General features: G+C 44.7%; 1 long non-coding RNA gene across 5 annotated transcripts; it reads left to right on the forward strand.

Moving 5' to 3' along the window:
- The first annotated feature begins 47941 nt into the window (after positions 1-47941).
- Positions 47942-59503, forward strand: LOC142959224 (uncharacterized). Of its 5 annotated transcripts, XR_012956199.1 has the most exons (4): positions 47952-48048; positions 48685-48808; positions 52186-52289; positions 56984-59503. It is a non-coding gene; the product is annotated as an uncharacterized LOC142959224 (long non-coding RNA). The 5 variants fall into 5 exon arrangements; XR_012956197.1 differs by lacking the exon at positions 48685-48808 and having other exon boundaries at positions 47942-48048; XR_012956198.1 differs by lacking the exon at positions 47952-48048 and having other exon boundaries at positions 48166-48808.
- Positions 59504-63104: the final 3601 nt, after the last annotated feature.

A 63104-nucleotide genomic window follows, 5' to 3' on the forward strand; every position in this document is an offset into this window, starting at 1 on the left:
AACAAATTGCGTCCCATCAAATATGTTCAGCTCTTTCCAAATCCGGCGTGAGCATCGGCCTGTGAGTGTGTGTGTGTGTGTGTGTGTGTGTGTGTGTGTGTGTGTGTTGCCTTCTCATTGTGGTTTTTGTGAGAATAGCTAACATAGAGCTTGTCAACCACACTCCTATTTTCATTTCCTTAATGTCCTTCCATGTCTGTCTCTCTCTCTCTCTCTCTCTCTCTCTCTCTCTCTCTCTCTCTCTCTCTCTCTCTCTTTCTCTCATTCCCTCCTTCTCTTATTTCTCTTCAGCGGACTCGTTCACTCTCCCGCTGATGTATTCTTTCATCGCTATAACAATCCCACACGCGCTCCTCCGCTATAGCTCTCCGTCTTTCTCATTCACTTTCTGTCGCTTTTTTTTTCTTTCTTCTTCTGTCACGGCTTCAATTGAGAGCTTGATTTCTCTTCCTGCTGATTTAAAAAAAAAGAATGTTAAGGAATAAATCCAACGAGCGAGCGAGCGCTGTAAAAAAAAGAAAATTAGTGTCTTTAAAACAGGGCCCCATCCATTTCATTTTTACTCACTCCTGAGGCCGGGGAAATTTCAAACAATGCCGCGTAGCGAGCCATAACTCACGTTTAGCACCCTGAGTTTTGTCCCATATTCAGAACCAGACTGATAACTCTTAAGAGGGGTTTTTAGCTCGTTCCCTCCGCAGAGGCCCACTAAAATGTGTTTGATGAATCGGTCTCCATTGGCGTTCACTTATTCTCACATAAAGGGGTTTATGGCTCTGGGGGGGGGGAGAAAAGGAGGAGTTAGAAGCTGTCCTACTCCTACACGTGATGAAGTAAAACTCCATCGTGTGGACGGCTGGGGAGATCGAGGCGAGAATCTCAGGGGGCGGATGTACGCGAGTGTCCATTTATCCGCATGCAAATCAGCATGCTCGCATGCGTTTATTACATTTATAGGTTCGTGGGTGTGTCGATTTTTGCATGTGGCTCTTGTTTGTCTAACTTTTGTGTGTGTGTGTGTGTGTGTGTGTGTGTGTGTGGACACAGTTAATTGCCAGGCGGGCAGTGAGAATGAATGATGGCGGCCGTCCCTCGCAGACAGTGGAGAGTTCACCTGTCAACGTGGGCTACCTTAAGACGGATGGACATCTGGAAGCCATTGGTGTGCAGCTATAGGGGCCGGACACACACACACACACACACATGACCATGGATATACATTTTAAGTGCACACATAACTGTTGAGAGAGTTGACAAGGGCCCACATAGATCTGAGGGGTGGGAGACGCAGAGTATCGACATAAATCACAAAGCTCTTGTTCTCTTCCTCACTTTTACAAACACACACACACGCACACACACACACACACACACACACACTGCTGGCTAATAAGAGAACGATGAGTCATTCTCCTCCTGAATTCCCCCATCTTAAGTGGCTGAGTGAATAGCTGGCAGGTGCTTCCAATGAAGCAAAGTAAACTGAGCGAGGGAGAAAAAAATTTAAGAGCAATGATGATGATGATGATGATGATGATGATGGGACATTAAGGAATTTTGATTATATCCAAATAGGCAGCCGACCGTCTAAACACGAGATGGACTTTGACAAATGTTGCTAATGATCCCTAACGAAGAATGCATTGAGCAGAAGGGACATTAGAAATTATACGTCTACGTCGGGTATTTTGTTTTCTCCTAATGCGAGATGTTCTGCCCGTCCCAGACACACAGAGAGAGATGGAGATGGATGCGTGCATCACACGCGTGCATCCATCCACTCAAACTACTCCGCTAACAACTTGTGCACACACACACACACGCACGCACATAAACGGGCATAATCAATGTGAGTAAGCCCGGTGGAAATTTAAGATGCTGTCTTTAACACTCTCACACATTCCCCAGACGCACAGATGAGTGCTAACACTCTTGACATCGAATACCCTTGAGCTCAGATTGATCCCACCCATATTCTCACACACACACACACACACAGAGACGGACTGAGGGTGCAGGTGGGCGGTGGACATCTGGCTCTGCTGCTAATAAAGTGTCATCGTGAGTTGACCCGTTCATTTCTTAATTTCCAGTCTGTTTACCGCGATGGTGACGGACTGACAGATCACACATCTCGCAGTTTGCAGTTCTGTCATTGAGTGAATCTATTTGGTATAATTAGGTGGTACATAGAGCAGTTTTCCACGTCTTTGTATTTACTGTCAAATGAGTTGCGACACTTGTGTGTAATTATTGCAAACAAATCCAAACTGCAGTTCAGAGGAGTGACAGCCTGCGCCTTCACGTTACCCATAAACCCTTCTGCATGCTGCTCTGCCTCGAGACACCAGCAGCAAGTCAGCCTTTCACCATCTACCAAACTGTGAGAAGTTAAAGCGGCTGAAATATTTTTAAGAATAAAGATGGATTAAGTTAGTCATATGAAAGGGGACGCTCGAGCCAGAGATAATTGTTTTGGTTCTCCAGCCCACAACTTTACTGTTTTAGTTCACTCTTACTCCACTATAGTGTCATCCTCAGCCCCAGCAAGCAGTGGTTTCATCTTTCGCTTTGAATGCCCCGTAGATGGGTAAGAACGTGACTTTCACCCAGGAGACCTCTGTTCATGTCCTTTGTGGTCAACGTTGACTTATTTTACCGCACATTTGTTTCGGGATTTACGTACTCAACTAATGCAAAGTCACGTAAGTTATGTAACAAACGAAAGCTACTAATTTGAACCCAAATCACGATATTTTCCTAAACCTAACCAATTTATTTTTTTTTCCAGAAACCTCAAGTTCTTTAGTTAGGTTTCACTTTCACATAATGTAGTGAAGTTGTGGCTGTCTAAACCAATAGAAAGGTAGTGATAACAGCCCATTCGATCTGCTGACAACATTTAAAATTTGTGGTTTTAATCCAGTTGGCGACTAACTTGTAAACATAGCGGAGCGTTTAGCAGCTAAAGACACAGATATTGGTCTTTGTGAATGGTGGAAACCAAAAACAGTGAATAAAGAAGAGCTAATGCTGGCGTTACATCAGGAGGACGGAACCATGTGACTCCAAATTAATGCAATGTTGGTCCAAATGTGCTTATTGTGTTAATAGGCAACTGCATACAAAAGGTTCGACATATCAACTTAATGTTGCTAAACGATCTATGCAAACTATAGTAAAGCCATGTTTAGTTTTAGAGAACTAAAACACGTGGTTAATGTCAGGGAAAGATCGTGGTTCATTTTAATAACACTTAAATGTTAATTGGTGTTCTGTGAGGAGAAAATCATTTCCCTCCAAATCCTTAAATTTGGTGATATTCAGGAAACAGTATTTCCGGTGAACATTGGCATTTGATGAATATCACGATTGCCTGAATTGTCCAATATGTAAATAATTCGTAGGATAATGGGCTGTATCTGTGTTATGGCGCTTTATTGGTTACTCAAAAATATAAAATACAATTTTAGAAACCACAAGAGGAAAATATTCTTATTTCTTTGCGATACATAAATATAATTCTGTTGGTTTATAATAACGTACATGTGTTAAAACGGCACACGAAGGGACCTTTAAGAAACTCCCCCACAAAGCAAACACGATCACACAACTATTAAGGTAACAAAACAAAAGTCCATAACTAATTCTCTTCGTGGCTCATGAATTATTTAGCGGCCAAGCAGGCAGAGAATGTGACACTGACACACTCAACTACACATGCAGCATTTTAGTGTGCGCAGATGTGAAATATGAAAACATTATTCAGCATTATACCCACCCTCCTGGTCCTGTGATCACTTGCTCCTAATGTAGTTTCTCGAGAGACGTCTCTTCATAAAGCCTCTCTTGAAGCTCTCTCGTGCTTTGAATGAGACCATCAGCCTTAAAAGCCTCGACGGCGGCGCAAATGGAGCGCTCACTTCACCGGCCGCCTCTGTTCACGGAGAGAAACTTTGTGCGCCGATGACTTTGGTTAAAGTAACTAGGACGTATGATGAAGTCTGTACGGTTTGGGAGATGAAGCGCCAACAAACAGACGGCGATGCACAAACACACACACAGACGATAATTGGTTTGCTTCATTTCCTAATCATGGTGACAATAGGAGGGCCCCCCTGTTAGAATTTATCTCTCTCCTCTCCTGCCTCCCATCCATACCCCTCATCACTCCCCACCCCCGTCCTTCCAGGGAGTCGGGCTACAAAAGGCCCGAGCTCCCCTCTCCCTTTGCTGCAGAGACAGGATAAGACAACATATTTAGCCACAAAGAGAACATATGGCCTCCGCCGCGCACCAAACAAACCCTGCACAGTACAGTGGCTTGCGAGTGTGTGTGAGCATGAGGAGAGGGAGGATTATAAAAGAGCAATGAGGGAGGGAGGAAATGGGGAAGCACAAACGGAACAGGAGAAAGTGCTGTACGTATGGGCCTGAAGAAAAAAAGAAGAAATAACCGCTAGACTGTCAGAAACCACTAATTCTCTTTGTCGTAGTTTGTAACCGAGGAGACCACATCCCAAAGTAGTGTGGAAAATGAAAGGGCTTCAACCTGACACTATATTAGGCATACACAAAACCCGGGAAGGATTAGCAGAGCAAAAATCCTATTCCCCTGCCTGTCAACTGAAATAGACATATAAATTAGTCCATATGAGAGCAATTCGATACTGCATTGACCCCAATTAGTGGGAATTGACCCAGCACTACGGAGAGTCAAAGCTTTCGGAGAGAGAGAGAGAGACGGAGCGAGGTAAAGAACATGACGGTGAGACAAACAAAATGAATTTAGCAGCCACTGGTTAGGGTTTCTCACTCCGGGAGGTTGTCGCACTTCCCACCACCTGAGGGGAAAATCATGACCCGTATTACACCAGTGGGAAGATGTAGTCCATTTTGGCGGCTCGCAATGTTCTGACGAAGGTACAATGACTTGTTTCTTCCTCCTCCTCCTCTCATCCTGCCAAATCTGATATTGAAGGCATTTTTCTCAGCATGTGTGACACTGGTGTCCGCTGTGAACATGGGCCTGGCAAGATGGAGCGGATGGGTACGTGTGTGTGTGTGTGTGTGTGTGTGTCTGTGTGTGTGTGTGTCCTCGGTGAGTTCCCCCTCTCTGATTTTTACAACTACCATTGCTCTTATCATTTATTTGCTAAAAACCAGCCATCGGTGCTTGAAATATGTCAGTATCTGTATAATGTGTGCTAGTTTTTTATTAGCGTGCCAATGAAAGTTCATTAAATTGAGCGAAATCTGAAATGTGGGCAGTTTAACAGGTGTCGGAGTGATGAGGACATCACTCAGTTGATGAGTAAAAATATAGTGGATCATTTCATCAAATGGAGTTTCATCACTCATACCCACCGCGGTCCAGAACTACATTGTGAATAATATTTTGTAGACATTGTATGTTGATTTGAATGACAAATCAAAACATTTAAATACATGTTTAAATTACACATTTACACTATTTGTTCTCGCCGTTTTGACTCACTCATTTCCCATCTGCCAACCCAAACAGAGTGCAGTTCCATATCATAAACTTTAGTGCAGTTTTATAAATGTGCAAGTTCCAAACAAAACCAACATTGAAACTGAAGAACTCAAAGAATACAGGATAATGAGCAAAAAAGTCTACGAGTGGCTCTACAATTCTGCCAAGTAGCAACTTCCTACAACACTGTTTAGCTTGCGTGAATAAATACTAGTGACAGATTTGTATTTAGCCACCATTTTTTTGGTGTTATTTCAGCCCAATTTATTACATTTTAGAGCTTACTTCACAGTTTAGTGAATGAAATAAGCTACTGAAGTTACAATAAATGGTGAAGGAGCTCACTGTTTGCGGCCGCCACCCCCCTCCCCCCCCCCCCCCCCTTCATACTTTCCACTTTCCACTTTCCTCGACGCTCTGGCTTCCCATCCTTTTAATCATTTTAATAGCACTCCTCATCTCCTCCAAATTCAAAAACCCTTCCTATAACTTTTCCTCTCAAGCATCTCTCCTCTCACTCTCTTCTCCATATAGTCTCTCTCCTCGTCTCCTCCACCTCGCCTTCGGTCCGACGCCATCACCGTCTTTTCACGGTCGGGGTAGAGTGATGCTATTCATTGTTTTTTTTTTTTTTACGGTAGACGGGCCACTTCAGACAAACACTGACTACCCACTCTGTTCAGGAGAAGAGGCAGAGGGGGGGGGGGGGGGGGGGGAAGAGAGAGAGAGCATGGGAACCGGTCGGCCCTAGACATTTTTCTCGGTGTAGGAGACATCCAGGTAAATATAATTATAATATCAATTTCCTTTTATGTTTCTGAGAAACAAAACGGACATGTTTCAAATTTTACAATTTTAAAATAGTCGGTCAACAACTACTGTTATTTTATTTTCCTTTTTAACGTTCTGTATCACATTATACATTGTCTTTCTCTTTCTCCATAAATCTGCCTGTTTCTCCACGACAACCCCCTCTCTCTGCAGACACACACACACACACACACACATATATATATATATATCCCTGCATCCCTCTGGTCATATCTCCTCCCGTCTCCCCCGGGTGCAGTGTAACACTATCTGCCTCAGCCACTCTCCGGTCCCAAGCAGACAGCTCGGTCTTCAGAGATTCCTCCCTCTCTCTCTCTCTCTCCACTGCGGCCATTTTTTGTCTCCACGGGGACCAGAAACTAAATATGACAGCCACACCAGAGAGACAGAGGAGAATGTCAAACTCCTCCAACCCGCATGATGAAGCTCTCTCACATATCTGAGTCACACTGCATGGACGAAGACACCATGCCGTTTGTTGTCTTCTTAAAGGTATACGGTGAAATTTAAGGGGTGGCTCGTCTTTGCTTTGCTGCTGAATGTGGACAGAAAGTATGTGGACACATGACGTTTATAGCCATGTGTGATTGTTGAACTATTCACTCCAAAACTTGGCAATAATATGCTGGCTTTCCCTCAGATTTTGGAACCTGGCTGTGGGAATTTGCTCTCATTCAGCCACCAGAGCATTAGTGATTCCCCAACGTGTTTGAAAGAGGTTCAGGTCAGGTTCAGGTCAGGGATCCAGTCAAGCTGGGAAAACCATTTCTTAATTGACCATTGGCCTTTGTGCACGAAGACATTGACAAAGGCTATATTTAGTACGATAAGGAGAACATTTGCTCTGATTGGTCTAAAATATTGTAACCTATACGAACATACTTCAGTTCAACTTTGACATTTTTAGATCACATGAAAAATTACCCTCTGATCAATGAAAAAACAGTAAAATAGTCAAAATATAATTTAGTATATTGCAAAAGAAAGTCCCATTTGGGCAAACACTTAAAAATAACTCTCTCAAATGGGTTAAAACAGGTAAAGGGGACACGCTGTCCTCGTCTCCAGGTGGCCACTTCTCACTCGGGACGTACCCTTTGGTGGAATGCACCGGATTGGTCGCTGGTTCTCTGCTCGCCAACAGGAATCAACATGGCGGCCTGTTCATGAACTCCCTTTATTACGTCTGAAGCAAAATCTATTTCTGAAAACATTTAAAGCGAGAGTCTTGCTAATTCTTTGGAACTATGTCGCCTAGTTGGTCCAGGTTTCGAGAGCCAGCTGTGTCAGCGCTGGACAGACTAATTTGCATCAAATTGAATCGAGTGTACTTTATGCCAAAACAGACACCAAACACTCCCACCATGCACCTTGTGACTGCTTACCCTTCTCTCAATAGAAAATGAAAGAAAACCAATTTATTGAAATGTCTGGAATATTGTCCCATTGCTCAGCACAACTGTGTTTGTGCACAAGTACGGTAAGTACATTGGGTCAAAGATGAACCAAGAAGCTGATCTGTAAATCCTGATGGGTGTCAACTGACGGATTGGATGGTCATTTTACCGTCATATTCTGTTCCATTTGGCTAACCTGGGACGGTGTTTACAACCTGTCTGATTGTGTTTTTCACTGTCACACTTCCCTTACGTGAGGTCTGCTTTCCCAGATCTCACTTGATGAATAACAAATGTTGGTATAACTGTGACAAAGTTAAAATAAATCTGAATTATTCTTCAATGAAAGCTTTAACATGTTCCCTAGGCCTAGTAACATGCTCACGAACGTAGTTCTGCTTATATATGGCCTCATACATTTGTATAGGATATTAGGGATGTCAGCTTTTACTCCTCTTAAAGCCTTCGGATATCAAACTGGACCTCAAATAAGTCTCTGCCATCAAACACCATTTGTCGGTTTTGACTGGAAACAGGGAGACATTCCCGTCTCCGTCACTCGTCTACACACTCTCTCAATTTCCATTTGGGAAATCCCTCTTATCCCCTCTCTTCCTCCTTTTTGTCTCACTCTTTCATGCTTCCTGACTTTCTTTTTTTGCTCCTCTTTCTCCCTTCCTCTCTGCCTTAATCTCATCATCTATGTTGTAGTTCTCTGTCACTGTTTCTCAGAGAAGTAGAAGGAAGGCGGCGGCGTCGGTGCGACGCAGAGGGGATACGCTAAGAGGTGACAGCTCTCAATGAAGCAAAAAGTACAAAACGCAAGAGGGGAGGGTACAGATTATTGTAGGAGGTGCTTTGATTGTTCTTCTAATGCGTTTTGCTGCTATTCTATTTCAAGCCAGGCTGGTGCCGGGCAGAGAATCCAGCCGAGTGGAAAAAAAGGAGAAGAAAGTGGGAAGGGATGGCGGAAAGAGAATGAGAACGATGGCAGGTGGCGCGGAATACAAAGTGACCACAGCGCCGGTGGTTCTGCTTTATGTCAGTGATGCGTGTGTGTTATACGTCTGTGCAGACACATGACTGGAGGAAGGCGTTATGGTGTGTTAAAAACAAACTTGCTCAAGTTTGATGGCAGGATCATTTGTGCGTACCTCCATGTAGACACCAATGTGGTCATCGATCATGGCTGAGATAAACAATATTTGGAAACGACATTCTCCGAATCTCCACGTGAAGCCCTGCATGTCTCACTTGTAGTCTTAAACCCCGGCCAACTTTGACTCAGTCACAAGAGACAATTCATCAGATTTCACTCAGCTCCCTCTGGAGACACAAAAGGCTTTTTATAACTTCTTCTTTTTCTCACATATGCGATAGTTTTCCCCGAGGCCTGTAAACAGACTTTGATGTGTAAAATCGTTGAGTTCCCCTTTAAGGGTGAACGTTAATGTATGTGCGTCTCTGTGTGTCTGTTTGATGTACAATCACATGTGTGTGCCTTCGAGAGAATGCAATGTGAAATCCAACAGTGCACATGGCTTTGTGTGCGTGTGTGTGCGTGTGTGTGTACTGTTTATGTGTGTGTACTTGCATGCATTTGAGCATATTGTGGGCATATTGATGTCCACTGAAATACATGCATACTTTCTTTTGTGTGTGTATTCTGGCAGTAGATCATATCCAGCCTTGTGTTTGTTTGCGTGTGTGTGTGTGTGTGTGTGTGTGTGTGTGTGTGTGATTAGATCACAGAGTGCTGACGCACGGATGTCCTTCAGGTAACCAGATTTGTCACGTCGCCGAGCGCGGCCATCAGGTGGTGACGCTAAGCGGCTCAGCCTTGCCGGGGAGGTCACCGGGACGGTATCCCAGAAACACCCTGGAGAGACATGGGGTTGGGGGGGGGGAGGGAAGCAGATGGAGGGCAGGCAGCAACACACTAATGACAAGACACTAATAACACGGCAGCGCCGCTGGGGTCGGTGTACAACATGCCATTAGCGTGTAGCACGCCAGGCTAGCCGGCTTATGCCAATCCACTAAAGCTATTAGCGAGGCATCGAGCCCGTACTTGACGTGCTCGCTGTAAGATAGAGATGCTAGAGGGGGGAGGGGGTGAATGAATGAGGGGGTGAACAGTACAGCTGGGGATTTACGAGGATAAGTGTGAGACAGAACTTAAAGAGATTATGATGAATATTAGAAGCGAGGAATGAAGGAGAAGCAGCGTGTCGATCCTGTCTCCTCCCTCGGCTGATCTGCACCAAAAAACACACGAACACACAAAAAAAAACTCAAACTCTTGATCCTCTGATTGAGCTCTCGACCCTCTCTCCCTCGCAGATCCTTGATTAGAATAAAATTGTTGATTTATGGAGGATTTCTCTTCATCTCTCACTAACATTAATCCGTTACAGAGGTTGGTTATTAGGAGGCGGGTCACGTTTTGGGTTTTTTGGACTCAGATAAAGAAAAAAATCCAATCTGGATCCAGCGTGGAACTCAACGTTTTCCAATTAATAATGATAAACGACATATTGAAAACCATCAGTGGAAGAAAATGCAGCCTGTATTTGCTGTGACTTTGTGCCAAGGATGAAAATTGTAGTGCATTACCATTAATGTTGCAGGAAGTTAACAAATGATCCCGCAATGAATTCCAGGCAGCAAAGCGAGAGGATGAGCTCTTCCCGTCTGTACGAGTGCTGTCCGCACTCACCCCCCCCCCAAGACTTTCCCATCGCCAAGCCAAGACCAAGAGGAGAAGAAAAAAACCACAGCAGCTGATGGAAAGGAGACGGAAGAAAAAATGATAGACAAAGGTTGATTAAATTGGTTTTCAATTCTGGGTGTCTCTGTCTGAGGCTACTGCATTAATTTGCTCCATTACATATTTGAGAGCCAGTGAGTGTATTAAGAGCTGCTGTATATCATCTCGGTGACGGCTCCGAGAGCCTCCCTGCCAAAATAAGAGCCCCGGGTCCATCTATTGGAGCATTAACCAAAGTGACTCAGCGGAGCCCGTGGCCCCCCGAATACATTCTCATGCTTTATGTGAGAGATTCTTTGTTCGCCGCAGTCATCTTTAAGATGCATGGGAGGCTAGCCGGGAGTCCGTTCAGTGTGTCGGGCTTAACGTGTGCACGTCTGGGAGCCGCGTGGATTCATGATGAAACTCTGTTCCAGGGGATTCTGCATCGCAGCTCTGTCAGAGCTTTACCTTTGCATAAAAATAGCTGCACTGAAGATTTCCTGGCTCAGCACACGTAAGATATTAATTACAAGCAAGGTTGTTGGTTTGATTACACAAATCTACCTTAAATCCGTCGCTCGGGATATGTCACATTCGGTTTTTCCCTTCATCTTCTGCACATTTATGGCTCAAAGTGGAGAGTAATATAAATATGTTCAGGGTTAATATAGAAGAAAAGACTCTTCAGCGGCTGCACGTAAATGTCGGTGAACATTTACTAGATAAGGAATAAAGCTGCTAGCTTAAAGGCCCACTCACACAGGTGCTTTCAATTACTCAAGCTGATTGGAGCTCTGTTCAGGCGTGGAGCTCCGTGGGGGAGAGGCGCCTCTCTCACTGCGCATAGTTGGACTTGTCCGAGCAGGAAAAGCACAGGTGCTACTAATAACATTAACGATGTCCCAGTAAGTCACGGCGGTGTGACAAGCGAGCCAGCATGCACAATACGGGGCCCTGAAACTGAGACACAGCTCCATGTTATTTAGACATTATTCATTTCATTGTGTACACTTTTCCTTTACTGTGACGTGTCCAAATGTCTTCCTTGAGAAAGGCCAAGTTCACAAAAATGCCATCAACTAACAAAGACAAAGGTGTACGTTCTGCAACTAAACTGGCAGCAGAGTGAGGGAGATGACAGTGAAGTGGAGTCTGCACATAAAAGTGCTGGTCAGGAAAAGTGAAAACACCTGTGTAGCTTTTCTTTCAGTTAAAAACTGCGGAGGAAGTCATTTGAATGTGTTACTTACCTGGTGGGTTTAAATGTTCAAGCCAATTAACTTTAAACTGAATATTATTTTTGACAATTTCTGCAAATGAGGCCATCAATTTTAATTGGTCTCCAATCTTCCAGACATTTTTTGGTCGAACCGTTTCTGAACTGTCTTTATTGGTGAACTGAGGGACCCCCGGACTACTTAGAATTACACCCAGACTATGTTAATGAAAGTACAAAGAGATAATGTTCCTTTAACACATTTAAGTTGAGTTCATAAGCAATAAAACGCACCCTTGCTCAAGTGAATACACTCGAGGGTTATACTGCTACAGGAATGAGCAGGTAGCTCAGGCTAATGTTAGCAAACTAATGATCATGTCTTTAAAGCCCCAGAAAGCTTTGTTTCAGATACTTTTGGCAATAACACTGAGCAATGATCAGCAACCGTTAGATTTCAATTCTGGAAAAAAATATATACTTTTAGTTATTATTTCTCAGGAGTTTCAGACTTTAAAACCAGCTAATGTGCTTAATAAGGACAGTGTGAGTTTAATATTTGCTTCATCATCATTCACGGTTAGAAGCTGGTGAGAATAAAGTTATTTAAGTTGACATCACCTGCGCTCTTTTCCATGTTTTTCAAATGGAAACGTTTGGAAAAAGCGGTGACATAGTTTACCAAAGTAAGCTAATGAATAAGGTTATGAATACTGTGAACGCTACACTTAACCCAGTTAAAGTTAGCTGTCGTTTGGAAATATCTGAAAGGGTCGGCTCCGATTTTTGGAAGTTTTTGTGGCCGCTGTTCAGCGAAAGTTACATAATTCAGATGTCAGAGTTTCCCCAAACTATAAAAATCAGTCTGTGTTCTTGATTGTAGCGCAACAAGACAGTAGAGTAACTTTGCCAAAAAAAGTAAAAGCTAAAAATGTTTCCGCTATGATGGATTACCCACGCAAGTTTCAAGTCTCCCCAAGTTGATTTTCATATTGAAATGAATGGAAACCAGCAGCTGGCTGCAGGGTGGGGGAATCAATCCTAACCAGGTATTGTATGCTTTGGAAACCCGTCAGCAGGGACGTAAAACACAGGCGATTTGTGCTTAATGGGCTGAAACATGTAAAAACATTGGCACCTGTTACATAAGCGGTTGGGTTACCAGCTCACTGTTTATTAAAAGCATTAATAAATGACCAACATTTGGCCTGATGGTATACGGCGGGATTTACCTCGCTTTGCTTTTAAGACAAAAATGGAGGAATATGACTTCAATAATACGATTTTATCCATGAGGAATTTATGATAGATTATAAAAACTAAAACGTTCTTACCGCAAAAATGTGAATGCTCTGACATGACTGATAATGACCGAATGAGAATGTAAATGAAGGTCGTGCTTACCATCCCGGCCCCTTACACACACACACACACACACACACACACGTGCGCGATTGCCCCCCGTTCTCAGTATTTGTGCATGTGAAAGGGATCTCTTCAGGGCTGTCAGCAGTCTTCAGTCAACAGCGCTATTCATCATGTGTTTTTGTTTTTTTCCCATTCGGCGTGTGTGCAGGTGTTTACTGTAAGGAGGAGAAGAAAAGATAAAAACAAACGTCAGTGTGCTCAATGTCTGGACGGCAGATGGAGAGGAGGACGGAGGCCGAGAGAGACACGCGGGGTAAAAGACAAAGTCAAATAAATCAGAGAGAGAGAGAGAGAGAGAGAGAGAGAGAGAGAGAGAGAGAGAGAGAGAGAGAGAGAGAGAGAGAGAGAGAGAGAGAGGGGTCAGTTTTAGCGGTTAGCTGAACCTGACACATTGTTCCTCCATTGGCCAAATGTGAAAAGGGAAAGAATCTGAGTGTGATCCTGGAGATGTTACAGACCACCCTGCAGGTGGACGGGAAACTTCCAGAAAAGGAGAAGTGCGGACTGGAAGTGAGCTTCATGGTTCCATACAGAGGACAAGCACCAGACCTCTACTGTGGCTACAATAACCTGTGTGTGTGTGTGTGTGTGTGTGTGTGTGTGTGTGTGTGTGTGTGTGTGTGTGTGTGTGTGTGTGTGTGTGTGTGTGTGTGTGTGTGAGGAAGGGGCCGTTCAAACATGGAGTTCAAAGAGTGTAGTCTATCACGAATATGTGTCACTGCAAACCGACCAGGTTATCGTTGTGTTGTTGGTCAGAAATGCACACAGAGTCAGAGGGGAGTTCATTCTGCTTGCATGTGCACAGGAGCACACATTAGCATCTGGCACATGGTTCTTATCACTCAGCACTTCTGCATGTGTTCTGTGTTTTACCAAATATTCAACATGTAGATGCTGGTCAACGTAAGGGTGGAGGTTTCAATTCAACATTCAGGGCAAGACGCATATGAAGCTTCGTTTCCTGCATTCTGGTGAATTGTATGCAATAATTTCTTTTATAATAATTTGTCTTTTGTTTGGGGAAGTTACCTTTTTAAATCTGCATGTGGCACTTATTCACTTCAATGAATTCCTTTAAGTCATTTATAAGTTTCTGGACTTTAATAGCTCATATATGTTTGAGCGAGATATCTTCTCATGCTCAAAACGTCAAATACTCTAGAGAAGTAATTTGATGAGAAGACTGAAACTAACTGAAATCACAGCTGATCAGCTTGTGTGGCGTACTATCCCACACAAATATTAACTTCACCACCTCCACAGCTCACAGACGCAAAGGTATCTATCAGCGCGAGGGAAGCAGAGACAGCGATACAGACCTGCATGCCTCATAATCTTATTTATTATGATTTCATTCTCTAAATCTCAGATTATTGCGGCCCTAATACTCCGTCGTTGCTGACGGACTAGAGATGTTTCCGTTAATCTATTCTCTCGCTAACTTGCGGCTGCATTAGAGCAGCTTTTTCCATCAAATATATATTTTGCTAAGGACAATTCAGTAGTCGCTGGATATTGGTAGGGACACGTGCTTCTCACAAAAAATGCAGAGAATACAGAGAAATGCATAGCTCAAGCCTGAAGCTATATATTCTGCTCACACCTGACCTCAATGGTAGCTTTGGCCACGACATAAATCAAAGAACACTTAAAAGAAAACTTTGAATCAACAGCTTTTTCCACTTCACACCTCTATCTCACGCCTCCCCATTATATGGCTCACATTAATGTTCAGCCTAAACTAAACCCAACCATAATCTAATCTTAAACTAAGCCAAAGCATCACATGTCATCACCTGCCTGTCATTTTTGGCCCAAAGTAATAAAACACCAGAACGCACACAAAAGAGTAAGAAACACGTTTTTCATTCTGCCACTTTCGTTTCTCTTCCCTCTCTTGAAGTCGAGGCGCGCCGCCTGGCTACAGCCAGTCGCAGGGTCAAGGGTCGTATACTACCCACAATCCCCCAGGCGGAGCTTTGAATCCTCGCCCTGCTTCCCTGGTGTAACCCTCCACCCTCCTGATCAATACCTTGAAGAAGTTATTCATGTGTTTGCAGCCTGATCGTGATCTGCATTCCAGCAGCGGGTGAGAAAGTTTACAGGTTCGGCGTTTTGTGAAGCTGCAAAGAAGATAACTCCAGCTTCAAAAAAATGGACTACAAACGGCCACACGCATGTGTGAGGGCTGCCGCAAAGTGTGTCACAGTGCGTGTGTGTGTGCCCCCCCCCCCCCCCCCTCCCCACCCGTCACATTAGCCTAATGAAAAGTAATAAGAGCGCTCCAAATGATCTACTCCCTGAGGTTGCCTCGGAGCTGTGTGAAATAAGATAACATTAACCTGAGTTATATGGCCTGCCAACGGAAAGTGCCATAACAAGTCACACACACGCACACGCACACGCACACGCGCACACACACACATCCGTCTTATCTAGTGTTAACTCTCCAACTGGGAGTCATGGTGTCACAGAGACGCCGTAAACTATCGCAGCGATATGAAACAATAATAAACACAATTCAAAGAGAAAACAGAGTAAATATATTCATGTAGGGGGCTGTGTGCGTGTGTGTGTGTGTGTGTGTGTGTGTGTGTGTGTGTGTGTGTGTGTGTGTGAATATGTGGGTTTTACTGGCCGCAGCATGTATTTTTTTATTGTTTCTCTGTTGAGTTTATTAGCGTTTGATGCTTTTGTGTGGGCTTTATATAGAGCACATGTGCAGCTGTGGGAGCCAGAACATACTGTATGCTAATATCACACATTTGCGCATTTTGTACGGACAGAGAGAGAAGACGACGAGGAGGAGGCAGAGCCGGGGGGGGGGGGGGGGGGGCGAAGGAGAGTGTAAATCTAACGAGGAAAGAAAACAAACAAGGAAGAGATGAAGAGAGGAACACAGAGGGCAGATTGTCGTCTGCGACAGTGGAGTAATCAAAGGGGGGCTACATGAAGAGGAAGATTATCTCTCACTTGGACACAAAGTGGCACACTGTAACATTTGTCACACATGGCGACGGTGGAGGAGAAAAAAGACTGATGCCATTCAAACCATTATTCAGAAAAAAATAGGAAATGCACTGGATAATGAATAATAACTTGTTGCATCGCTCAGATATACAATTGAAGTCATCGTTTATTGGTGAAGATTATCTTGCTGAACAAAACGTGGGAGTGTCATGAAAACGTGTACACGTGGGTCAAAAACACTCCCCTCCATCCTCACATTCACACACATGAAGTTCAAAACAACAGGTAACGGAGCGTAGGGAGAATCCGTAGAGTGCTACATCAAGGAGGAGGATGAGGAGGAGGAGGAGGACGAGAAATGTATCTGCACTTCAAACCACCTGCTGAAGACCTCTGCGGACGGATCCATCTCTTGCTCTCGCTCCCTTCCTATCTGTCTCTCTCTCTCTCTCTCTTGCTCTCTTTCTGTCTCGCTCTGACAGATTTATTAAGAGGCAGGGATCAAAATGAGTCCCCAGCTCCCTCCTCCCCTCATTCCCTTGCTTCCTCCTCTTCCTCATCAACTGACAGCATCTCCTCCCTCCGTCTCTCGCACTCTCTCTTTGTCCCGTGGCCCAAGCCTATATTCTCCAGCCCCCTCGGAGAAAATACGGGAAATAGGGGATGAGAAAGGAGATGAGGAGGAGGAGGAGATGAGGAGGAGGAGATGAGGAGCGGAGAGGATGAGTATCTTTTTTTTTCTCTGTCCCTGTTGCCTGCTTTAAAAGATTCTTTGCCACACACACACACATGCGTAAACGTGTCACTTTCTTTCCCACACATGAAGTTGTCTTTTCTCATTTTTTGAACAGAGTGTGTACTTTCAGCAAACTTCAGGTGGGATTTTGTGTAGGGGAATAAAAACCGTGTGTCACCACCGTCAATGGCAAGCGCGGGCTTACTCGGGCAAATGTTATATCTTTCCATTCGCTTCACTGATGCTCCGTGCTGCATTCAAAGCCTTATAGCTTGTCAGGAAAAACATCCAACGCTGACAGATCGGGGTGTTTCTCAATCGCCAATTCTCCTGGAGAGATGCTGCCCGTCACTTTAGCCGAATAACAGCGTCAGATTCAACACGGAGGGATGTGTTGACAAGACAGCAGGGAAAACAGCAGCCACCTCACCTCCTGCCCCGATGAAGTCAGTCATGAAAATTCTAATATTACTCAAATGTAATATATTTCCTCAATTGTGCACATTTTCTTTAAATGTAGATATTAAGTAGTAGGTAATGAGCTGGTGATAAACAAAACTAACTAAAACTTCATTTTATTTCCATGAAAATTGGGAACTAAAGGGCAACATAAGTGTTGTCTTTTATGTTTTCACAACCCATGAATGGAAGTTACCATATTTGGAATGCGGAGGAGTGACGTAGAGACGCCGTATACGTCTCCGGTAGCGGCCCCGCCCTAAAGCATCCCCTGCTTTATGGTCTGTTTGACTCCAAATGGACCATACTTTACTAAATGAACATCATGCTGTATTGAAGAAGACTTGGAACTAGAGATTGAGACCATAAACTCATGTTTACAATGTTTACTGAGGTAATAAATCAAGAGAGAAGTAGAGTCATTTTCTCATAGACTTCTATACAACCAGACTTCTCTTTGCAACTGGATGTTGCCGCCTGTGTTCTACAAATAAAAGGGTGATAACAGATTTGAGATACGTCTGCACGCTTCTCCATTCCTGTAAATCCAGAGATAGGCTTTGAAAAAAATAAATAAAAAAATCTCTTCCCAATGATGTTGAAAGGGACGAGACAGAGCCGCCGGAGACAAAGAGGGATGAAGACAGAGGGAGACGAGAGTAGAGACCGGCCTTCCTCCATTACCCCCTGGCCTCTCCGTCTGGCAGTACGCGAGCGGCAGCGGCGGACGGACTCGGCCAGTCACCTATCAAAGCCTGTCTAATGAATAGCCATCTAATCCCCTCATTGAGATACAGAGGACAGGCTCTCTGCTAATGCTCTCAGACAGAGATGCACTCTTCCTCTCCCTCTCTCCCTCTCTCCCCCTCTCCCTCTCTCCCTCTCTCCCTCTCTCCCTCTCACGCACACAGTTTCACACATGAACAAGATTTATGCAAAAACACACACCAAGGTGCACACACAATGGACAGAAAGCACACAAGGGCACCTACACAACATTCACATGCAAACAAAGTCTGTTTTTGGACAATCGTGCAGGTGCCACGGCCTCACTCTCCGTCACACACACACACACACACACACACACACACACACACACACACACACACACACAACAGTACATTGCAACTCAACATTATTCTGCCTTTGTACTGAGCCGTAAGCCGCCTTAATTATTCCCCAGCAGAGTGGGTTTCAAAGAGGGAAGACAAGAGACCCCCTCCTCGTCATTTTGGAATCGGTTTAATATGTTTGTTTTATTCCCCGTTTGTTTATGAGCTGGCTCGGCGAGCAGGTAACATGAAGTCATTATGCTGAGATTGATGGGGAGAATTATATCCCGCGTTCTCTTTCACCCGGCAAATCAGTCAAACACTTCTGTTTTGACGTATGTCTTTCATTTCCCCCCTTTTTTTCCCCCTTTCTCGCAGGCTCTCTTTCGCAGTTTTATACCCGTTGTATATTCAGCCCAACATGAAATAAACACACCCATCTCACCTTTCATTTTTCTTTCCGCTCTTTTTCTTTTTTTTTCCTGTTCTTTCATCGTCGCTCGTTCAGGCCAGATATGAAATAAACACGGAGACAAAACAGCCACGCAAGTCTAACGTACCCCTACCTCCCTCTCCTATCACTACCACCTGGCCAGGGGTTAGCGCCGTCCACTGGACCTTCTCAGTGGGAAGAGCTCGAGACGGGGGGAGAGTTGGGGGGGGGGGACACACTGAGCAGTGGGAAATGTCAGCCAAGAACCAGGTTGCCAGCCCTGGACCTAAAATGGAAGACAACACAGCTGGGAAGTGAAATGGGGAAAGGAAGAGGATGGATGGATGGATGATGAAGAAGAAGAAGAAGAAGACGAAGGGAAAGTGCAATGATATTAGGAGAGGACAGGAAAGATTAGTAGCAAATTAATGGCAGATTAAAAAAGAGAAAGGTTTCAAAAAGAGTGAGAGAAAGAAAGTGGAGAAAAGAAAACGCAGACAAAGGCTGCATTCTATTTATTCACCACAGCAGTGACCTGGGGGGGGGCGAGGGGTCAGAGGCCTTAGCTCTTTATTTATATTGGCACACGCCCCTGTGCATTATCATGCTGATGAATATTTATATATATATGTTTCTGGATTTATTCTGCTTCGGAGGGGTGCATGTTTGGGTTGGCCGGGCTCCGACCGGACCACCTGGTTGTCCTCGGGTCCGGTCCTGAAGAAACCGGACGGAGTCTAGAAACACCTCTGCGCGCTCTACAAAACACGGTCCAGGAATATTTCTCCGATTCATAATTCATGCCGTCTCGGGCTGAGCTCAGGCGGGGGGGGGTGGGGGGGGGGGGAGGGGGGAGTGAGCTGTGAAGCTGTGCTGGGTTCAGCTACACGGCTGGAGGCGTTGTGATGACAAAACAACGGTGAGAGTTTTGTTCTCGGCAGAATAACAGCGCTTTCACCTTTGCTGCGTGGTGTTGGTGACTAACTGATCTCCTGCCAGATATCCAGGAAAGACTTCTTTCTTAAAATGTCTTCTCGGGTGAGCCGTGAGTCTTACGGGTCTGTTGCTCCAAGCGACTAAAGAAACCAACAGAAAGTCAGATGATTCAGAGCATCTTACTCTTTTTTTTGTTCTGTGAGATGAGTCACATATTGGAACATTTCAGTTTAGCTATTTCCTACAGAAATTACACGTCTCATTTTTGATACATTTACAATGACTTCAGGTTCTGCAGGGGGGAGTCTGGTTAAATACATTTTACATCTGGTATTGTTAGGTGTTGTAATCTTCTGGAGAAGTGATGCGTGAAAATGAAAATGTGTTGAAGTTAACGTCCATCATCCGTGAACAAAGGGGAACAACTGGTTTCAGCAGTTCGAATGCACGACGTACCAAAAAAAACAACCTCGGAGCATGCAGGCCGCAGTCATTTCAAAACTAATAGAGTGTAAGAACTACAAGGGCATTAACTAGCACCTCCCACCCCTCTGGTAGTTATTTTGCAACTTCATGAAAGTGGGAGAATTCTGACGCTGATTTTATGAAGAATAGTCAAAGTCAAAGCAGCTTATGGCTGAGATATTCAAAGGTTTCATGCCTACAGTGAACGAGGCTCCAAAACTACTGAATCCTACATTTCCCATAATGCAACCCTCTGCCAGCTAAACGCCCAATGTCTCTGAAATGCTTGTAAAGCAGGCTTTTTTCTTAATAATGCATGTGTAGCCTCCAAGCTCCTCTGATGACATCACTATGACGTCATCGAAGGTTATTTTTCTCAGATTTGATCAAGTTTTCCTTCAAAGAGTGGGTGAAGGAGGAAATGTATCAAACCCAGAGGACTAGAATGAGGAAGAGCGGGAGGTCATGATGAGAGTAAAGCTGATATTCAATGATGCTTTCTCTGCTTCGTTATCGTGCTACTTCACAGGACTTACACACTTCTGTAATCACAGCGGAAGGTCAGCGCTCGGGGTCACATTTGTTACCGAGGTGATCGATGTTAATCACGGACGGACGGATCAGCACGGATGAGTGAGAGCAGCGTTAGTGAGAGCCTTTGGGTTACTGGTGACAATCAAACCGCAGGGCGTTGGGAGTTGTCTTCGTTACCTATCGAATCATTGATTAGGTGATGTGTAGCAATTGTGCTTTGTCATTAACCTTATTAAAAGTGCAATACGTGGGATTCAGAGCATTAATATAGCAGCAAACCATTATTTGCTATGTAATAGTGAAGTAATGTCTACCTGAGCAGAGAATGAAGTCACTCTCCCTCTGTGTGTGTTGTAATCCGAGCTTTGTAGCCGGACAGGACGCTCTTAGTGCATGTTCGTGCATGTGAGCGCGCTCCATTGGTTAGCTGAGGGGCCGCCGATCTGAACTGCTCTCAGCCGATAATGGCTGTTAGCACTTTTGCCATAGTTTGCACTGTTAGCGCTGCACTTAGAAATTCACCTTCAGAACTTGCCTGAGAATCATCACGTTTTTAACTTTTCCTCAACACCAAAGAAAGCCAGTGATCGCTGTCTGTACGTACATCGGTACATAATAAACACAAACTGCTCACAGCTAATTTGGCACGCTATCAATGGTGCCAAAATGTAAACAAATACCAACAAAAAGGGGCTAAATTTGTAGCCCACAGCGGACCCACCCAAAAGACAAGTAAGAAAAAAGAATAATAATCTGAGTGACAGAATCCATTGATAGTAAGTGTCTTCATGTTGCAGTATGAATATATTTTTGACACCGCTAAGGATGAGGATAGAGGAGGATAAAACCAACATCAATCATCCGCAGTTCAGCTGCAGACGGTTTACAGTTTTCCTCTCCTCCAGAAGTGCCAGACCTTCGCTGGGAGTTTCTAAAGAAGCCCTGCTTCGCTTTAAAACGCTGTGACGTCGCCGCTGACCCAATTCTTGCAACAAGCCTGCGAGCAGCCTCATGCACTGCTGTATCTGCATATTTAACAGGAAGGGAGCGGGGGGGGGGGGGGGGGGAAGGAGGGGGAAAGAAACCCGTTGCCCCTTCTCTGCTCGGCCTCAAAGCTTAGATGGAGTGACGTATACGACTCCGAGTTGCCGTAAATTAGGTCTAGAGATGAACCTCAAAGTGAGCCCTCCTCTTCCTCTTTTTTTGTGTGTGACTCAGCTGATGAATGTTAGTCAAAGACACATCCACTCATCACAGAACCAGAGACCCGCAGACAAATTTAAGGGAAGCTGTTGGCATGATCGTTCAGTCGGGAGCCGAGACTGTGTGTGTGTGTGTGTGTGTGTGTGTGTGTGTGTGTGTGTGTGTGTGTGTGTGTGTGTGTGTGTGTGTGTGTGTGTGTGTGTGTGTGTGTGTCTGTGTCTGTGTGTGTGTGTCTGTGTGCATTTAAAGCAGTGTTTTATTGCTCCCAATCTGTGTTTGCCCACATGCACGCAAGAGTTCTGTTTCTGTTGCATCTGCATGCATTTTTGATTTCAAAGCATAAGAAAGTCGGGCTTTGCAGGAGTGTTGGACGGTGCATTTGTGCGTGTTTTAGGGTTTCTATTCGAGACAACAAAAACACAAATGACAGCAACCGGCAGAATGGAAGGAAAGACTGTTTGACGTGCTGGAATCCAGCCTCGTCCTCAGCACGTCTTGTGAGAGCAGCAGACATAAAGAGATATGGACAGACAGGAAAGATAAGTAGAGCGTAAATGTCCCTTTAACACATCATATATTCTGGGCTATCGCTACGCATTTCATCCCCCTCTATCTGCTCCATCTCGACACACACCATACACCAGGCCTGGCAGGTGCACAACATGGAGCTCTCAGACATATTGAGCAAATTAAGTGTTGTTAAAGATGAAATGTTGCAGTTAAGATGCTATCTCCTCAGGAGTAACTTGCGAAGCCTGTGTCTTGCTACGCATACATCACAAGTAACTGGAGCTATGCAAAGTATTGAGTGTTTTATGGGATGACTTGCCGTGGAAGAATACATCTGTGATAAGGTCATGTTAAATAAATTCATCGTTAAATTTTGCAGTGTTCCTTCCAAAAGGCCTTGAAATATTTGAAGCGCATTAGCAGCTAATATTGACAAATATTGACTGTGTATAATTGCACAAAATATTCAGTTTTTTGCCCTTATTCTGAAAAAGACAATAGTCCCACTGAGCTGTTTACATGGCTTATGAAAATGAATATTCCACTAATATTCTTGCTTACATGCTGGCTTGCAAAGTAGGATTTTTTTCAAAATGTTCAACAGCTGGTGGACTTGTTGGACCTTGCGAACACAGCCTCCTCCCTCAAGCACCTTCTTGAAAAGATCAACATACATTTGCGCACACCTTTCATAATGTCTAAAGGTCGGTGTGTTTGTCCTTCTGACCAGGAATGTGGGCTTTTCTTTAGCCTTGCAAACTTCTTGCTAGTTGGTTCGTTGTTATAAACAAGAAACCGTGTGTCGCTAACTGAGGTAAAAACCCCATTTGATACGCATATTGTCTAAAGAAAAAAAATCGGCATATCCCACGTATCTTAATCGAAAGATGCTACATTCGGAATGGAGACCTAATTTGGAACATCCTAATGGTATGAACTATATGACCAGTAAATATGCGTTTTCACTTTCTAGCCAAAAGTTACACAACTGTCATATCTGTAGGCTAGAAATGAAGCTATAACCAGCAGCTGGTTTGCTTAGCTTAGCATAAAGACTGGAAAGTTGTTGTTTTTTACTGCATAAGAACCAGAGTGTAAAAACGACAAGTTGGGGTTTTGTGTGTGATTATGTCTCGACTTGATGCAGTGACTTTGGAGCAGCCAAGAAATAGTCCAAACACATTCCAATAACAGTTTGATCTTCTAGTCTAACTCGAGAAATTTCCAAAAATGTCAAAGTATGCCTTTAAATCTAACGTTAGCTGTCAAAATAAATGACATAGAAAAGTTGTAAGGTACACTATGTCATGATGATGATGATATAGGACGAAAAACTCAATGGACACTGGAGACAGACGTCAGCTGTCTGTGAACATCAGGCCGAAACTGGTCACAGCATTGACCTGAAGGGGGTCAGGATATTTAAACTGTGACGGGGTCACGATTTCCCTCCTACACACGACCACTGGATGAAAAACTCTTAATAAAAAACTCTTATTAAGAGTTGATATTATTTTATCACACATGGTGAGACAGGTCCTGAAGCTGTTAAAGACATAATAAAAACAATAGAAGGAACCTTCATCACTTCAAAACTGGTATATTGAATTTTTAATAAAAGACCAAGTTTGGTCTGATTTATTGATGTGATATATCAATCAACCCCTCGTATGAAGGAGTTTAATAACTCTTGAAAACCCCAATGTTTTATGAGAAACATACACCGCTCTAATCACTAACAATCAACTCCTCCCATGTGTCTCCCTGTCCGGATCTGTATCTTATTACATGCGGCCTTGTGATGCATTAGGGAGTCAGCATACGTACAGGGCTCAGGACCAACTCCCTAACTTAGAAATGTGGGTTACATATGGGCCTAAGTGGGTGTGAAAGAGAATGTTAATCAGTCGAATGCTTTTGTCTGCCTCTGAGGGGTGGGGTTGCATATATGTGCGTATGAATGTGTCTACGCATGTGCACGCTTCCATATGTTGCTACGCTCAGCGGGGGGGGGGGGTGCATGTTAGAACAGCTGGTGGAGAGCAACTGCGCGGCAGACACAGCGGTGGGTCGCAGCCCGTCATTACAACCGGACTGAACCATTTTCTGCAGTAATCTAGTGGTGAACCAGGACGTCCTTTTCAATCACTCCCGACCACAGTCGTTCTTTGGGAGGACACTGTGTGAGCTTACTGTATGTGCAAGTGGAGCAGGCAATAGGGGGGAATATAAAAAGCCTGGGAAAGTTCCAGGACTACAAAGCAAGCGCCATTGTACCGTTACTGGGCCACGGTGCAAGTGTTTGTGTTCCTCATTTGAGTTTGGTTTGCGGCATGAGCTGAGTGAGATGGGAAATACTGGATACTCCCCCCGCGCCTCGGCACTTGTCTCGTAAATCCAGCGTCCCCCCTCTGTCATTCTCCTCTTTTAGCTCTCCCATCGGTGACATTCAGTCTCCTCACCCGTTGTGGGTTACACGGCCCAGCTCGTTGCTCTTCCTCCCTCTTCGCCTCCTCTTTCCTTTGTTTCACAACTTCCCTCTCTCGCTCTTCCTCCGTCTCTCGCGCCGTCGCTCTCATCGTCGACGCCCTCGTCTCTCGGCAGAGCAGAAGACGTGTTACTCTTCTGCTTCCGTGGAGTGTCTCTCGGCTGTCTTGAGACGAAACACTTAAGATACTTAAAATAATTAAAACCCTGCTGAGCTCTTCGAAACAAATCGAGGCCGTTACTGTCGACTTCAGCTAAACTAGACACTTGTGACATGTACAACTTTTTCACATGCAGGTGCACAAGTAGCTAGCAGACGGGAAGGATGTCCCCCTACATCACCTAATTACTATCTTAACGTATTTAAAATTCAACGTGTTGAAGCTGTATGTTGACGGGCATCAGGTGTCTGCACAGCGCGTCTGCAAGCATTGTCTTACAGTGTTGGGGAGCATCGATATTCCCAGGGCATGTGTGTCTCTTAATACAAACTAATAGTGTAAGTGATCAGCTTATCTGCATATTTACATATATATTAGATTTAATAAAAGGAAAGTTAAACCAGAATAACCACCTCAGGGTTTTATGCCTCCGCCATCAAATAACGCTGCAGTTTACGTCCCAAAATGTCATTACTTGATCATTTTATCCTGATTTGTGTGCAGTTGTCATAACTAGCATATAACTTCTTGAGTTATGGACAAATATGTGTTTTGTGAGGTCACAGGGACCTTTGAGTCCGAGGTGGACGTTTTGTGACAAATTTGAAGAAATTCCCTCCGCGTGTTCCTGAGATAACGGACGGATGGACAACCCAAAACAATGACGTCTCCGGCTGTGGAGCCATTAAAGTGCATGAAGTCAAACTAAACAACTGATTCCAATTAGCTGTTTATTAAGAGTCTGTTTTGCATCTTAATCTGTTATAAAACTTATAGACTGTGGAACTGAGATGTGTGGTTAGAGATCATAAAACATGAAATAGTCAAGTTAAACCGAACAATGGGGATTAGTGATTAGAGTGGTCGCTTTTTTGAAAATATAATTGAGAAAGTTGCTGAATTGGCAAAACATATGATAGATCAATGCTACGGGAAAGGGTTGAATCCTAGAAGCTGTTTCCTGAAATATGCACAAAATGTTTTCATTATCTTCAAAAGAAATACTCAAATAATCAGGACAATTCAAATGTTAGTGCCACTTTATTAGAGTACTTCTGCTTGTGTGTTAGTGTTTGTGTGTGTGTGTGTGTGTGTGTGTGTGTGTGTGTGTGTGTGTGTGAGTGTATTAGTGTGCAGGGACCAACTCCTGATAATTACAGAGATGCAACAAGCGGCTTTGTGCAGCTCTACTTTGGCCATTCAGTCCAACACAACCGTGACGGCAGTCGTACCGTTCAACAAGCGCTCAGAAGGCCTGCATTCATGCATGGCCCTTAGATTTACACACACACACACACACACAAACACATTCCACATGCAAACACACACTCACACACACACAGGGATATACAGATACAATCTCAAAACACGGTATGTATGGACTCAATTTCTACCCTAATTCGGCCAACATACACACACAAAGAAACCCGCTCTGCTGGTTTCCCTTGTATACACATTCACTTCGATGTAAACACGTATGAAATGGGAGACTCCGGTGATTCAATCACCAGAAAGAAACACACACACACACACACATTTCCATAGGCCTTCAAACGCAGCCCTCACTTGTTTTGTCTGCAGTGTAGCTAAGTAGAATTTGCGCTAAAATAACTTCAAAGGCTCTGAAGGAGGGGCCACTCCGAGGAGTCTGGGTAATTAGGACTGTGGAGCGAGGGAGAAAGGAGAGAGGGAGAGAAGATGAGTGAAAGGGAGAAGGATCCTCTCAGCCACAATGGATGAATGAGACGGTTTGGAGAGGAAAAACAAAACAGGGGGGGGGGGGGGGGGTTCTCAGGAAACTAGGAGCACTTCATGGGCAGACACACACACACACACACACATATAAACACACAGATTGGTGGTGTGATAGCACGCCACGAGACAGGAAATTTTAGGCCGTGGAATTTACTCCCAGTTGCAAACATGACGCCGGATATGTAGACACACAACCGCACGACGAACACTGGTGTAGACCAAAAGCAGACATTTCTGTCTCACACACACAGACACACACACACACACACACACACAGACATAAAGTGCTCCTAATGGCAACAGTGCAAACAGCAGCCGCGCGGACCAGTCCACCCAGCCGTCACGAGAGCACTCCACCAGGCTAATGCACCGCTATTTATAGCCCGTAAACAACACCCGGCATGTGGAGATTGTCCCTCATCGCCACCTGTACAAATGAAGCCGGATCACTGAATGCTATCGTCTACGCAATCAAGCTCCGTGCCTTTTTTTAAAAAATGTGTTGAAATGTGCCACATTTATATGAAACTGCTTAATGAATCTCGGCTCATAGAACTGTTTCTGCCTGTAAGAATTGTTCAACCCCCCAAACATGTCAGGCGGCACCTCAGTAAACAATGACATGAAACCAGAGAAAATGGAGAGTTGGAGCTTGGAAAGGAAAGCTTAGGGAGGAAAGGGAATCAGTGTGTGTGTGTGTGTGTGTGTGTGTGTGTGTGTGTGTGTGTGTGTGAGGAGAAAGTGGATGTAGACGGAGGGGCGAGAGTGCCCTCTGTTGACTGAGCTGGGTTTATCATATTGCCAGAGATACACACATGCACACACACACACACACACTTATGCATGTGACAAACAGTGTTCAGTTACTGTTTAGTCTGAAAGCCAAAACACACACACACACACACACACACATACACGTCACTGCAGCCTCACTTCCAAAAGAAATCAGCTAAATCCAGACTAGGGAATGAAGGCACAAGCAGGGCGTTCTGTGTGTGTGTGTGTGTGTGTGTGTGTGTGTGTGTGTGTGTGTGCTTGGATGGAAAAGCTAGCACCCCTTGCATGCATGCGTGTGTGTTTTAAGTGTGTGTTTTGTTCGTATGTAAACCCTGTTGGACCATCAGCCGTTCTGCAGATTTCTGGATCCCTGCTGAGCTGCAGCTGCCTGAGTGACATGTGCTGGTTGAGCCTCCAAAGCCCCTCCAACTAAAATCACTTATCCTCACCCACCCACCCAACCACACGCACCAACACACACACACACACACACACACAATGTCCGTCTGCAACTGTTCTTGAACTGCTGTACGTTGAAGCAGCATCCAGCAGCTTCCTGTTGGGATCAGAGGAGCGTCAGCCGGTTTGATGGATGACGTCAGCTGCTGAGGACACACAAATACATCTTTTGGGTGTTTTGTTGCTTTAACATGGACCGCGCTGACATCATAGTGACTGCTTGGCTCCTCCCCCTGTCCTGTCAACTAGATCCTGTTGGATTTTGAAGCCCAATATTCCTCAGTAGCCTGTTCACACTGTTTTAGAGGGTTAGCAATTTTTCAATTGTTTCGAATGTGTTCATTTTCTATACGGTGCTGAAATAAACGCGTTTGACTACTTTTTCCAAATCTGTACAGCAACAAGCCATGAAAGCTGTTTGTTCATCTGTAACTGACGCTGCAAATGTTTTCATAACTTAGTTTGTTTCTTTCTTAAGTTTTATTCATTCCTTTTTATTAAATATGTAGACATTTTTATGTATTCCTTTATTTTTCCTAAATTATTATTATTATATGTCTTGCTTGAGGTCTTATGTCTGGGAATGCTTCGCTTTGTTAAAAATGTCAAATTGAATATAAAGTTCCCAAAAGAAGTCATGTAGGCTACGTTATTGCCGAAGGTTTGTCTTTGGTTTGTCTTTGGTTTGTCTTTGGTTTGTCTTTGGTTTGTCTTTGTCTCCGGCTGAAACATCGGCGCTTATGATTAGAAGAGGACGACTCTGACAGGTGGAGCTCAGATTCCCACTAAACTGTCAGTCAGGTATCTTGATCTTAGAAACAGCAGTTTAACAAACACACCTGGACTCGTCCTCTGGTCTTGTTGTTCTGTAGCACCTCAGTCTCCTCTTCTCTAATTGATTCTTTCTCTGATACTTCTTCCGGATGCACAGACATCACCTGTACAAACAAACAGACGCAAACAGACAGGTGGCGTCTTCTGGGTGACAAGTTGACAGTGAGTCTGGCTCCGGGTGGGGGGGCGTATCTGCTGTCATATTTAAAACACACACACACACACACACACACACACACACACACACACACACCTGTTATGTAACGCGGCTGCAGAATAAAACCCTCCTTCCCTCCAATGTGACATTTTCTCACTTTGCTAATTGGAGCGACGGCTTCTGTGATCACTGACTTTGATGTTTGACAAGACAAAAGTAATTACAGCTATTCAAACCCCATGTTGTGACTCCATTGTTGCTCTGATCCACGCGGCTGCTCTGCTTTTTATTTTCACTGTTTTTTTTCATCTCTCGACGTTCTGCAGATGTGAGTTTTTGTCCGACAGCGGTGGTGATAAGCGCTCTGAGCTTGTCATAGCGGTGCCCTGGGTTGGAGTTTGTCTTCTGTGAAAGATCCGAATGTCACTTTTCAGCCCCTCCTCCTCCTCCTCTGTCATCCCCCTCTCCCTATATTCCTGTCACTTTGCCTCGCTCGCCCCAACTATCAAAGCTTCCACTGTTTACTTTCTTCAGTCTCTTCCTTTCCATCTCTCATTGTCACTTTCTTCCTCTCTTTCTTTCTTATTTTTCTGCCTCTCTCTCTCTCTCTCTCTCTCTCTCTCTCATTGATGTCAGTGCAGCGCTGACACAGACCCACTCCAGACTCAACTCCTGTTGAATGTTAAGTTAATGGAGTTCCTGGATTGTGTGTGTGTGTGTGTGTGTGTGTGTGTGTGTGTGTGTGTGTGTGTGTGTGTGTGTATGTTTGCATACATTTGTGGATGTTTTGCCTGTCTGTGAATGGATACATTTGGTTTTCAGTATTTTTTTTAAAAACACCCCATGTGAAGAAATTAGAAAGACGAAAGAAAGAAATCTTATTTCTCAACGATGGATTATATGAAGATTAGAGTGAAAGGTGGCGCTCAAAGTTTGCCTTATCTGTCCATCAAATTGTAACTCTCTGTGTCCATCTTCAGTCTGACATTGCATCCACTTTAACCGATATCTGTGTCTGTGTGTGTGTGTGTGTGGGGGGGGGGGGGGGGGGGCACCAAGCGGAAGTGCCTTAAACTTGCATTTCTAGTCCATCAGACTCTACTTCTCTCTTGATTTATTACCTCAGTAAACATTGTAAACATGAGTTTATGGTCTCAATCTCTAGTTTCAAGTCTTCTTCAATACAGCATGATGTTCATTTAGTACATTATGGTCCATTTAGAGTCAAACACACCATAAAGCAGTGTATGCTTTAGGGCGGGGCTACATGGTGATTGACAGGTTGCGTCCACGCTGTTGTCCGGTCTGGAACTTTAACCCTTTCACAGTGTTTTCACTTCATGAAAGTTCATTGTAACATTTGGGTCGTCTGTTGTTTCATTCAGCGTTCGGTACTTAGCTCCAACCTCTCGTGTCACTTCTGGTTGCAAAAAGAACCAAACAGATGGTGACGTCCAAAAAATGCTGAAATTGTGGCTGCAAAATGTCTGTCCACAAACCACTGGGTAACGTCACGGTGACTGCATGCACTTCTTATTACACAGTCTAAAGTGCGAAGTGACAAATCCACAGATAATTTACACCTGCAGCTCAGTTTTACGAAGCGTTGTCTAGTGTAGTTTATTTCAGCTTATTGTTTTGGTATTACAGCGCACAACTTTAGGTTTCAGCCTCGTTTCTAGATGCAACAGGCAGCTGTTTTTTAGTCAAAGATCTGCAGTACAACATGGTCAGCAAACAGTTAGCAGCTAGCTATATAGCATAGTGGAGTATTTAGCAACAGGAACATACATTTCCTTTAGGAGTTGGTGGAGACCAAAACAGAGCTTTGATCAGTGTGGTATTCAGTTTATCATAAACGTGATTGTAAATGAACGGCCTTGTCGCTCGGTGTGTGCTAAACAGGCTGTTTGCTAGCACGTCTGTATTCTCACCACTTTCTCTCTTTATCGCTGGTCTAACTCGTTCCTCCTTCGTCTCTACTCACTAATGTTTGCTGCACTTTCCGCACTGGGATCGTTACATATTCTATGAAAACCTAACTTAATTAGCGTATGAGAAAATAATTGAGCAACTGGTCCTTGATAATCAGGCAAGTACACCAAAATCAATTTGAGAGTTTATTTCTTTTGGCGAAGCCATGCTGTTGGATTTTGACGTCTTCCACATGTGTCCGTGCTGAATCCTGTTCCCAGGTCTCTGGAAGGTGGAACACTCTGGAACGCACTGCGTGGAGCGTAGCTACGTCCAACTTTCCCTCCCCAGGCCTCCACTCACGGGACCGGTGCAAAAGTTTAGCGAAAACACACATGCACTCCTTTACACCGACACACACACACACACACAAAAAAAACCAGGACACACACTTGGACATGAAGGTGAGATTTTTAATTAGTGTGTATTTGTCCAGCGCAACACACACCTCTGACCTACTTCACATTTCAACACCACAACACCCTCATAATTCAAACATCTAATTGTTTCCATTCTTCTTCCTCTTTTCCCAAATAACTCATTTGCTTTTTGTATCCGTTTAACCCTTTCTTTCCTCCTCTCCTTGCTTCCATCCTTCACTGAAAAAAGTGTTGCGTCGTAGTGCGGCGAGCTCTGAGGAGCTCTGAGAAACAAAGTTTAGTCTGAGCTTTCTTTGCTATTACCAGCACGCCTGTTTCCCCTCATTTCCACACAAACGGCTTGCCGGCCGGTTGGCGCGGTGCCACAACCGATGCCAGTCTTTGTGTCTCTTCCAGGTGGGTGATTTATGCGTGGCGCCGAGCCCCCAAAGCGCCACCGAGCCTCCGTCGTCTCCCTGCTGCCAGGCTTGGCCCCCGATGGGTTATAAATCCTGCTCAGACGCCATCGCCAGCGAACAAACAAACTTTTACTTGTATTCTTCACTTGGAAATATACCGTCTGTGTTTCTCTTCAACTTCAGCGATGGATCGATTTCATCTTCCAGTTTTTTGCCGATCTCTCTCTTTATTATCCACCAGTTACTTTTTTTGGCACGACTATTTCACAGAAACTTCTCGTTCCAGATCTCTTCCCTTTCTGCCTTTGCCTGTCTCGATTATCTGCCCCGCCCTGATTAGCGTCACCTGTGCCTCATTAGCGCTGCGGTCACGTCACCTCCTGCAAACCTGTTCTCACTTCCCCAATCACTGCATTCAGCCGCCCAGTTTGTCTTTGTTGCATTTCTGGTTCAGGGTTTTGCCTGTTTCCCAGTCTGTCCTTCGGAATCCATTTGTGTTACCTATTTAAAATGAACCATTGAATTGTACCTGCTGCCTCCTCACAACCCAGTCTCCGATAAAATGACATTCCCGTACAACCAAACCGCATCCTCAATGGCGTTCCGAGGGAAACGCATTTCCTCACTGATTTTCGTCGCAGCTTCAAACAGTTCTAAACAATTTTGAAACACAAAATTGAAACTAATCCAAACAAAAAATTCAACAAAACTACTTATTTAGGTTTAGTTAAAAAAAAACATCATGGTTTAGCTTAAAATGTCTTTTTAATTTAAGTTACAGACGTAATTAAAAAATTAGATTAAAAAGTAGAGTGGGACTTTTGGTTTACACACGGGTACACACACTCCTGACCTCCTCCTTACATTCACTTCTGCCTACTATGATTAAACGTATTTGTGATACATATCGGCACTCTTTTGCTGTACTCCAAATTGTGACAATTTTAATCTTGTTATGGTGGAAATGATCTCAAATTTTACGTAATTTACAGCAGGATCATTAAGGAAAAAATACACAAATAAATTCCTTTCTGAAAACATTATATTTATTCATTTTGGTGAGTAATTTGCCTTTTGGTGATCAATAAATGTGCGTTGTAAGTGTGTGGTTTGTCCGTGCTTGAATAACAACGTCATACACACAAATTAATTGAACCATAAAACAGCTCTGTTTAGGAGACAGTAAGGACGAGGAGGAGGGATGGAGAGACTGAGTGAAAAAGAGCAGCAGACGTGGGGAGGCTAATGGGTTCAAACTGAACTGATCCTTCCGTTTTCACCAGAGGGGTCAGCTGAACACACACACTCCATCCCTAATTGTTCCCATGCGAGGACTGTCACACACACTCACACACACACACTAACCATGTTGTCTTTTTATTTTCCCTGAAAACATGGGGAAATGTCTGATTCAGAGAATAAGGTAGATCACGGTCCACACATACATTCACAGTGACTGACACACACACACACACACACAAACATACTCTCTGTTCGGTCATGAAATAAAGATCGGGGGCCTGAGTCTGTTTTGCCTTTGTTTTCATAGCCTTAGTGAGCTGTGCAAAGTGCTGCACTGTAATTTTAATGGTATTCATGACCGCACACACACACTCATAATCACACACACGCACACACGTCTGTGTCAACTCACGCATGCTACACGCATGTATGAAGTCATGCAAGCATGCATACACACTGACATACAGATGTGTGCAGGCTTGCATTGACACACACACACACACAAGGCCCGCGCTCCTATAGGAAAACTCCAGCCGATGCAATATGCATGCCGGCATAATAAATGAAGATGGCGAGTGGTGTTGCCGTAGACAGGCTTTCAGAGAGACGGAGAGAGATGAGGACCGGCGGGAAACAGGGTCAGAGGCTAGGAAAGTGTAGAAATAGTCAAACTGCTGCAGAACAAAACGTCAAAGAGATTTGCACAAAAGATGGAAATAATTAAACCTGGATTGAAAAAAAAAGATAGAGGGAGGCAATGGGGTTTAAGAAAGAAGTAGGGGGCTGTGGTTGGAGTTTGGCACTACAGAATAATAGATGGGTATGTGTGTGTGTGTGTGTGTGTGTGTGTGTGTGTGTGTGTGTATTCCCTCTCCCTGGGACCAGATGAAGTATTCCTCAGTGTCTGTGGCAATCGACCAGAGCAGCGCAGCTCCAATGATGGATACCGCCGCACTAATCGCTCCTCCGATGCCTTCTGTTTCTCTCGCACACACTTTGCTCCACTCTCACTCATTCATTTATCTCCCCCTCTAATTCCTCCCTCACTCCGTCCTCCTGTTCCAACGCGCTGCGGCACACCAAACAGAAACAAATCACAGATTTAATGAAATTAAGTTGGGAGGGGACGGCCTGCCGCAGGGGGCGTGTATTTATTTATTTATTTATTCATCTTGTTCCAAGTCTCAGCGTGACAGCTGCTGCAGTGGCACACCTCAGCCACCTGACTGACTCCGTGGCCCGAGATGACTCCTCTTAAGAAAGTTCCCCACGTCTGTTCACACTCGGGGAAAAGAAAGCTGCGTTCAGCCTCGCAGCTTGCAACATTCGGCCCTTTGGGGAGCATAAATCATTTAAAGCTGTGGTTCCCCGAGTGGAGCCCCGGGGACCATCGGGGGTCCTTGTGAGGAGATCCAGAATCTTCACGGTCTGTATGTGAACATTGTGGAAATTAATTGACCTTGTTTTTTAAGGTTGTTGCTCAGTGAAACAACATCCACATCTGGGAACAGCAAGGTTAAGAGTATCAAATACCACAGGCTGTCACTTTGACTTAGGATTCTGGCTACCTTTCAAGCGTGGGAAAACGTAAATATTCGATCCGTCATGATTTGTTCGAATTCACAATTCCCAAAGCGTGAGCAACAAAACAGGCCTTGAACTCCAGCAGGAGGCAATCCTAAGAAAAGATTGTGTTTTGGTTGAAGCTAACTTAGCTCATTATGTCCCCTATGTAACTAGTCGTTAATGAAGTACGATTCTTACGTCAAATAAGTCAATGATGACGTTTGGTTTCACACGGGACACAAACATCAGTCCCCTGGGTGAAAGTCCTGTTTGTTTGACCCGTCCATCCACCTTGACGTCCTACATGGACTTCGTCGTGGTATGTGGAGACACTAGATGGGGTAATTGTAGTGTGGGTACTGTTCCAACTACTTCACTACAATGTTAGCTAGTCACTCAGCAGCCCCACGAAAAAACGGGAAAATGTATTTTACATGCTAGATTTTCCAAAAGAGTGCACATTCTTGCGTGTCTCTCTTCTACAACAGAAATGAACATGTAAACTAGAAACATTATGCTCGGTATGTGTGGAAATGACAAAGCAACGGAGAAAAAAAACATGCTAAATTTGCGTGAGAGGGTGGATGGAGAGACGAGGGCAACAAAGACAGATTGGTAGATAGATGGTGGTCTTCAGGTTCTGCACTGAAACATAAGGAACCGCACTTCAACGCTGCTTCATTTTACAAATTTTACTTTGTTCTTTGTCCGTCATGTCAGACCGTCGCAATTCCATTCCCGCGATTCAAACCCAAACAGCTACTGGATGAGAGCGCAAACGATTAGCCTCATTGAACTCCTTCTGCTGTATAATCGTCAACACCAGCTTGCCCAGACTGGAACATACTCAGTCAGACTTCCTGTCCATATATGCCCATGAATGAAGCAGTAAAGTGTGTTTCTGCTCTTTCTGTTTCTTTTTTTCTTCAGTTTTACTGCTTCATCAAATTTAGTACCAGAAATTTTCGAGCTCTAATGAGGTTCTTTGGGATGCCATCCGACCAAATGGGAGTCTGTGGTCAAACACCGGCAGCTCTTGATGTGAAAATAAGTTAAGGAACCATTGCTGAGAGTCTCCAACAAACATTAAACTTTGGACAGACTGTGTCCTTTTTTAGAAATAATACAGCAGAGGTGTTCTTCCATACGGTCAGTTTCTTTAGCGTATCCTCGTAGCACAAAGGCCCATATAGTTCCTGCAGGACCCCTGGGTGTGCTGGATGTCCGTGCTGACAGGGGAGAGATGGAGGGGGATGGGGGGGGTGAGACAGCGGGTGAAGTGGCAAGAGGGTCTCTTCTGATCTCCCATAATCCCCCACTTTGTTTTGGACCCACTCGAAAGCTCTCGCTTGTACAAATACACACTTGTCCGACTTTTCAAGACGCCTCCTCCTCCTCCCTGTCGTTTTCTCCTCTCCTCCTTATCCCTCTATCCCCAGACCCCATACAGGGCCTGTCACCATATTCCTTCTTTCATTTTTTAAGCCTCCTCTGTTTGTTTTCCAAAATAAAAGGCTCATTGAGAAGTGCGGTAAATGTGTGTGTGTGGATGGTTGTTTTTGCTCTTGCTAGTAGAACCTTAATGACCTGAGTTCCACTCTGCCCAGCTGTCTCCACTCTGCATCAGCATTTAATCTGCACAAAGGCTACAGGACCACCCCAATGGGTCGCACACACACCTCGCTCACCAGGTAATTATGAACCAGGGGAGAGAACAGGAGAACAGTCATCCCCCCCACCTCGTCTCCGTCTGTACGTCCCTGCTTCCCAATGTCTATTCCCAAGGTTGAGCGCGGAGGCAATAAGTGTGTGTGTGTGTGTGTGTGTGTGTGTGTGTGTGTGTGTGTGTGTGTGTGTGTTTTTTTTAAAGCAAACTTTGTGAGTTATGGGGAGTAGGGGAGGCTGCGCTGCAACTTAAAGAGCTGAGTTAGCAGATGGGAGACAATGCACCTCGGGGAGAGAAATGAAGGCCTGGAGATCAAATCAAGACCTCGACAATCTCATTTGGTGAGCATCGCATAGAGGGGGGGGGGGGGGGGAGACACGATAGCAAAACAAATCATGTGCAGGAAGAAAAGAAAAAAAACTCTGTGATGATAATTCCTGCCCGCTGTTCCGAGGTGTTTTTATAAAGATGAGTTGTGCTGGTGACTTAATCGTGCATCCACACTGCAGGAGACTCCAGCTAACGTTTGTGTCACAAGTCTGAAGAGCTGAAACTAGCTGACAAGCGTTCTTTGGCACAGATTGTACTACAGCAGAGCTTTGGAGACCATAGAAAAGCTAACAGACGATGTCACTGACAACTGAGGTGTAGAGTATCAGTGCTGGGGTCACTTTATTTTGATGGTCTAGTGTTGACTTTTAGTGCAGTCAATCCTGCAGGAATTCAGCAGTGACTCTGATGTTTCTACAGACTATTGGCAAAGGGAAGCTCCAATCTATATTTAGTTTACTCATCACATAGTTTATGTTGAGCATACTCTCTAGATGCTCACATGATTCAGGCTGGTCTCGTCCAGCGTTCAAAGCAAAAGCTACAAAAATAAATGCACAGCGATCTTTCAGAGAGGAGGAACGTGTGAAACGAGAAGTCAGCGTTGATGTTTTTGTCACGTAACTGGCGTACTTCAGTAACGACACTTCTGTGGTTATTTCCAAGCACGCACATTCGTAACACCGAGTTCCACCATTTGAACTCTTAGATGACATTGGAACTATTTGTATTCTTAAACCTTTCAACCTAAATACTTCACACCTGTTTGATAGTGATAAACAGACCTCATCTCAATAGTCATTTTGGCCTATTTCTGTTTTAATGCTGTTTTAATAAACATGATGTGCTTATAGTCACTCTCCTTTAAGTGGTATCTAACTTTTCATCAAACGAATAAGCACTTTTTACAAAAGGTCCAACTATTTGCTAAATTTAAGCTTGCAAAATATTTTATTTTATTTTATTTTATTTTATTTTATTTTATTTTATTTTATCTTAGGGAAGAGTAATTTTTTTCAAGTGGTGGACAGCACTCTTACCAAGATGAGAAAAAAATATATCGTTGAATCCCAGAAATGAATGGGTGCTAATGAAATAAGTACAAATCGTTGATACAAACAAAAATCAGAGGAAATGTGTTCTTATGTCGCTTCCTGCATGAGGCCACGTCTGATGGAAAAAACAGTGTTGTCAGCTGCTAGCTGTTGTTACACAAAAGGTCATGGAAGTGACTGCATGAAAAGCTCAGGAGTCACAAACCCGCCTCAACTCAGCTGCTGTTAGACGATTTGACGCTCAGAGAGGCCTCAAGGTTCTCATCCACACAGCCACACCGCTTAAGTGAAGTACAGCGGCCGGAACATATTGCATATTTGATATAGTGCTCTAACGCTGTGTCCATAATATCATAATAAGTGTTGTGGAACAAACTCAGCGGCAGGAGATGGATTTTCATAGATCAAATGTTAACAGGACATGACTGTGAATTAATGACAGGCAGCATGTGGTCTGTGCCATAATGGAGATATGGTTGCACGATGAAATGTTTTAGTCTGCACACACACACACACACACACACACACACACACACACATTCACAGCGGGATGGATGTATCAGTCTATACAGTATGATGAATTGGTGGTCCACAGCAGAGAATTGATTGATCCCCTGTTGAATGGAGAGAGCGTATATGTGTGTGTACGTGTGTGATAGAGTCTTTATTGATATCATATGGTGGCCTGCTGCTCAGATCAATAGCTGTTTCTCCTCATGAAGTTGTTTTGACCGCACGTTGCGATATGAAACCCATCCACACGCCGCCCGGCCTCGCTCTTATGAAAGCATGGCATTTTCTTCTTGAAGGGCAGTTAAAGTCCTCGCTCCGTGTTCCCTAAACTTCCTCCACAAAACACAGAAGCATGTCTTTCATTAGGAGCGACCATTGTTGTATCTTTATGCAGGGTTCACCAAAACAAGTTCAAATGTGTGTCTCAGCCCCTGTGGTCCTCTCCTGAGCGCTGACCTCACGACCCCCTGATTATTCATTCATTCCTGGTTGTATAAAGACCCGACTGTCACCTTCCTCCCTTTGCTCCCGGTCCTCTTCCTCTGCTCTCCGGCTAGACAGGAAGAGAGGCAGATACCGGCTTTGCAAGGAGCCGGTTTTTGACAGCGGGTAAACAGGATATTTTAAAATCGTGCTTACATGAAGAACCACTGAGCAACGTATTCATGAGAAAAATCCTGTTCATTTTCTGTGGGACATGAGTGAATCATTGTGAGATTCCAGGCGACGCGACACTGACTTCTTGGTCAATACCAGTCTTGAGACCACTTTTTTAATATAAAAGTGTGTCAGATTTATATTCATATATGATCTCTGTTTTTACATTTCGTTCTGCAGGCCTTGTGCAGATTTGATAACGTTTCGGCAGAGTTGCTTGTGAAACACCGTTAGGCCAATAAAGTGTCAATAAAGTGTCACCGAATGAGGTGAAGGTGAACACGAGGAGCTGCAGACACATCTGGCCGAGACATTAGACCCCCGCTGACCCGTCACGCGGCCAAAGCTAAGAGACGGATAACCCGGAGCCGAGTCAAACACAGAACACGCAGCGCTCACGTCCTCGCTTCCCTCCGTACCACAAAGTGCCCTCCGGTCAAGCGAGCAGATCTGGTGGGACCACATCTCATGTTTAGTCACTTATTAAAACATCGACTGGTTTTCACGGACGCATCAATAGCGAAGTTCTTCACAGTCGAACTTCCCTTTCTTGTTGCCGCTTCTCCGTATCTGTTTTCCTCCGTGGCGGCTGGTTGCTTCCTGTCCCATCGGCAGCTCCAGCTATGCACTGTGCAAACATGGCGCTGAAAGAGCCATCCATCATCTCCTGCCTCTGACCCCCCCACCTCCACCCACCTCACACATCTCAAACCTCTCTTTTCCTGGAGTTATGATTGGAGCAAGGCGGAGAATTCCAGGGGAGCAAATGGCGAGAGAAGAGAATGTGGAGTTTAATTTGAGAGGATCTGCTTCCTGTTTTTTCTATCTCTCGCTGGGGGAAAAAAAGTGGGGATGAAATGAAAAGAAGAAGGAAAGAGAGGAAGGAGCGGAGGATTAAAGTCAAGGTGTGAGGTGTAAAATTGTTCCTTTTTCTGTCAGACCCTCAGTTCATATTCAGCGTTTTTGTTACATTTCTAAAGTTTTCTTTTGTTTGTTTTTTAATTTTTATGTGTGCCTGTCACCACTGGTTCACATATCCGCTCACTCTTAATGATTTAACAGTTCAGTTAATCGCAGCGATTTAGCTCTTCATCCATCAAAAGCCGCTCTGACTGACAGTGATGAAGCATGAAGCGTCTGTCACTGCCGCTGCCAGGACCAAACTCTGGCTGAGGTTGATAGATCTATCTAGCTGTGGGCTGGATGGGAAGGAATATGTTGTTGTGTGCCGACTGTCAAGCCGGCGTGGCCCGGGGGGGGCAGAGAAGGGGGGGGGTGGTGCGAAGCAGGTAACGTATTCGCATTGGCATCCGGGCCCCAGGGCTATACCGCCTCAACACGCGCTGACCCGAGCTCCTGTCAGACGGACCAGAACCGAGCTTCTGACAACAGAAAATGACACAGCTGCCTCTGCATGAGTTCTCGTTTAGTGAGGTTTGAATTCACCACCCGTTTGTTTTTGAGCATGATAACTTTTGAACTTTTGCAAGTATTTATGTCTCAGCTTTGTGCGCCAGACTGAATATGATGATGGTGAAGTCGGACGGCCTGTCCACCAATTTGGGGCCAGAATGAACTAAGAATTATTTGATAGGTTGTTATGAAATGTTGTGGAGGTATGGGGCGGTCCTAGAGGAAGAATGCTATGATGTTGTTGATCCTCTGACTTTACGTCTGTAGTGCTACAATTAAATGAATACATTTGTTTTTTGTGACGGATTTCTGTAATATTTTGTACAGATATTCAAGGTCCCCAGAGGATGAATCCTACTAACTTTGTTTGGTGATCCTCTGACTTTTCAGCGTCAGCAAGGTTTTCACTTACATACTAACCCAAAGCCTAACACCTACACGATAGCACAAGGTTTTGTAGAGACATTCATGGTCCCTAGAGGGTGTCTCCCACTGACTTTAGTGATCCTTTGTCATTTCCTCTAGCGCCATCATGAGGATGGCATGTGGTATTAAGTGGAATGTGTCTACAACTGTCCGATGGATATCCATGATATTTAGCACACAAATCCATGTCTCCCTTTGTGTTGAATTGTAACAGTTTTTGTGATCCGTTGATTTTCAATCTGTTTGATATCACGATTTAAAACCCACACAATTGATATCATTCCCATCAGCCTCAGCTGTTCTTTGTTTTTGTGCTAGTTAGCAAGTGATAGCATGTTTCACATGCTTAAGGTGGTGAGCATGGTAAACATTATACATGATGAAATGTTAGCATTGTCATAGTCCTTAACATTTAGCTCAAAACACCACTAGCATGACTGCAGACTCTCACTGTGTTTCACAGAGTCGAGGTCCTTCAATGGCTGAATTTCAAGACGGAATTCTACCGAAGACCGAGTCCTTCGTTTAGAGGATTTTTTAAGGATGCATGTGTGTATCCTCCACGCTCCCAAGACACCCACAATCCAATGCACACAATGCATTTCCTGTCCCCTGATTTGGAGACAAAGAAAATACGCTAGTAAACTTTATGTTATTTCCCCTCAGCTGTATGAAGAAAAAACAATCTTTCTGAACAAATCTGGAAATTGCCAATCCAGATGCTGAATCTTCACCCATATTAGTCCCATACTGACTTGCATCGCTCAGCAACAGACTCATTCACCACGCTATTAATAGCACTGAAGGCAGAGGGAGACAGCAGGGAAGAGTCAGCGTATTTTCACATCTGACAATGTAAATTAAGGCTTGAGTTGGGGATAGTTGCAACAGCGGAAAGACCAAGACGGTTTTATTTTGTTTCAGTCAAGCTCTGATGAAGTGTTTATCAATCGGAGAGGTATAATTGCTGTGTAGTTGCTTTGAAGAGAGCATATTACTTGTATGTCTTGTCCGTTAATAACTATAATTGCTCAAATACCTGTTGATTTCATTATTTTTTTTAAGCCTGCCTGTTTTGAATCTGTGTATATTAATTTTGCGAAATGCAAAATCAATATACCTACTAGAAATTGTAATAAACTAAATTATTCTAAAAGAATACCACGTCTATATCTTCGCTATAGTTTTGCCGATAGGACCCGACTTGGAAGGACCCGTCCTACAAAGGAAGCATCCTTGACATTGAGAAAAAAGCTCAGTCTTATTTCTAGAGCGCCTGAATGTTTAACAAAATCACTATATATCCACTGTGATGTTTCAAACCACAAGTATGTCTCTTGCTGTCCTTGATAATGGTACATTTTTAGCAGCAGCAAACTTCTGGTTAACTTAGATGCCTAACCCCAAGTGTAACTTAACCTTTAAAATGTTACATGTCTACCCGGGGAATTGCTTGGTGGTATTTAACTCTCCCGCAATCACTGCAACCTACCTAATGGGAACGAGCCATGTGGCCGACCCTGAGGCCGGACTCTGTTGCATTACACAAGTGAAATCTATTTGCCTGCATGTCTGGGGCCGCGCTCAGTAACCACACTATAACTCCAGAGCCACAAAAGCAGTAAAAAAAAACACACAAAAAAATAAAGCCTTACAGGATATGCGTTTAGCAGCAGCGCTCTCTCTGCAGTTCTGAAACGGCAGCCACCGCGGACAGGCTATCCATCCTGTGTTCGCCCGAGGCTGCACGAGCAGTAAGTAGAGGTCGCTATCACGTTCCCCGCGGTCGGTTCCCATCGTGAGCGTCCGTGGCCTAAAGAGGGACAGCTGCCAAGCGCTTCTCATCCAGCAGCTGCTCGTGTGTCCCGATGTTCCACGCGTGACGGAATCGAACGGTTTTGCCGTAAAGAGTCCGGGGCAGACTGAGTTACCAGGCTGAGAAAAAGGAATTCCTTGTAAAATCACAGCGAGGCCTTTTGGACTTAGACTTTTTCACACTCTACATACTCCATCACAGCGTTGGCTGGGAGGGATAGTGTGTGTGTGTGTGTGTGTGTGTGTGTGTGTGTGTGTGTGTGTGTGTGTGTGTGTGTGTGTGTGTGTGTTGAAGGTTGAGCGAGAACAGAGAAGTGGAGGGGATGATACAGTATGTGTGAGTGTGTGTGGGCATTCATCCATGCATGTAGGCTATATGTGCAAAAGCGTCAGAGACTCACATATCCACTTTCTCTCTTTTGCCTCCATCCCTCTCGCTCTCCTGTCGGGGTGGCTGACAGATCCGACCCGGCATTTTGGATTTTTTTTCAAAGCACAGGACAACTCAGCGGGGTTGCGTCGCCACAACGTGACCTAGAAAAGGCACAAAACGTGCTCCTTTTTTCTGCCTCTCCTCCTCCTCCTCCTCCTCTGCAGCTTACGAGGTGAGGAGAAGTCAGAATGTGTAAGCTGGACCTCGGTGCATGTGTGTGTGTGTTGGCATGTAAGGTGAAATACAGCGGCGGAGTGCTTGTTATGACAGGGTAACGAGTGAGACAGGCCAGAAGCAACTGGTCCTGGAGAGAGAAGAAAAAAAAAAGACTGCTGCAACACACACACTTGCACACACCTACAGCACATGACATATTTGAATCACATGCTCTCTCACGCTACACACACATTTTCACACGCGCAGCAGTAATAAATAAGCACGAAGAGAGGGGATTTTTAGGGGGACGGAGTCTGAGCTTTTTTTCTAAGGAGAAAGCCAATACTCTGGCTCCGAACCCACCGAGGGACTGAGCTTTCCAAGAAGGGATGAAAGAGACGGAATGTTGACCCAAAAGGGTCGGAGAATGCGCCACCGCAGCCAAACGTCTAGGTAAAGGAAAACGAATCGTAAATCGTGTCGCTAACCGCACCACAAGGACGCGTTTCGGTGCGCGCACCGCGGCCGCTCGCGCACGCCTCATAAAGACGGCTAATTTTGAGTGACAAGCAGTTCAACGCATGCTAACCGAGCTGCGAGTCAGCACTCGATATCAATTAGAGAAAATCCTGAACAGAGGCAAATAAAGTCGTACACGTGAGCGGTATCGACACAAACTCCCAACGACTCGTTAGAGGGTTCCCCCGGTGGGCTGGTGCTGCTCAACGATCTAACATGGCCACCGTGCGCAGGCCAAAGTCAGTGGGCCTAATGAGAAGTGAAGGGTAAATAAACTCCCGAGCGCGGTGAGACAGGACAGACCGGCCTGAACCGCCGCTTTGGTTCTTCTCAGCGCGGGAAGCTCATCGCAAATGCAAATCTGTCCTCAAGTGCAATGGCCGACCATAACGTACACTATCGAAGATCTGATGATGGTAATGACGAGTCTGCAGACATTGAGTGACACGTGGGGACAGACAGTATTCCTATACGCAGGAGCGTATGCTCCTCCATACAGCGAGTCAGCGCCCCCTCCCTCACACGTCAGATGTCACTGGAGCTGACGGAGGCGGCCGTGAGTCAGGATGAGACTAGGCAGAGGAGCGCGCTCTCCCGTTCGGGGGAGCAGTGGAGGAATGTCAGGCTAAATAAACAGGGTGTCTGCTGGAGAAGTGAACCAGCCCCCCCCCTCCTTTACCAGCCGTGAGGAAGGGAGGAGGGGGAGTACAGGAGGGAGGGGGCGGCATAGGAAGGTACTTAACATTGAGCAGCACTTCATAATACGCGTTCATACACATGTCTGGGAACATGTACACATACAAGGGTTTGAGCGATATGGGTTTTTGAAGGCAGATAACAGATAACAATGTGTTTGGACTGAAGAGATGATAGTAACTTTAACATTTGACCATCACAAAAAAGTGTTTTGGGATTTGTATTCTTGTCGGGATGAAAAGACCTCAGCTTTGAGACTAAAAACAAGATGCTACACCCTTCTTTTTAATACACAGGCTGATAAACCACTCATTTAGAATGTTATCAGCCAAATGAATGGGCGTCAATGGTTATTAAATTAAAATGTATCATAGCGAATAGGAAGAAAGCAACTTTATAGGTTTAAGCAACAAAACTAAATGTTTAGGAAAAGATCTTGGGATCTTGGGTTAGAATACTTACTTCTGTAAGGGCGACTGTGGCGAAGTGGAGAGCAGGGCCGTCCTTCAACGGTCGACGGTTCGATCCCCGGCTCCGCTAGTTGCATGTTGATGTGTCCCTGAGCAAGACACTTAACCCCAAAATTGCTTCCTACGCTGTGCCTATGTGATAGAATCTGAATTGTAAGTCGCTTTGGATAAAAGCGTCTGCTAAATGACTGTAATGTTACGTAATTTGGTTTTAGTTAAGTACGCAAGTTATGTCCCAAAATGATGGTCAATTAAATCAATATCGACTTTACACAGCACATGAACATGAGTCTCCCAGGTGAAAGTCCTGTGTTTGTCTGACCCGTTCATCCACTCCGACCTCCTCCCATAGTGGACTTTGTCACTCTTTATACCACCAGACCTCCTCCTCTGCTCTCGTCATAATTACCACTAGAGGCTGGCCTCGTCTTTGTGTATTTGTGTCGACCATGTGAGTAGATGATAACGGTTTTCTGAACCTACCGCTGATAACGTCCGTTCCATTGGCTGATTTCTGTAAAATATTTGATGCATAATATACGTCTGTGTTGCTCAAATTCCTTGATCACGCTGCATAATGTTGTTCTGTTTACATGTTGTCTTCATCAGTGTTAGGTTGCGATTTATTACATGCGTACATCCTATTTTAGTAACGTATTTAATTGTTGTTGTTTTTTGGCAGAACAAGCAACATTTGATATCACCTTAAACAGCTGGCAGAGTGTTCACACATCCAACATTCCTTTGGAGTCATGCTTTGCCAGCTTTGTAGGTCTGCTGCTTGTTGCCGGACAGGTAGCGTACAGTTGGTATATTACACTGTATATGTATTTTTGGATTGAAAGCAGCAGCTGGAAACGAGGTGGATGAGAGCCGGGCCTCAAAGAACAATAAGCTAGAAAGAGTTGGGATATAAATCTCTGTGGGTTTGTCGCTTTGATTGAAACCCTGCCACATTACAGACATTCATTTGATCCATTGTTAAAATAAATAACCTTGATCAGTGCTGCTTTAAGTTTTTATTTACTTTCTTAGGGTGGCTGTTGAACATCTGCCAAGGGACAATGACTTTTAACTATTTTGAATAAATTAATAAAAAGCAATATTCTGGATGAATAAAGGGTTAAAGAAAACACTTTTAAAAACAAGTACAAGTAGCTTTAATAGCATCATGAACACCACTGACTGGTCCATTAACCTTAAGAGTTGACAGAACGGAGAGAGAGAGGGAAGTGCTGAAAAAACGCTGTACAAGCAGAGTCCCGAGACTATTTTTTACATACAAATGCATCGGCACTGTAATATATCATCCTGTGGTTTACAGAGCACACGGAGGGAGACGGCAGCTGCCCAGTGAAAACATACAGTTGCACATAACAAACACACATCTCAAACACAGAGTCTGTTCAATGTCTTGAGCCGGTGGCTGAAATTGAGTTATTTCTCAAAAAAAAAAAAAAAGAAAGGTAACCGTGATATTTTTACGGGGGAACATGTCATCCCGTCGTCACTTCACAGGAACATTTGTACGTGTATGAACGTCTTAATGCAACTGTGTTTACATATATGGATGTAATAGCACCGGAGGTGTGTGTGTTTGTGTGGATGGGTTATCGGTGTGTTATCAGCGGGTGTATTCTTGTCCTGCGGGTCTTCACTTTATCTGTCTCCACTGCTCCTGCTTTGTGTCACTCTGCCAAAAAACTGACATATTTAAGCAAAGTCGTGACTAATCGCCTGCCTGTAACATTAGCTGAAAGGTTGTGGAAGCTCAAAGAGGGGGGGGGGGGAATTCACCAAAACAGTGCTAATAGAGGCTCATATTTGGATTTAGTGTTAAGAGAGCGTGAGTGTTGCTTGCCTCCCTGCTGTTAAGTACTCTGTAAGTATGGAGGCGTCATATTGAAACAATTTCCATTTGAAATCATGTGAGCTAAGAGGTAAAGATTAATAATCTGCTGTTATATGGGAGCTCTTTTACATGAAATATGGTGTTAATATTTTAATTTCTATAAATTACTGTGAGGAACTTTTAACTGGTTATGAAACAGTCTTAATTTAATACTGATGCCTCTGTATGACCTACTTAAGTGAACAAGACCATCACCAATAGTGATTCTTAATGCTTGTCATCGGTGCCATCGGGTGGGATTCCAAGTGAAATCAGATTAGATCATGCAGGTTCACCAGAAACTTCTCCAGCAGAGACCAGTCCACCATGGACAGACCCAGATCCGGCTCTGCTGCCACTTTCGGCCTGCAGTCGGAGCTCGTGTGGGAGGTGGAGAGCTCAGCGCCCAGCAGAAGCACCTCCTCCTCCTCCTCCAGGAGCAGAGCTTCTCCTCTCTGGGAGCCAACACCGACACCACGCTGCTGGAGACCCAGGACGTATTGCTGGACCCGCTGGAGGGAAGGGGGGCAACGGGAGAACCAGAACCAGGACTGAGAGGAGCAGACTGTCAGACACCTGCTGCAGTATAATGAGAGGTTTTCTAAAGAGACTCTGGTCAATAGAAACACTACCACTTGTATCCACAGGGAGCGCCAAAATCAACACAAAATGAAATCTACGTGTAGTAACTTTAAATATGTTTGAATTAAAAAAAATTCTAAAAAAAAAATTTATAATTTCATACAACCAAAATGACTTTACATTTTATTTTGTATTAATGTAAAATGTTTTAGATTTCATGATGGTTAACTATGTACTATAATAATGTTGTTCTATAGGGCAGTTCAGTGTATGTTGTATATAATTATAATATTTTTACATTTATTTATTTAGATTGCTGATAGTATTTTCTGCCAGATTGATTATGAAAGGCCAAACAATCAAATCCACTCATGTATTAGACACACGGACCCACAGCTCATGCTCACATCTCAAATCATCACCTTAGGTCCACAAAATACACATTTTTTTAAATAAAAAAACTTGGGTCAAAAGTTCAATTTCTGAAGAACAGATGAGTGAAAAGAAAAACAAAATCTCTGAACTTGAACTTTGTTGAAGCACAATGAATGCAAAGCACCCCTCCCCAACACACACTTACACTCCCAAATGAAGTCTTCTCCTCCAGTTTGCCTGTGACACATCTTCATGACAGTAAACCCCAGGATGGGGCGAGAGGCGGGAACATCCTCACGGCGCACTTTCAGCAGTCTGGAATGAGCAGATAAGCAAAAGCAAGTCCGCTAAAAGTGAAATATGGGAAGCGTTGACGTGTAACCCGAGCGTACTCCTCTCAAGAGCCCCGCTGGATCGCTGCCCCGGGGCTGCATCCAACAAGGTGAGCGGGAGAATCCTAATGAAGCTGTGAGCACTCAATCAATACCAGCTCAGGGTGGGAGTGAGAGAGGGGGGGGGGGGGCGGGGGGGGGGGGGGGGGCTGCAGAGAGAAGAGAAAGGCAAGGAAGAGGGCAAAGAGAGAGAGGGGAACGCAAAGAAAGGGAAGGAAAGAGGAGTACAGAAGATGGAGAGGAGAGGAGGGCAGAAAAAAAATAATGATGAAACGCAACAAAGAGAGAGGAGAGGAGGGACGAAAAACAGGAGAGAGAAAATGTGTTGTAGGAGGACGAGGCAGAAGATGACAGGGGGAAATAAATGGAGAACAGACAGAGAGAGAGAGAACAGAATGGAGACAAACACAGTAGGAAAGGATGGAGGGAGAGAGGGAGAAGAGAAGAGAGAGGGTGAGAGAGCCATGAAGGTATATAAACATATATATATATATATATATATGGAGAGAGAGATTGCGGGGGAGAGAGAGGAGTGTGAGTCTAAATCGAAGACACTTAGAGAAAGCCCATTGATTGTTGTCACGGCTGGCTGGGCCCTCCTATTTGGTTAGTCATCTATTTCTCCTGTATGCTGAGATCAAGCCTTTTCTCCTCCTCCTCCTCCTCCTCTTTTATCTCTCCATCAGAGATGACTGGACCAACTAGACCTGCAACTTTCTGTGGAGAGGAGGGCAAACTTATAATTACTACCTCCAACTTTCCATGAGCAGATCTCTGGAGGTCAGCGGGGCGCTGCGGAGCGCTTAACAAGTCAGTCAACGAGAGTGACGTGTCGACATACAGACTCATGTGACTGATATGAATCAAGACATATCAGACTTTTAAATGATATAAAATCTAATCAAGGGGGTTTAAAATCTTAAAGTTACTACACGGAACATTCCTTTTGTGTTGGTTTTGTCGTCCCTGTGGACAAAGGCGGTAGTGTTTCTGAGCACCAGAGTCCCTTTAGAAAACCTCTCATGTTACTGCAGCAGGGTCTGACAGTCTGCCCCTCTCAGTCCTGGTTCTGGTTCTTTGGTGCCTCCCTTCCCTCCAGCGGGTCCAGCAATACGTCCTGGGTCTCCAGCAACGAGAGAAGAAGCTCTGCACTTTTTGATTCTTATATTGGTTAATTCTGATTGGTGTGAAAAAACACAGTTTTCCATTATAACCCGCCCACTTAGTACCAGGTTGAAAAGCAATGTTTCTTGCTGCAAAACTTTGCACCCGAACTCTTCTTCTTCCACGAGCGGTTCTCCCGGGGACCCAGTGTGATGGCCGGGCCTCAGACGGGCATTGCACAGGTGTCTAATAAAGATGGTCAGAGAAAGCAGCAGCAAACACAAAGATACAGTGTAGGAAAGTTCATTTTGAGGCCGAGACATTTTTTTTCTTTTAAATCCATGGATACTGGGAGGGGAAATGATCAGTGTTTTCCTACCTCCATCCATCCATTTTCCTCCACTTATCTGGGACCGGGTCACGGATCCAGCGGGCTTAGCAAAGTATTGCAGATGTCCCTTTACCCAGCTACGTTTTCCAGCTCTTGGGACCCCGAGGTGTTCTACTGGGTCTCTCATGGAGCTCTTACCAGTTGGACGTGCCTTCCAAGAGGCATCTTCAACAGATGCCCGAACCGTCTCCGCTGGCCCGTTTCGACACGAAGGAGCAGCAGGTCCACTTTGGAGCTCCCTCCGGATGTCGGAGCTCCTAACCCTGCCACCCTTCCGAGGAAAACTCATTTCGGCCGCTTTGTATCTGTGATCTCACGCACCAAAGCTCATGACCGTATAGGCATTTCCTGCCTTCGTTCAGCAAAAGTTCATGAAGGCAAATTGGGATGAAAACGCAACGGTCACCTGCATCCCATCATGGAATCATTCAATTCACAAGTACAACCCCCGTGATCAGGGAGAGGGGAGTACCAGACGAGGGAGGGGGGTGTTGGAAAGGCAGAAATAAGAGAAAAGACAAGAAACGTCGACTGTAAATGCGGCGATGCAGACGTGGGACAATAGGGAGAAAGAAAATTGAAAGAGATGGGGGGGGGGGGGGGGGCGATCGATGGAGAGAGAAACCACGAGATTAGAGAAGAGACTGGATCAGAGGAGGAGGAATTCAGCAAGGTCGACAGAGACAAAGAGGCCGCAGAGAAAGTGAGTCGGAGAAGAAGAAATAGACACAGTGTGTCAGCTGATAACACCGCCGCCAAGTGCTGCCCTTTCAGTTATGAGAGGCCAGAAAAAGGATAAAAAAGCCAGTCTTGGGTTTTCATTTCAAAAAGAAAATTGGAGCTGTAGAGTATCAATTATATATTTCATTATGACTCGACAAGGCTGACTTACCACACGCTCACACACACATTCTTGATCCCAGCTGAATAGATACACGTCAATAAACCCATGATACTGTGTCATGTGGTTGCTGTGGTGCTTAGATGAAACGGGTGTTGAAGGTGTGTGTGTGTGTGTGTGCGTGTGTGTAGATGTGTGTGTGTGTGTGTGTGTGTAAACTCTGTGTACAGAAACTCGTGAAATTCTTCCTTCCAACACGCGTTATTGCGCAATTAAACCGGCAGTAACATGAGGAAATAGGATTAGAGAGCAGAGACGTGCACTGTACCCAGCTGGAGGAAGCAGCTCAGCTACACAGATATGTATTATATAACATCCATTCCTCCATTAGAAATAATACAAGACACCTTAATCCACGCCCCTGAGGTCAGCTCTTTCCTCTGTCTGTGTATTTTGGGGACTCCCTGCTGTAGTTTTTACACTTTTGTGTGTGTCTCTATGAACGTAAAGCTGTATGTACATGAGCGCTGCCACTTACAACTGCTCTTGCCACAGTGCATTAACGCGGCTTGTGGCGTGTTAACACCCGGCGCTGAGGCATGAAGTGTCGATGAGAGATGATACGGCTAATACGTGTTTATGTTCTGTCCGACAGCTCGCTCTGCGAGCAGTGTGTGTGTGTGTGTGTGTGTGTGTGTGTGAGAGAGAGAGAGAGAGAGAGAGAGAGTGAGAAAGAAGGGCATGAAAGTCCTTCATCCAAACTATGTCAGCTATTTAATTCTGTTCACTCTGAGAGGCAGGGCATCTGTCAAACAGAGACTTCAGCTGTCCTCTGCCTCTTAAGCTTTTTTCCCACAATCGCTCACACACATACACACACACACACACACACACACACACACACACACCAAAAATGTGTCTTTGTACACTGCTGGGTCTGCTCGGTGTTAGTATCGCAGTATCGCATTACAGTTGTTTTTGACTTCACATTCAGTAACCACATTACGGTATAACCCCAGTATCACCGCTCCTTTGGAGGGACAGTTTAGGGGGTTGGCTTGTTTGCTGGTTGGTTGAGTTGATATCAATTTCATGTCAATTTCATGTATTGTTTCTTAAACTTCCTTAAACCAAAAGAATAATTTTAGCTAAAATCCCAACCTGACTTCTTCTGCAGCCCAGTATCATGGCAGGTTGTGAACTAGTCACAAAAATGCAGTCTATTGGTTTTGTGTTCATTTATCCCCATATTGCTCAGGACGAAAACAATACCAACACAAAGGTAATTAGACTTCTTTTTCATGGTGGACACACAAATGAAACGCATCCACGTGACTATGCATCGGTCAGAGTTAGTGACGTACTATAAAAAATCGATTAGGACAACAAACACAAGACTTACAACCACGAGACCGCTGTTTGACACCGCAACCTAAGTTTGTGGTTTTGTTGCCTAAAAACCTAACATTTGTTTTGTTGCCTCCGTAGTTATTTTTAGCCCAACCACCATGATTTGTTGCTTAAATTACACTTATGTTTTCTAACGTTGTCGTTAAAAAAAAAGTAGTTCCAATCGACTCAAAAAAAGAGACAATATGTGTCCCTGTACACAAAACCAATATATTGCATTTTGTGACTATTGTACGACTTGCTGTGAGACTGAGGCTGTGTTTTAGGAAACCTTAAACCAACCTTGGTGTAACCCCGACCTGTTATCTCTGAGACATCTAACCCTAACCTGAGGATATCGGCAGCGCTGTACAGACAACACCATTCAAAGAGGAGACAGACCTCCAAACTTCGGGCCTACCGCTTCTAAAATGTCTCGTTTTTTTATTTATTTTAACACAGGATGGCAGCTGTTGAGAGGCAATGGCGCAGACCTTCTGTGACATTACCCACCACAGACGTTTGGGGTCGTCCCTCTGCAACTCACAGGAATTTAGTTTCAAAAGGTCAGCGGTCAAACTCTCAATTTTAAAGCATTCATTGGTAAAAGGCCTCATTGATGAATAAGTATCAGTCGGCAAAGTTCCTCTTTTTCAGTAAATAGTGTCTGTGTGCTATCTTACTGAATTGATGGTTTAAGATGCTTCCCCACCATTTCTATTCAATTAAATGGATTCCTGAGATGTCACACCTTGTTTTAGTTGCAGAAACAGAAACATGGATTTGCAGACTGGTACGGTGATATGTGTAATTTACTTCATTGCCGTGACAGCAACAATAGCTTTATTCCACAACACGTGTCGTGTTCCAGGACATTGTTTTCTCTGTGTGAGTCTGTGCTGTTGGGTTGCAGGTGAACAAGGGGCGGAGTCTTGGCCCCAGCCCTAATTGTTGATGTGTGGCATCTGCTCTGAGTACCTGAGTTTAAAAGCCCCTCCTCCACCCAGCAGCACTTTATCCCAACCTGCAAACTCTGCAGTCTACTCTTTGTTCTCTTTCATTTACTTAATAAAACCAGAATTTGGGTTATCCATCTTTTTTTCATGTTGCTTTCCTTGAGCCAGCGTCATAACTAACAGCTAATTCTCCAACCAGCGGTTATGGCACTAATGCCAGCTCGGCAGAATAAAGCTCCTTCTGTCATACTATCCTATATTTTCCTTCACACCGGTGACTCTTTACAGCCTTCTCAAAGCAGCGGGCTTCTCTTCCATCAGCAGCCTCTGATCGCAGCGATGTTGGCGCCACAGTAGCTCACGAGCAGGTCCGCTGGTTTTGTGCGTTTTGTGCAACCAGCATCAGATTGTTGTAAAACAAACACAAAAGCACACATCACGTGCACATGAAGCGTGTGCTTTTGATTCATTACTCAACGCAGTTTCTTCTGCCCATCGCCGGTGCTGGAGACACGACTCAAGAGTGGATACTTTGTTGCCATAGATGTTTGGAATTTGCCTCTGTGCTTATGCAGACGGACAAACCGTCACCGCACAACAGTCAAGACACACTATAAGAAATAAAAAAGGCATAATAAATAACAGCTATTCTGTCGTGCTTTTCGACGTAGCTGGTGTTTGTGGCTAACGTTGGCTCAGTTTGGATCCGACAACAAAGTCGATTGAATAACAGCCATGTTGTCTCAGACGTGTGGTAGATCCAGTCTGTCGTACACACGGGGACACATTGGAAAACAGTTCACAAAGCTCCACGAAACATTTTTAAAACGTGTTTAAGCCCCGCAGGACTCAGGTTCTTATCCCGCCCCTGATCCACCGATCATGACCAAAAGTGCAGAAGTGAGAAAAATGTCCACTGGACATTCACGTTCGTCTCGAGTGTGTGCTTGTACATTTTCAATCTCGGGTGGCCACCGGCATACTGACAGCCACAACCACACTCAGTGAAGTTTACATGAAGTCCAAACCGCCTCATGTTCCCACTGTGAAGGCTACATGTGTGCAGTGTTAACTCCTGCGTGTGTTTGGACATGTACGTTCAACATCACCTTCCTTTACTCTTAATTCACTCGCCACATTAGCCCAGCGTGTGTGTCTATGTTAATGGTGTTATGTCTAATAACAGTGATTTGTTATGATGGGGCTGTAAACTGTGTGATGGGGGGGCAGAAGACGAGGGGGACATGGACGCATGGATGGTGTTGAGAGGGAGCTTGTGTGTGTGTGTGTGTGTGTGTGTGTGTGTGTGTGGCTTGTATCCAGAGCGACAGGCGGATGACTCACCATCCGGAGCCGACCGGGTGGGGACACATCTATCGGGGGATCATGACTTCATTACCTCTTGAAACATAGATGGAAACATCCCTCCGTCTCTGCCTCCACTCAGGATGGAGTGTAAACCTCTATGAGGAGCAAACAGAGCAGCAACTATTGAATCATACTGATCATAACACTACGTTTTTTTTGGGGGGCGGGCTTGACCTATGCTGGGGGCTCTGCAGGGCGTGCTTTGTTTGCCGTTCGCCATTGATTTGCTCTCATTGTTTCACCGGCCTGCCCACCCCTTTTAGCAGGACGGAGAAAAGCAAGAGCAATGGATTTGTAATAATAATTCAAAAACGGTGCTATAGATTTCTGCCCTACAGCCAAAGCTCACTGGCAGAATTGAGATTTATTGATCTTATACCCACGGCGCTTCTCATCGGCATCAACAATGGAAAAGAGCATCAGAATTTATTTTAGGGGGGTGAAACAAGCCATGCAGCGCTGTGTCATTATTCCATCTCTTTGTTTCTCCCTTTAACCTTTATTTCTTTATTTGCCTCCCTCACTGTTCTTGCCTTTTGGTTCTGCATCCATGTTCTATGCAGCATCAGAATGTCCTGGTTCTCTCTGTGTGACACCTTGAGGTGGTCTGCTATTACCCTGTGGTGAGATGATTTTGTAACTATGCATCATTTCCTCTAAAATCTGAAATTAGACAAATTGTCTCATGAATGTGATTTGAAGGGCTTTAATTTTTGAATGCTAGTTCAGAATGTCCTGGTTCTGTCTGGGTGACACCTTGAGTCAATGTACAAGAATCTTCTTTGAAAACAGTAGAAAACTCCAAAATAAAAAAGGCCTGGTCACACCAGCAGTCAAAGATGCAAGGTTATGAAAAGAAAATCCATTTACTTCAATGGAATTACTGCAATTGGTGGATTAGCTTGTGGGCAAAGTAAATCTGCCGTGTGTCGTGTTCAACTTTGGTGAACTCTGAACAGTAAATTTATGCCCCTGAGGAGGAGTATTCACTGACGTATTTTATATCATAGAACAAAACGTTAAAATCTCTTGAGCTTGTGTTCAGACCTTGAATGATATAATGTAAAATATTGAGAACGCGATATTTGTTCCTGCACCACTTTGTTATATGCACCAAATATCTACGTCTTTGCTGACTGAATAGTAAATGAGCTTGAAATAGAGCAAAACTACTCCAAAGCTTTAACCAAAACAACAAAAAACAAAGAAATAGAATACTGGCAAAGTGAATTATATTTTAGGGGCCGGAAAAGTCAACAACAGAAACAAGGAATAAATGGAGGTATTTTGTCCAAGAGGCAGAAACAATAATCAACGGTGATTACAGCGCTCCGAGCTGAAGGTGAGTCAGACACAGCTTTGAAACTAGCGAGCACGTAACGAGCAAATGATTTCAGAGAAGAGGCGCTGCTGTCTCTTTGTGAGTGGCACTCATTAAGGTGCTGTCTCCTCTTTGTTTAGCCCACACTGAAATAGTTGGGGCCCCATTAGCCTGCTGGTTTGATGGGAGGTTGAGAGTTCCCACTTAGTTCTCTTTTAATTCCCTTTCATTGTGTGGCTTTCTACTTCACTGTTGTGTCGTGTGATACTTCTTTCTCCTTGAAAGACTTAACAGAAGTAAAGATGTTAAATAGTAGCGTCGACGTACCTTTTGTGTCTTCGGCACATCGCTCCGTTTACAGCACTCGTTTGTCCTTTCATGTGCTGTAACACTGCTTTGGTAATCGTTGTCCTCTGGGCCGTTGTTTTGATGATGTGTTCGTCCTCCTCACGTCCACCCACAGTGGTGGACGTGAACTTTTGTCTCTGTGGGCTGTCGTTGAGAAAGCCATCTGCGGTGAGGTTGTTTTCTCGCGCCGAGGGTTGAGTTTTCCTGAGGTGTTTTTCCAGGGCCACGTCGGTGTGAATGTACCACAGATCCTTGTGTGTCAGAGGCTCTCTGAGTTGTATTTTAAACGCAAAGTTTCAAAGACTTTGTTTTCTGCATTCTGGTGACTTTTGAAGGATGAAAATGGCAAAATACAAAGTACACCGCAACGTAATTTTTATGTTAAATACTTTTAATTTCACTTTTATAAATACAGAATAGTTTGTCCCTCTGGCGTGAATCTCTGGCGTACATTAATGTCAACGGTTTTCATTCATAATTTTTTTGCCCCTGCTGGAGTATTTCGTTTTCTTTGTCTCCATTTCTCTCTCCGTCTCTCACCCAATGAAAATCCATTTCAAACACAACGCGACAACAGCACCACCGAGATCTGAACCCCATTTATTTCCAATGTCTTGTGCCGCGCCACAACGCCCGACTTTGGGCTCTGTACGCTGTGAGCATGGACGTATACATCCATGGTGGCGAGCAGCTCTCTTCCACCAGGAGACATTTGGTGTAACTGTATTGTTGTACGGGTGGAAACAGCAGAGATTATACACGTTGTACAGTTCCAGAAACGGGTTTAGATGAACAAGAAGGTGTGAAAAAGTGTCATAAATTGGGAGTAATACAGGAGAATTATGACCCTGGGAAGAAACCAGGAGAGGCGAATGAGAAACGGGAATCTCTCCTGGGAAAAGTTGTGAGGGTTGACAAGTATGCTACTTAATAACCTCCATGGACCTGGAAGTTTTCTGCATCACGTAGGCGTATAGTGGTCATGTTGTCGATTTCAGAAAGTTACAATAGTTGTCAGACACAGCCCGGCCAATTCCGCTGTCAACAATCGGGACAAACACTTTGTTTGAAGTACATTGGCGCCTTAAATATTCTCAGACAGTCCTCCAAGTTTGAAAAAAAAGACAACCGAGCATCAGAAACGCACACAAAAGCACAATATTGTATTCTCTTACAAGATTAAACTTGAAACATCTCATTTCCATGTAATGCGTGACTAATAACCTTTTTTAAGATTCCGATCCCATCCCTTCTGTGCCACCTTTAGAATCACACGGGAGGTCAGCGGAGGAACAAGGAATGTGCGAGGAATCCGAGTAAAGGCGTCCTCGCTCCCTCTGTCTCTTTGGATTTCTCTCGCTGCTCGTCACTGTCTGGCTCGGTGAGAAAAGAAATCACGGAGCGGCCGCATTGGCTTTCTGGAGCACTCCTCAGCTCCGAATGGGAAGGTCACCCACAGCGTGGACAAGAGAGATTCAATTTAACAGTCTGTACAGTTCACCAAGGAACACTCATCCTGTGTGTGTGTGTGTGTGTGTGTGTGTGTGTGTGTGTGTGTGTGTGTGTGTGTGTGTGTGTGTGTGTGTGAGATACTGACATGCACCCACAGGGCCCAGAGTGGCGCCGTCCGGGGCTGTACGTAGGAACAGGTAGTGTCGCCCATGGGTTGTACGCTCAACCCACCGGGGGCCAATCGGGAGATTGTCCCCCTCGGCCAGGAACCTGCCCACAAAGACAGGAAGTGGAACCCTTCCACCTGATAACCGCAGCACCGCATGGCCCCCCGGGGGGGGGAAACATTACAGCGTGACGCCCCCCGTGATGGATTAGCTGCTATTCCCAAAACGTGTTTACCTAGGCACACACACACACACACAGTCGGTATACGCAGGACGCTGCTACGCATACAATGGAGGCAAACAAGGTGAAGTGTAGCAGTGGCTGTACAGCAAATAAGGCCATGCTTCAGCATTTGAAAAAAAAAAAAAGTTGCAAAGTTTGCGAAGGAGGTCATTACTCATTGTTGTGTGTTGTCAAATGAGATTAACCTTTTCATCTGTTCAAGCCAAGCAGCCGCTGGAGCAGTTCTCACTTCACTGACAGCCCGGCCCGTTCTCCTTTCTTCTCCCTCGGTCTTTGATGCGGTTCCAGTCCGGCAAACAAACCCGTGTCCTTTCATTGCCGGTGGCATGCGCACCATGAAGAACGACTGGTGTGTCCGGCACAGCAGCAGCAGCAGCAGCAGCAGCAGCAGAAGGCCCGGAGCACGCTCAGCATCCTGGGTCGTGCTGTAGCTGTGCATATCCAAATACCATATATGACCATACAAAAGATAAAGACAAAACAACTCACGTTTGAGAGTTATTCAGGAACAATATGATGCTACAGGTGTTAGATCGAAGCGAGTTAATCCAAAAGAAAAAAGCACATCAGAGGCATTGCTGCAGTATCAAGCTTTTGGTTTAATTTTAAAGCTAGCCCTGACCCTGGATCAGGTGGAGGCGTCAGAAGACAGCAGATAATAAATACCGTGCCTGTGTCAGATATCACTATAAAGTGCACCACATTTACAGCTACTGGTACTCTGAGTGTGAAGTTTCTGCTCTTTATTGTTCCCTCAAAAATTCAACAAGGGAATGAAAAATGTGTCCATGGTTTACAATCCCACAATGCAATGCGTCGCATTTTATACACACAAATATTACGATGTGTGACACCACAGCTGTCAGCGAGGATTCATGGATCGATGACGTGCGAGTGATTTTGGACACAGCAGGTCTACAGTGATTGGGAGATAATATAGAACTCCACAGCTGGTGTTTACTGGCTCAAGTCTCGTAAAAGCAAGTTTTGAGTCCGAAGTCTTCAGGGCAAATTTTCCACTCAACACAAATGTGTGATCAAGCCCTTGATATATTGGATTTATTGAATAGGTCTAATAATTAAATGTATGCTGTCAAGTCTCATGTGAAGGCAAATCTATAAGGAGTCAAGAGTGAGGTAAGAGAAAGTCTCTCATGTCCGTGACTTAAGTCTGATCTTAAGTCTCAAGATGATTGCAAACACACTATTGAGTATATGTCATCAGAAGGCCGATGTCATAACGTATTGACAAGTACAATGAGGCGACTGTTGAACTTGTTGTATCCATCCATACCATACCGTTGCAATGGCGGCACATGAACACGCTGCGGCTAATGGCTCCTTAATTTGGGTTTTTTTCGTGTTTATTACTGGAGCACTTATGACAAATGACAGAATACACTCAACATCGGAAAAAAGGTGCTGCGGCCCTTGAGACGATCACCTCGCCGGACCTGCCGGACCGAAACGCCACCGAACTGCCGCAGGGAGGGAGAGGGAGGAGAGCCACAAGCAGCAGGGAGGAGAGCCACAAGCAGCAGGGAGGAGAGCCACAAGCAGCAGGGAGGAGAGCCACAAGCAGCATTTGATGGGCGCAGGACAGAGAGCAGGACTCCGGTGGGAGGAGAAGGAGGTGGACTCTGTGTTTACATCATGATGATTGGTGCTCAAACATATTGAAAGTTGACGGACAATGTTTTCCTGATGTCGACTTTTTGATGTTAAGATGTCGGCCACATTATCTGCCCTGAGAAATTGGTTTTGTTGCTGATGTTTACATTCCTCATGATGCAAATACAAAAATGCACTACAGGAACCCACGACTGCTTTTCTTTTGTTCTGTTGTTACAAACGGACTATAACTGCATTTGGTTGTGCATCCCTGTGTTGCATAATGACTATAAATTATCCTTGAATCCATGAATCATCTCTGAACCTTGGGGAGTCTCAATTGTCAAATCAGTACAAAAATACTACATTATAAACTCTACATGTGGTATTTTTTTAGTAGAAAACTGCACACTGTATATTGGCTTGGTGGAAGAAGCCAAACTATCACCGTGTGTACACACTACTGGATGTTAGCGAGAACATGTGTGTTTTGTGTGATTTGACTGAATTGACCCTTTTTCAGATCAGAGCCAACACATCTGTCCCTCTTCACATCCTTCCTTCCCCTCTCCTGCGATCCGTCTGCAGTCTTCTCCTTCATCACATTTTCCTCTCGTCTCTCCTCTCAGCAGCATGTTGTAGTCTGGGTCTCTCTCTGGGGGCTGCACGCTGTGTGTGTGTGTGTGTCTGGGATGGCAGACAGGCCTGACCCACTTACCGAACACTTTCCCCCCCTTCCTCCTCCTCCTCCTCCATCTTCACTCCATCTCTCACTACCCGTCGTTGACTTGCTGTACATTTATATGCGTCTCTATCACTCCGCTGTATTTGGTATGTCTGTCCGTCTCATCCCTCTAGAATCATGTGGGGAGGGGTCTTTAGCCATTTGCATTCCAGAGGTGTTGCCACACACACACACACACGTACACACACTCCCAGTCCCTGCTAGAGACACTCAAACATTCTGTGTGTGCAACATCTAAAGATAGAAGAAGAAGAAGACAGGCGAGTGGGGATAGCAAATACACAAATATCATCAAAGACAGACAAGAGAAGTCCGGGTGGACATCGGGGTTTGTGCATTTATCAGGCGCCAAACCTCCGGTTCTGAAGAGTGAAGCTGATCGGGAGGTGTTTTAAACGTGCATTCTCTCTCCTGACCAGCAGGGGGCATGGTCCATTTAGAGTCAAATAGACCATAAAGCAGGTTATGCTTTAGGGCGGGGCTACTGTGATTGACAGGTCACTGCCAGAGACGTATACGCCATCTACATCACTTCTTCGCCGTCCAAATATGGCCACTTCCGTTCACTGGTTGCAAAAAAAGCCAAGATGGCGACAGCCATGATTCAAGATGGCGGCGGACAAAACGTCAAATTCAAGGCTTCAAAACAGCTGTTCACAAACCAATAGGGGACATCATGTTCACTAGGTCCACTTCTTATATACAGTCTGTGGCATGTCCATCCAGACAGGAAAAGTGCTCAGAGACTGTGTGCAGAAAGAAGTAAATGCACAAACTGCTTTTGTATTTTATTTTGTGTGTGTGTGTGTGTGTGTGAGTCAGTGTGTGATGTGATGGAAGACCGGCTGAACGAGGCCTTGATAGAGGAACGAGACAGTAATAAGTAAACTCAATTAGCCCGGCTGTGTGCGTCTGTGTGGCGCGAAGCCTCTGGCCCGTCACTTACAGCACAGGGAGACTCATAAATCCTGATTATTTTAGCTAACGAGAACTCGCTCCCATCTCAATAAATCACAGGTAAGTGCATCCGCGAGGAGCATCAAACTGGCCCGAGCTGTACGCACACTCACATGGAGGCACGTGCGTGCGTGGTAGCCGGGTTGTTTGCTTAAATAAAGAGCTTAATAAAGCCCAACGTCTGAGGAAACCACCGGTGGCGTGGCCGAGTCTAGAGCAGTCTTATTGTAGATTATAAGAAGCTTTATATGAATAGTTTGACATGTTGTGAAATATGCTTCTACATTTTCTTACCAGGAGTTGAGAAAATCAGGACAATTTTCATGTCTTTACGCTAAATCAATACATTTTCACTCCAAACGTCAAATACCGGCACTGACCACACGTCGGTATTTGAAGTTGGGAGTGAGACCCGGTTGGCTCAATATGAAGCTACAGTTAGCATCCGGTTAGCTTAGCTTAAAGACTTGAAACAGTTAGCTTAACTCTGTCAAAAAGTAACCACCTACAAGCATTTCTAAACCTTAAAGTTAGCCTACAGCCTACATTAATCAACATGTTATAACTTGTTTAATCTGTACAAAAACTGAAGTGTAAAAGTGACAACCTTGTGGTTTTAAGGGTTTTGTTTACTGGAATATTTCTTGGCTAACAGGTTAGCAATGCAACAACACTTAGCATGTTAGATGGTGAGCATTAGAGGAGCTGGAGAGAGGCCTTTGTTACCATTGGACAAAGCCAGACTATCTGTTTCCACTCTCTGTGCTAAGCTAAGCTAAGCAGCTCCTGGCTGTAGCTTCTTTTTTACCACACACAGTACATGAGAGTGGTGTCAATCTCCTCTAAATCTCAGCAAGAAAGTGCATTTCCCAAAATCTGGGAACAATATATTTAAACGGTCTTCATGCAGGTGGCGTCAGTATCAGAAAAAGGATCGCAAACAGTCTCACTTCAATGAGATTCATGTAAGGGATCCCAATGCGGCGTGTAGTGTTTCCTAACCGGCCGTTTGGTGTATGGGAATATAATATCCGTGAGAGTGAAGCCAGTAATATGTCACTCTGAAACGTAGCCGAACCGGCTCATTTCTTATGAATCATAGAGGAATGGAGCTACTGGAACACCAGCGTGGGAAGCTGGAGTCCTCTTAGCGGTGGCATTAGCTTGAACCCTGAGCTGCTCCCTCCGGTCAACACTTGGCTTCTTTCGCCCGCCGAGTCTGGTAGCTGCCGCTGTTCCTCCTCCGAAAAACCTCTTCACAACGTGAAATCTAATCTCTCGTCTTTACATCCTCCGACCGGTGGCTAAAACTGTGGTTTTGCAGAGAGAGAGAGCGAGAGCGAGAGAGCCCGGGGGCCTAATTCCTGGAGGTTAATGTCAAACCATAAACCATAAACCATAACCGCAACCTCTCCCTGTCTTCCATCTTTGTTTCTTCTCAGCGCTTGACCACAAACGCTTCCCTCCTACTGTCTGAGCTGTCAATCATCTCTCTTCCCATCATCTCTGCAAATAACTAACACACGCACGCACGCAATTGAAGCTGTACAACCTGGGTGTGTTTGGAAATCTACACGCAGGATTTTGTAGCCAGACTGGGTCAAGTGGACATTGTTCTGGGGCCAGACAAACAGTGAAAGTGAAAGCGCACACACACACACACACACACACACACAGTCACCTTGAGCTGTCTTTACCCTTCTCACACACACACACTGACAGACAGCAATGTATAAGCCAGAGGCGGCGTAACAACATCAAAGATTGAGCGAGTTGCGGCGGGAGGAAATTGCTGCTCCCCACCTCGGTGTGGCGGGATGACATCAGAGGCGTGGGTGGCAGAGGGGTGTCGGGGGGGCCTGCAGCGCCAGGCGGTTTATTTTATTTTTTGTGGGACAAGAGACGGGAGGAATCGGGTCGGCCGGGGAGTGTTAGCTCCTATCATTAACAGCCCTGACGTCATGGCACTACATTGGGAAATGGCCCGGGAGAAGGTCTGGATGTGACCGGGGAAAGTTTGGGAATAAATTTGCATCGATTTACGAGCTTCGCCTCAACTTTGGGATTGAGATGTGAACTGAGGTTCGGAGTGTGACTCAGCAGCAGAAGGGAATGTGATTTTTAAATCCACTGGTCTTTTGGAGTTCAAATATTTTCACGCTTGACGCAATTTTAGTGTCAGTCCTGCGAAAGGTGCATTACACTTTTTGTA

The sequence above is a fragment of the Anarhichas minor genome, unplaced genomic scaffold, assembly GCF_050575085.1.
Source record: "Anarhichas minor isolate MPS153535 unplaced genomic scaffold, ASM5057508v1 ptg000026l, whole genome shotgun sequence".
NCBI classification, from domain to species: Eukaryota; Metazoa; Chordata; class Actinopteri; order Perciformes; family Anarhichadidae; genus Anarhichas; species Anarhichas minor.